The 71,564-nt window shown below is 45.8% G+C and overlaps 2 protein-coding genes across 2 annotated transcripts in view; both read left to right on the top strand.

The window, feature by feature from the left end:
• The window catches only part of LOC309589430 (uncharacterized protein), a 5,374-nt gene extending 1,852 nt beyond the window's left edge, over positions 1–3,522 (top strand). Inside the window, exon 3 of the mRNA XM_082309595.1 lies at positions 3,318–3,522. Within this exon, the coding sequence (XP_082165721.1) occupies positions 3,318–3,322 (5 nt within the window). The 3' untranslated portion in view covers positions 3,323–3,522. The remainder of the gene's footprint in view (positions 1–3,317) is intronic.
• Positions 3,523–22,359: 18,837 nt separating this feature from the next.
• Positions 22,360–68,839, top strand: ARHGEF5 (Rho guanine nucleotide exchange factor 5; the record flags this gene model as incomplete). The annotated part of the gene is made up of 17 exons (XM_082310177.1): positions 22,360–22,436; positions 22,822–22,968; positions 26,855–26,909; positions 53,845–57,448; positions 59,261–59,342; positions 59,716–59,780; positions 60,099–60,361; positions 61,279–61,439; positions 62,345–62,497; positions 63,899–64,028; positions 64,939–65,013; positions 66,086–66,175; positions 66,489–66,643; positions 67,322–67,483; positions 67,893–67,963; positions 68,299–68,403; positions 68,685–68,839. The coding sequence occupies 17 exons, from the start codon at positions 22,360–22,362 to the stop codon at positions 68,837–68,839; spliced, it is 5,550 nt and encodes a 1,849-aa protein (XP_082166303.1).
• Between the last annotated feature and the right edge of the window lie 2,725 nt (positions 68,840–71,564).

The following is a 71,564-nucleotide window of genomic DNA, read 5'->3' as shown; positions in this document are numbered from 1 at the left end:
ATCCCAAGGCCCTGTCATCCTCTTTCCCCGGTACTAGAATCAGATGCCATCTGCCACATGGCCAGGGTGCAGATATTTTCTCCCACCTCCCCGTAAGAGGTGTCTGCCTGGGAGCCTGAGCAGAGAATGCGCAACGTTCATGTTCACGTGATGAGAAGCTGCTTCGTCACGCAACAAATGCACGTGTGGTCGTGTCAAGGGAAATAAGATGGGAGATGGGGTCCTTAAGGGGCTTTGTTCCACTTGCAGCTGAAATGTTGTGACCTGGGTAATATTGCACAGGTCTATGGAAGCTCACCAGGCTCGTGGTCTAAGCCAGCTCTGTGTCTCATACAGGACTCAGAAAGGTCAAAGCTAAGTAAGTCCTGCTGAGGAGCTGGAGACTGTGTTATGCGTATACGGCGTATGGGCCAACTTGAAGCACAGGCAAAGACCCCTTGAGTCTGCTTGTGAAAGGAACATGTGGGCATACCCTGAACCAGAGAAGCAAGGCATGCCTGCAAAGGTTTTCTGCAAGTACTGCTTGGATGGTGGCAACGAGGGAGCTGCGGGATAGGGACATGGCCTGTTCTGGAATCTCAGAACTTGTGGGTAACTGATGTAGAAAACTATCATACCTGTAGACTTAAAAAAAAAAAAAAAATCAGAATTACACTCGCTGCTGCTCTGACTGTGGTACGCAACTTGACAGGTATATGGAGGTCGCCTGTAAGTTTGTACTGGTAGCCTCCTCTTTCTGCAGAATTTGGTTTCACAGATACGGTTCAAGTGGGCTGGTGTAAGCTGTGTTGCAAGATGGGACAGAACAACAGTGTACTAGGACCAACCTGATTCCATAGCAGTATTTCTCAAGTCCCATTTTGACCAGTGTGTGTGTGCGTGTGTGTAAATAACACCTGTATCTATGTATTCAGGTATGTATGAACTGGCTTTTATACTAAGTGTTATCTTCACGCTCATGTGAGCGATCATGCGTGCACAAACCATGACAGTGGTCAAAATGGCCTGCTGTGTGATACTATACCGTATCAGTACTTCTCAAAATGCTAAACATACTGTATATATTAGCATTTCTCAGTAAGAAGCTGGGAGAAATAGGTTTTGTACCAAAACATCTGAATTTTCACATCAGGACATTCAGTTTTACACTGATTACTTTGTGTGTGTGTGTATAAGATCTGGAATTGAGTTGGTTTATTTATATATCTATATAAAAATGTGTGGCCACTATGGTTGCGAGGAATGACTTCTAAATGCTACTCAGCGTAGTGCTGTCCCCCTCGTTTTACACAGGTACGTATCAGTGGCAGTTGTAGGATGTACCCCCCTCATGGTTTTAACTACAAGGAATTGCAGTGCAACACTTTAGATTGTTTATATTTTTGACTGTTTTGCTGCTGATCATTTTAGTGACAATACCTGACTGGCGTGCTTATCCAGCACTGCTGGAGCTTAGAAAAGATTTCTGGTTTTGCAATGTACCTTACTAATCCTGCAGCTGGCTCCATGGCTTCAGTAGGTCTCTGGAAAAATGAATGCAGACTGAAGCCGGTGATGGAGCTGTGATGGAGAAGAGATAAAGGAAATAAAGATGCTAAGATGATCCATGGATTTGAGCAGCTGCTGGCCAGGGATGCTTGTGAGTGGTTTGCTCTACAGAAGGGATTGCTGCTCCACAAGGGATTGCAGGGATCCTTTCTGCAAGCGCCAGCCACTTCTTGACACTCAACTGCTGATAAAATGTTACGGTCGTATAGTTTAATAAAAAGGAGCTGTAGGGGGAGCATGAAATTGTTTGCAGCTCCTAGAGGAACAAGGCACCTTTATGTGCAGCTGCTCAGGGAAGTAGAAGGAGCTTTCAGAAATGGGGTGGGCTTTGTTTACACAGGAACCAAAGCCTTCGTTTGCAAATGCACGTTTTTGCTTTAGCTTTGTGTTTGTTTGGTTGTTTTTGGGTTTTTTTTGAACAGCTTCAAACCAATGACTTCTTGATTTCTATTCCACTTCTGGAAAGTGGTTAGGAAATGTGACTAATGGTCATCTAGTTAGTTCCAGAAGTGTCAAGATTTTCATTTGCTAGCAGACTTTCAGATGGGATACTACAGCTCTCAGTTGGTAGGCTCATTTTTAACTGAATTCAAAGGTTATGCTGCAGTCCGGCTGTAGAACTGATCAATTTGTGTGGGTCTGACCCATTCCAGTTTAAATTTCCTAAAGGAAATCTACAGCACTAAAACTACTAACACTGTCTGTTTGGCTGAGAAGTCCTGCTTGTGAGGGAAAGGCATCTTGTGAATGCAACTTTTCTTTTGGCAATCTGAACGGAGTCGCTGTAGCAGATCAGTGAAATCGAACACAGGTCTGCAGATAGCTGAGCTCAACTCAAAGGGAAACCCTCTCACATGGAGATTCTGGTTTGAGAAGCCAGCTGCCGCTGAATATGCCTTTGCAGCAGTCCTCAGAGCATTTCTTTTCCTTTCTACATGCTTCGTGAAGTACTGTGTATGCTTAACAGTGTTCTATAAATTAAAAGGGTTGACGTGCATTTATTTCTAAAAGATCTTAATGAACTTATTTTAAAACCGTATGCCAAATCAAAGTGGCCTTAGGGTTCACAGCACGTTGCCAGTGCAGTAGTCTTAGCGGCTAGGATTGGATTGCTCACCAGTGTAAGCACATTTCTGGAGTTCCTTTCCACAGCCACTGTTCATTTTCCCTGTTCAGTGTCACTTGGCTGAAATAATTCACTTCCCCTAGCCTGTCTGCCCTTTACTGTTTGTGATCGTCTAGCTGGAGAGGAGAATCTAGGCACCACCCTTCCTTTGCTGTTGCAGAAGTTACAGGGTATGTTCCTCTTCTTCCAGGGATTTAATCGCTTTGCGGGCAGCACAAACTTACAAGTCAAATTCAGAAGACAGAGGTATGGGCATGTGCAAAAAGTCAAGAACCAGAAGGTTTACTTTCAACAGCAGCTAGCTCACTGGCTTCTCTACCAGCCATCTCCTCCCTCAGGGTTATAGTGGGAGACCACTGGAAAAAGCAAAAGGTAATTAGCTACTGTCATTCCAGCAGACCATCCCTAGCACACCATCCCAGACCTGTGGCACCAGCTGGTGCCCAGATCCTTCTGCCAGCTGAGGGAGCTCTGTAGAATACTGTAAATTCCTGTTGTGCTAATGGTGCTTAGATACTCCAGTGAGACTATGGCACTTTAGAAATACCTAAGATAGACAAATGGATGAATGACGTCTCTGAAATAAAATTTTTCACCCTAGTGTTCTTTGTTATCCCATCTTTTTTTCTTTCTTTCTCCCCAGAGTGACCTCCTGAGCATCAGTTTCTTGGCCCCTGGCAGGACCAGGCTTGGAAATACAGGTGTCATCCTTCACAGAGGGATGACTGTTACTTAGCACAGCTGCTGTGCAATGCAAATAAGAATCCGGAGGTGAGGGATATTCTTAGAGTTGGTCTTCATTTTCATCTAACATTTCTGCATGAATCTGAAAAGCCGGAGGGTGGCACACAGTGCTCACTGTTCTTTTACGAGAGAAAGTGGCAGAATCTTATTCTGCAGTGACACACCATCCTGCTGGTAGATGAACCTGGTTCTAGCAGACCTGCAGCTGCGGAGATTATCTCCCCAGTTCCGTCACCTGGGTTGTATGGGTACAGTTTTCCAGTCCCCTGCTGACAAAGTGTATGTGATAGTGATGTCTGAAATACAATTTCTTTTACATTCCTCTTTGCTTCGTTGTTTATGACTGGGAAAACAAATTTATTTTGATCTTGGTCAAGAGGTGTGTTTTATGTGTTTAATAATTTAAAAGCATTTAATGCGTAATCTCCAAAGCAATTTTTGAGATATATCAAACAAACAAAAATGCCCTTGCATGCACAGAAAGCTGTGTTCTTTCTGGGCCTGTTTCCCCTTTAGCCCAGCAACGCTGGTCTGAATAGCCAGAGACACGACAGCAGGAGCCTCCATCTCTGAAAACAAAAGGAAAATACGGGATATAGAAGGCCAATGGCGTCCTGGCTTGTATCAGGAATAGTGTGGCCAGCAGGACCAGGGAGGTGATTGTGCCCCTGTACTCGGCACTGGTGAGGCCGCACCTCGAGTACTGTGTTCACTTTTGGGCCCCTCACTACAAGAAGGACATCGAGGGGCTGGAGCGTGTCCAGAGAAGGGCAACGAAGTTGGTGAAGGGTCTGGAGCACAAGTCCTATGAGGAGCGGCTGAGGGAGCTGGGGTTGTTTAGCCTGGAGAAGAGGAGGCTGAGGGGAGACCTTATTGCTCTCTACAACTCCCTGAAAGGAGGCTGTAGCGAGGTGGGGGTCGGTCTCTTCACCCTAGTAACAAGTGATAGGACAAGAGGAAACGGCCTCAAGCTGCGCCAGGGGAAGTTTAGGTTGGATATTAGGAAAACTTTCTTCACCGAAAGGGTAGTCAGGCCCTGGAACAGGCTGCCCAGGGAAGTGGTTGAGTCCCCATCCCTGGAGGTATTTAAAAGATGGGTAGACGTGGTGCTTAGGGACATGGTTTAGTGGTAGGCTTGGCAGTGCTGGGTTAACAGTTGGACTCAATGATCTTAAGGGTCTTTTCCAACCTTAACGATTCTATGATTCTATGATATTTGATGAGATGGAGCAAACAGAGGCCAAAAGAGGCATCTGCTTTGCTGCTCATGCACTCGTGTCCCAAGCTCTCAAGGGCCTTCAGCTTTTCTATGCCTAACCTGATATATCTCACAAGTAGGCTGATCCACCTCTCAACTGTCCCCTCCCTTTTCTCATTCAAGTGCTTGCTGGCTTAATAGAAAATGCATGAATCCACCTGATAACTCTGCTTTTGCAGTCCTGATGGACTTTGACAACTGGCTGGCTTTCTTCTCACAGTCCTAGCCTGTTCGGGACGCTCATTCATGTGAACAGATACAAGAGCATTGGAACCAGAGAGCGTAAGAGCCAGACTTTTTAGGGGAAGCAAAATTTTCCTCTTTCTTCCTGAGGCTTGCTGTGGCGGTATCTGTAGCTGCAGATAGCTGACTCTGTGCCTGGGGGACACGTTGGGATGGGTGGGACAGCATGGTCACAGCACAGTAACCCTTCAAGAGTAAGTGAAAGCAGGCCATACCAGGTCCAAACATCCTCACGGATGCAGAGTGCAAAGATATGCAAACTCCTTTGTTCCCTTCCCTTTGGCACTCTCTGTGCAAAGCACAGCTCCATTGGATGTAAAGGTCAGCGTTGCTTAGAAGAGACTTGTCTGAATAGCCATACAGACAGGCAGTTCAAAATAACTCTGCCACACCACAGCAAACCTCGACTGCACAGCCTCGAGGAATTGACTGAAGTAACCTTCATCCGAAAAAGCAAAGCTACTCGCAGAACTCTCAACAAGCCTCGGGAGGCCAGACCAAGTAAGGTTCTTCTGCTTGGAAATGCAGCTGGTCTGACCCCTGGCACAGCTTCCTCAGAAAGGTTTCTCTGGCAATACTGCAAGCACAACTGGCCTGCACAAGCCTATCTCCCTGCCCTGGCCATGGGTAAGGGTAAGGGTAATGGCATGGCATTATCAAGAAGGGCAACACAACCAAAGTAAAGGTGTCACAAGGCGTTTTGCCATCGCAAAGGTGAAGGGTTGAACCAGGCCACCATGTGAGGGAAAGGGTGAGCAGAAGAGATTGAAATGGGATGAACAGCTAGGAAGAAAGACTGGGGAGTTGGATTTCCTGAAGCTGCTGGGAAGATGAGGTGATTTGGAGGTGGTAACAGCTGCGTGGGAGAAGGGTCACCATTCTCCAGATCCCCCAAGTAATTGCTCACTCATATCTGGACTTCTTTTTTTTTGCTTTTCAGAGCTCTTGCAATTCTCCCGCTGCTGGTCATATGTTGCTTTGGGCTATTGCCTGCTACGTCTCTACCTCAAGCTGACCATCACCAACATACTGCTGAACTCTACCTAGCTGTGGTTCAGGTGTTTGCGCTTTCCCATCTCTAAGCACAGAAACACAGAGGAGGCTTCTCTGTGTCAGTCCCTATTCTGTCAATGTTTTCCCTCACAAAAGGGCAGTCTCTCCTTGCATACCCCAAATCACCCCAAAGCACATACAACGTGCATCTGTCTTTACAGAAGGCAGAGCTTTTGACAGGCCTATGTCATTTGATCTGCCTTTTCCCAGACTTAGCAGAAGATCTTCTTTTCTAGGATGGTGACTGAGAAGTTGCTTCCCACAGCTCTGCACCTGGCTGTTGTGCTTAAGAAGATGCCTCTTTGCTGGTCACCTGTTTTCTTTTCTTGCCTCATTTCTTTAACAGCTGACCTTTGATTTCTCTCTATGCCTTCAGGCAGGTGCAAATACCAAGCAAAACAGGAAAAACAGAGTTTGCATATACTATGCACTAGAGAGATTGCAAACATCTTCCCAATTCATTGGACATATGATCAAAACTTTATGTGAACTTAGGGTCAAACAGGAACCACAAGCTGCTTTATTGGGAAAAAAAAAAAAAAGATATATTTTAACGATTGTCACAAGAAGGGAAGCAGCAATGGGAATGCAGGGGGTGGAACGGAACATTTTTCCTTGTGTCTAGAGAGAGAAGAATTGAAATCACTAAACATGAGTCCTCACATTCTTAGAAAGTTGAAAGAAGATGGCAAAATATGATGGTACTTCTTCTGGACCCTTGAAATCTAAGGAGTTACCTGGCATGGTTGACAGTGATGTTATGTCTCAGGTCTGTTCTGAGCACAGAGGTTGGTGTGAGCGCATTCAGCCACGTCCTGCCTTAAGCCTCAGGCACTTGCTTTCATTTGGCTAATATGTGATGTAGCTGCTAATGTTAATGTAACTGTGGGTTTCAACTGCGCCTTCCACCACCTCGGTGAGCCACTAATGCATGTGAAGAAAGAGTGAATTCCTTTCTCAAGAAATGTAACCTGAGAAGATCCTGAAATTCCCCAGGCTCTGAAGCTCTGAAACTCTCGATGCTTGGCCTTCATTGCCATCGGTGCTCAAACCAGCCAGTTCCCAGCAGGGGCATTCCTGGGGAGGGAAGCAGTGAAGTGCCAAGTCACAAGCAAGTGGGGGAGAAAAAGGAAATGGCTGGTATTTAAAAATACTCAACCGAGGAGGCATGAACCATGAACTGGAGAAGCCAGAAGAAACCCAAATATGGCTTAGAATAGAAGAGAGAATGAATAATTACAGATGCTCCCCTCCAAACCTACGAGTAGGTGAAAATCACGTCGCTGCTGCTGTGATCGTGTAGGTTAATGCTGGTGCATCACAGCGGTGGTATTGTTTTTTCTAGAGCTGAGAAGAGGTGTTCTTCTGGAATATATCTGCAAATTGGTACCTCTGTCTATAACACGAAGCTATTAGACTCATGCCTGTGAAGAATACTCTTCCATTCTCTTGCTTGGTGCTAGCACAGCCCCCGTATCTGCAGTACCCTTCCAGCACTTAAAAATTAAAAATCATGGTAACTTTCTCCCTGATCCACATAAACAACATACATCAGCTGAATAGCGGACACTGCCATTAGCTTTTGTTGCAAAACCGACATGTGAAGGACTGCTAAAGTAAAGCTTGTGTGAAGAGGTTTTGTGCTGGCATCTGTGCACAGTGAGGTTTGCTCTCTCGTCCCTTATGGACATGGGCAAAGGATTCCTGCATCCTCATTCACAAGGCTCCTTCATCTGGCTGAAAATGTCATTATTTCTTGTAGCAAACAGGTATGTCCGAGGCTGGGCTTTCATGACTTCTGCCAATTGCGAACAGCTCTTGCTGACTTGTGACAGCAGATTACATTGGATGGCTGAGGCTCTTGCCATCCCCAGCCACCCGCTGGGTTATTTTTAACTTGGATTGCTTCCCTGATCCAGCGCTCAGCTCCACAAACAGCAGACTTGGCACAAGGGAGGGAAAATTGCAGTCTGGGGCGGGTAGTAACAAACATCCAAAGAGCTCAGCGGTTCCTTAAATTGGTATTGCCACCATGCAATCCACGTCATGAAACAACAGCCCTGGGGGAACAACGACGAGTTAAAAGAAAGCAGAACAAAGGCATCAAACAGAACTGTACCTTTTTTTTTTTTCACACAATAAATATTTCCGGAGGAGGGCCAGCTTATGAATCTTTTATTTTCAAAATGTACATTACACAGCTGGAATTGGTGCTCATCTCTTGCTAAGTACCTTTGAGGAGTGGAGCTGCCCGGTGTGCGCTACCCTGCTCAGCCCACTCAAGCTGTGGTTCCACCTGCATTTCTTTCAAAAGCAAAATGAGTGTCCCTCATCTCCTCCTCTGTGTGTCCTCATGGTCGTCTACTCCCATGCTCTGCTCGCTGTGCCAGTGCAGCTCTGTGTGCAACTGCATCATGACTCAGACTGGAAAGTTTCAGTGGCTGAAGAGTAATAGTTCCCCACTCTACCCTCAGTTATTTTTAGCCGGATCAGTTCCTGATCCAATCCACTATACAGACACAAAAACAGCTGTGTCAGTATGACAGGCAGAAAATGTTTGAGGGAAGGGGAGGAGAGGCTTAGATGAGTTTAATCACCACTGGTACCAAACGGGAAACCGCAATCATGAATGATTGCTTTAAATGCCCAGCAGCAATTATTTAAACTTCTCTACGGCCACCTGTCTTACTCCGTATGCAAGAAACAAGGCCTAGGGAACTTCACAAGTCTGTGCCACAGAAACCAAATGGCATTGTGCCTGGTTTAGCTGCACCTTTCTCAGTGAATCAAGGGAAGCTGAATGCAGGGAGCCTAAACAAGTCTGCTGGTATGTGTAGCAGAGAGGGTTCCTCATATCTTGCTTACCTGCTTGTGGTTTTGCCAGCCTGTGCGCTTAAATGTCAAGTCCTGCAGAGATCAAAGTTTGCCATCTTAGTAGTTTGTCTGGACACCAGCCACGAGCAGTTACTGAGAAATGTGCAAAATGTGTTTAGAAAATGCTCTAGAAATGATCTGCTGGCATTTTAAAGCTTGCTTTGAAACGCTCTAAGTACTGTGGCACAGAAAGCAAGTGGCACCTTCTCTGCTCTGCAAAACAGTGGTGTTTTCATGTTTGTACCCTTGGGCTCAGGGTAACCCTGACTGCTTCGACCTCTTTTCTTGCTGCCTTCCTCCATCTTGCAGATTGGGTAAATAAAGTCAAGTCTTTACTGAGTTGTGGCAGCTTGGCTTTGTCTCATGTGCTGTTGTCCTGTCCTGAAAGTTTGTTTTCTTGGCAGAAGTGGTTTGATGTAACATGGATAGATTTTCTTTTTTGTTGTCTTCTTCCCCAAGCCTTTTGCTGCTGGGATGGTCTCTCCTACTTCCTTTTGTCCTTCCCCGGTGGCATGCTCTGACAGACAGCTCAAGGGAGAGACGGGGAGTCAGGGATGATTTCCTCCCTGTTTATGGGGACTGTTACCCTGGTGTTATCTTGCCTTCTGTGGGAAAAGCATCTTCTCTTTGTGTTCAGAGTAGTGGGTTAAAACCAGAGAGCTGGTACATCCTCCAGCTCCTAGAAGCAGGGACTGACTTAATTAAGGAAAGGAAGGTCCCGTGTCTGGATGTCTGTCCCCTGCAGCCTCCTGTCCCAGCCACAGAGCAGGCGGCAGACAGAGACGGCAGAATCCGGGTCTCCCCAGCAAGGAAGACCATCTGAAGCAGGAGGAGCAAGTTCCTCCTCTTGCACAGGCTTGGCTACGGAGACAGCGGGGGAGAGCAGCCAGAGCTGCAGCAGGATGAGGGATCCCAGGGGCATGGAAAAGAGAAAGAGAAAGAGAGAGATGGGAGGGATTGCTGTGCTGGTAATTTTCCAGGGAAAAACACAGTTTAGGATACATTTCTTACAAATACAAGAAGCTTAATTTAATACTGTTTTTTCAATAACATGATCTATCTACAAGTTTAATTAAAAATCAAGCATAATAAGAGCCAAAATAAAGTAAGACCTCAGCCCAAAGCAGAAACTGAAATGACTTTCCTTCTTCCTTTAGCAATACTTTGCCTGGTTTCTAAACATGAACATTAGCTTCTGTTTGAGACAGGTTGCCGGATTAAAGCATCCGTCTCTCGGTTTGGAGTACAGTATTGCAGCGCACGCACCTCGGGTGAATGAGTGATTCAAGTGAAAACACGTCAGACAGAGCATATGCGACGGACCGTGTGTTTTGATTCATGGCTCTCCTAGAAAGCTCGTAAAGATGACAAAGACCTCTGTGGTCTTAGAGGCAGAGACTGAAAGAAAAAAAGAAGGAGGGAAAATGTTCCACTGCAAAATGTTGAGGGAAAAGTAAAGAGCTGCCCGAACCTAAGCATGTGTCCAGAGCTGGACTCTGTGGATAAAGATGCTAATTCTGTACTATTTAATGATACTACATCAAAAAGCACAAAAAAAAAAGCTTAAATTCCAGTTAGCCAGTGCCTGCTGACACATTATATAGTGGTCAAATAACATACCTGAGACACATGCTAAATACTGACCATGACCAGAAGACAGTTAGTAATTCTGAAGCATAATTTAAAGATGAAAAGTATAATTAACAATCTAGAGATTTATTCAGAAACAAAAAATCTGCTTAGTCAATTAAAACCACTTACTGGGGTATATGACCTACTCCTCCTATAGGGTGCCTGAGCAGTTGCTGCTGTGGGCAAGGAATGGTGGGGATATTGTTAGATGAAGACTTTGCTCCACCCAAAGGCACAAATACAGAAAGGATTTATAGAATCATGGAATGGTTTGAGTTGGAAGGGACCTTTAAAGGCCATCTAGTCCATCCCCCCTGCAATGAGCAGGGGCATCTTCAACTCGATCAGGTTGCTCAGAGCCCCATCCAACCTGACCTTGAATGTATCCAGGGATGGGGCATCTACCACCTCTCTGGGCAACCTGTTCCAGTGTTTCCCCTCCATTTCATGCAACAGTAGTGACTTCTGCCTAGATTCCACTCAAAATAATATGTAGAATTGTCAGCCAAAGAATGCCACAGCAATGATGGTTCAGCAAAACACCTGACCTCCTACAGCATTTACTTGAAGACTGCACAAAACAGGATATGTGAAAATCCATGATTTCATCTGCTGTCAAGACAGAAGTTTCTCAGGAAGGTAATGAGAAAATTATAAGGGATACTGGCATGTTATCTCTTCAGAAATGCAGTCTGTTTCTTCTGAGAGTGGTCTTGCAGCAGGCGCAGGAGTAGCTGAGAGTGCAGGAATGCTAGTGTTTGCCTGGGGATGGGCTGCTGCAAGGCTTGGTAGGGCAGAACCAGGGGGGGAAATGTCATGCTCAAAGATCAGTCACAGATAGATGGGGGAAACCAGAGCAAAGACAAAGCATAAAACTGGCGTGGCAATTGTTTCGGGGCTGGATTGATTGCAGACACTGATGTGAAAGGCATCCAAGGTGATTGCCTGTTGTTTAGGTGATTTACTATGGCTTTAGCAGGCATAAAACGGGATTAAAAGGGAAAACACGAGGCATCTTTTTGTTTCATATGTTGGTGTTTCCGAAGGTGGAACACTGTGGTGTAATCGCTCTGGCAGCAAGCTTTCTGTCCTTACCTGACCCCAACCAATCCTTCCTACCTCCGAGCAACAGCACATTTGCATCCCTTCTTCCCCCCAGTTGTTCAACAGGGAACTATTTACAACAGGGCAGTTACACCGGCCATTGAGTGCCTGTAATGAAGAGGGTGTTCAGCTGTGGTACCTGGCAGGGGGGATGTGAATAAAGGGATGAAACTGGAAAAGGGAACCTCTTAAACCCCAGAAGAATTTGTAACATGGAGCCACAGCCCCTGTCACACATGCTGAAAAGAAACGGGGGGAAAAATGGTCCCCAGGAAAACCAGACTGACTGACTGACAAAGGTAAACCAGCCCAGAATTACTTTCAGGCCAGAGGAAAGAAATTGAGTACATTCATTGACCTCCATGGAGGGCCAGAAATGTTCAGGTGATGTTAAAGCCACAGAGGAGGATCCATCGGTTCAAATTTACCTGCAGGAGAAAGCAGGCCGGCTGAATCCTGCATGTTTTTCCAGGTAATGCACTGAGTCTAATAAAACCACATTTTGTTTTAGCTCTTGATTTATCCTATCAATTTAAAATAAAATTTTAAAATTTGAAAAATTTTAAGACGAAGTCGATTTAAACAGAATCATGAGTAGGAGTCACTCCTAAAACATACCTTACTAGCCTAAGGCTGTATCTGTTCTTCCAACAAAAAAACATAATTGGCTAGTGCAAGAAATACATGGCAGCTAGCCTTCTTCCTTGCTGTGCTGGTGTGTGCGCAGCGTTCTGCTTGCCGTCTTTTCCAACAGCCTGTCATCTTCTAGCAGAGACCCTCCCGTAAGCTGCAGCACCTATTTTCTTAGTCTAAGAGAAACTGCAGAGACCCATGACTTTTCTTGGAGATCGCCAAGGTCGAACAAGTGATTTCACACATTCATGTGAGGTTGTTTAGAAATTACTTGTAGATGAAGAGTTTTCCCTTTCTTGGGTAGGATGTTTTGACTCACAAAGGTATTTTGCGGCTTCTAATGGCTACGTGAGGTCATTCTCTAGCTTTTCGTGAGTGTTCTGGAACTATTACAGGGGACCTAATTAAGCCCTCATATAAAAAAATTAAAGTCTAATGGGCTAGCTAGAGTTGCATATGGACTTTTGCCTAGACTTTTTCAGACCCAGTGTCAGCCATCAGTACCGCACAGCTTTCTGATGAAGCTTTCTCAACCACCTTGCTGCAATATCCCTCGTGTGGCCTTTTCCAGTATTGCACAGGTCAAAAACTGGAACATCATCTGGCGCCTGGCAAAGGAAATTTAACATTCTGCCAGGTTTAGATTACCACTCCAATTTCAAAAGGTAATGGAACAAGCCGAACTGGAGCGGGGAGCATTTGATATTTTAAAAACAAGGGGAAAAAAGCCCCCCAAAACTCCCAAAACACCCCCAGTCAGTCATAGAATCATAGAATCATTTAGAATCATAGAATCGTTTAGGTTGGAAAAGACCTTTAAGATCATCAAGTCCAACTGTTAACCCAGCACTGCCAAGTCCACCACTAAACCATGTCCCTAAGCACCACATCCACACATCTTTTAAATACCTCCAGGGATGGGGACTCAACCACTTCCCTGGGCAGCCTGTTCCAGTGCCTGACTACCCTTTCCGTGAAGAAGTTTTTCATAATATCCAACCTAAACCTCCTTTGGCACAACCTGAGGCCGTTTCCTCTCCTCCTGTTGCTTGCTGCCTGGGAGAAGAGACCGACGCCCACCTCACTACAGCCTCCTTTCAGGGAGTTGTAGGGAGCAATAAGGTCTCCCCTCAGCCTGCTTCCCTCCAGGCTAAACAACCCCAGCTCCCTCAGCCGCTCCTCATAGGCCTTGTTCTCCAGACCCTTCACCAGCTTCATTGCCCTTCTCTGGACACACTCCAGCACCTCGATGTCCTTCTTGTAGCGAGGGGCCCAAAACTGAACACAGCACTCGAGGTGCAGCCTCACCAGTGCCGAGTACAGGGGCACTATCACCTCCCTGGTCCTGCTGGCCACACTATTCCTGATACAAGCCAGGATGCCATTGTCCTTCTTGGCCACCTGGGCACACTGCTGGCTCATATTCAAGTTGGAAAAGACCTTTAAGATCATCGCATCCAACCATAAACCATCTTAGTTTGCATGGTGCATTTAGGTCTGTTTTCCTTCCTGTATTATGATCATGACTGCAGCAGCGAAGTCCAATCTCTGAAACCGTGGACAAAGCCACCACTTATATATTTAGAGCTTGTCCCAGGAAATCAAAAAGCTATGCAAATACTGGCTGTTTTGATCTCAGAATTGCAACCAGGGTTGACAAGCAGCAAGGGGTAAAAAACCCAAAACAACCCAAAAAATTAAATAGAAAGGGAAGAAAACTGGCTAGGAAGCTCTATAGGATAATAAGTAATTTAATTTAAAAGGCACCCAGTGTGAACTCTTTATAATGCTATATTCTGAGCTGAAGAACTGAGTCTAAATTCCTCTGCCAATAGTTTCTCTAATAGGATTATTGAGTAGTTAACATTCACTAATAAATCATGTACAAGATTTAGATAAAGCAATGCTACCTAAACCAAATAATAAAGACATAAAACAGGAAAAATATGCCCTTGCACATAAACGTCCATTTCAGTTGTAAATCTCACATTTTCCTTTGCAAGCAGCCTGTAGACTATTTCTGAAAGTGAGAAACCCTTAAGAACAAATATTTTAAAAACATTGTAATTATAAAGTTGATAGTAGAAGGAGTGAAAGCTCAGCTTTGTATGTTACATATTATTATCATTGTGGGTAACACCTGATCAAAAAAGATTTTTATCAAACCTAGAGGTCAGAGTTTAAATACTGATGATCCATTTCATGCTGCAAAAGTCTCATCCCACCGTAATACAGGCATTTCATGACTTGACTGCATTAGGTACCATCAAACTGAGAAAAATACAAGAGAAACCACTGTGAATTATCCATATCATTAAGACAGAAAATTAAAAATAGAAGTGTTCCTTCCCCTGCCCTGCAGTATAAACCAAAAATATTGCACATAATACTACCGTAAAATCAGCACCACAAAACTCGGTTCAGAATACTCCTTCCTCTTACAGAGATAAAACATTTGAGAATGGACTATTACATTGTTTTCTAATTACACAGTTATACATTTATATTTATAGTAATATGTTTTATAATCAAATATGTATATTTACATTGAGACATTTATTTATAAGTAAATAATTTTATGTCAGAAATTTTAAAAGCCTTTACATTTTTCAAATTATTACACATACAGGTTTTCTACATAAGCCAGAAGAAAGAAAAGAAAAGGTGTAACCACAAGGACATGTTTTGCCTAGAAGGGCTACATAGCCCTGGATGATACATGTCATCACAGCAACCTATCTATCTCCTGCACAGTCATTTGAAGTTTCACAACTCTAGTTCAGATTAAATACCAATGAACTGATTCATTCTTACAATGAATTTCACTGTAAATAATTGTAAAAAGTACATTTAATACCATGACTCAGTATGCAAAACATCTTCTGCCCCCCCTGGCCAAAGCTTGCTATGCCTCACACCTACCTCCAGCAAAGGCTAAAAGTGTCAGCACAGCCAATAAATGGCCCCACGGCTTCATAACCAGGCTTCTGACACTCACTTTTCCCAAAGATTCATGTTTGAACTAGTAAAGGGACCAGGATGATTTGCCATCAGTAACTGCAACAAGGAAAGCACCCCTAATTACATCATGTTTTAAAATAGCATCCCATACCCCCAAAAATAGAAGGCATCACAAATACACCACAAATTTTCAACTTACAAGCCTTTGACTTTTGGTGGGGTGAAAACTAGTACTGAGGAATCTATGAAAGGTCACAAAGAAAAGCAAAGATCTATTAATAGGCTTGCATGTACTATACAGCAGTCTACCAATACACTGGAAATGTTCAGGGGGTCTGAAACTGAAAAAAGCCTTACAACCACTCTTACAGCACTGAGATCAAAAGTGAGGAAAAGATGAGAGACCACGCTGTTACCAAATCTTTCATTCCTGAGAGTCCCAGTGGTCAGCATTACATAAAACATTTATTAAAAATGAATGCCATTCCATAAATAACTTGCATGTATTATGTAAAATATTTATTAAAGATGAATGCCATTCCATGAATAGCTTGCGTGCTGCTTAGTTTGAGTAACAACTATGCATTTATCCATTGTAAATGAAGTTCTGTCTTCTGCCCAACGAAATGTCTTTTATACCTCAGTCTGTAACCCTTTTCATAAGTAAAGTTTACAAACACATTTTATACGACATGTACTTTAAAATACAGCTTTCATACAAACACATGTAAAAAAGAACAATGAATGCAGCTCATTAGTAGCTCTTGACAAGGGCTCAACAGGAGGGAAAGCAAATACAATAGAGAGAATAAAATGTCTGGGATGAAGAACCTCTAAACCTGGCCTATGGCTAGGAGACAACCATGTTTACACAGGAACATGAATTAGAGCTCAGGTTTATGTCCTGCCGAGTTAAACCACTTCCCACATTGCTCCTTGCATGATCCTACGCTGACTGAATAAGCAAGAAGCAAGAAAAAGTAAGAAGACAGAGAAAGCAACACCAAACTCTTGACACCTTCAGAAGGGCAGGAGCAAGAGCACAGCATCCCTACATACTTATTTCAAAGTACAGCAGCTGCCGATCTCCTGTTGCACATGCTGCCCTGGTGCAGAAGGGGTCTAGAGGGAAAATTTAGACAACTGAAAAAAATCATCCTTAGCTTTTACAGACAGATATCTCTACATTAGGTCACCATTTCTGAAGCTAGGTCCCATCTTCAAGCATTTCTTAGCTATACTGAAAGTTTAGAAATGCAACTTTAAAAACCGCAGACCTAGCTGGATCATTGGACGTGATAAAGAAATTATTTATTCCATTACTTTCCACTTCCCATACACAGACCCTTCTCTGTCACGATCCTCTGCCACCTTATGCACATAGATTTGGAGTCTACAACAGTACACACATGTATACGCACATGCACACACACACACATATAAAATCTATAATAGTATATCCCTATATCATATAATATCCAATATAATAATATGATATTGGATAGTCTATCCAATAAATTAATCTGCCTTTTCGTATATACACAGTGATTCCTACTGTTAATTGAACTGCAGCTATGCATAGACAAATTCCCTTCCCCTCTAACTGAACAAACAAGCTTTTTACAGAAACCACATCATCTGTGTTTCCTGACTATGTTGTTTCAGATTCTGACTTACTCATCTTTTTGCCTTCTGGGCTTCTTTCTTCTTTGGTCTTAATACTTCATCGTTTCTATTCCACACATCCCTTCCAGAAGACAAACTACAAAATCACAGGAGTGAAACTGCTGATTTTTTGAAACCCCGTCTTTCAGAGAGAGATGTCTTATCAGCACATCCTCATCTTGAGCAAAGATTAACTCTGTATTAAAAATGAAAAGAATTAAAAAATATTACTTAAAATCCAGAAATCTTGCATATAACAAACTGAGAGTAAGTCATCGAACAAAACAAGAAAACCCCCTTATTCAAATATTCAAAAAGCATTTCTAGAGCATGATTCACCTACTCCTAAGGTAGACATCTAAAATAGGTCAGATGAATCACCGCCTAACAGTGTTCGTTTCTCTCCAGTGACTGTGAAGGGAGCCCAGACCGTAACTCAGATGGAGACACCCATATTGCAGCTATTGAGATGCGGGCAGGCAAACACCAGCCCCAGTTTTCACCCAGATTGCCTGCCTCAGATGCACCCCAGTTTCTGCAGGAACTACCCTGCAGAAGCAGGCCCTTGACAAGGGGAGCAAAAGCTCTGCCTGGTGCCTTCGATTGCTTGCCTGCCCTTTTCCAGCTTTCTCGAGAAAAGCATTCAATGAGAGCTGCTGCAGCAAGCGGGCAGAGCTCTTCTGTCCCACCCCTCCCCTCAAGAACCAAGAGGTTTGGGATGAAGGGGGAAAAGGGAGTTAAAAAGTGTTTTCCTACCCCCTCTTCCCTGTGAATACAGGGTCAGTCTGCTCATCCTACATTTTCTTTCCACTTAGATATATTCAGAATGAGACAGAAGTTTCAAAATCAGAAGAGAGTTCAACAACTCTATTTGATCTTTATTAAAATACGTATTTTCAGATTTGGGGATCGATTTCATGATATACTTTTGACAGGCTCATGGAGATTTTTTCTGTAGTTTCTTGCAGACATAAGGCTTTTTTATCCCACTGTCAGTCCCACTGTCATTAGTCACTTCGGAACCAACTGGCTCATTCCAATCAAATTTAACATGCACGCAGAGGAATCAAAGATGAGCATGCTCCAGAAATCAGCGGCTGGGTACAGCAGAGAGCTCTTACTGGCACCCCCATGGAAGGATCAGCAGGGAGAGACTAGCTCTTATCCATGTTGTTTGGCAGTTTATGTAATATCTTGTCCAGGCAGCAGGTCAAAATATTTGGTTTAGGGACACTGAATCTGTTGGGAATGTGAGAGGGACATAAAGATGATTTGGGGGTAATGGGCTGCTTGGAAGAGGGAGCCCTAATAAGCTTCCTTTCTTCAGGCTGAAATAAACAACAGCAGAATGTGCCACTTGTTGCAATAAAGTATTAATGGGAATATTTGTTAGTAATAATGAGCTAACTATATACTGTTTGGGGTCTTTAGACTGTAAGGATTTGGTTCTGTAACACTGCACATGACCAGGATTTCCACCACTGTCCACTGAAGTAGCTGACAGAAGGACTGTCAAGGGCCAAATGTGGGGCTAGATAACTCCACCTGAGCCTGGAAGCTGGTGCTCCTAAAATGATGGAGAGGACTTACACCTGGTTTTTGCTAGCCCTTCCTCTCTAGGAGTTCCTGAAATGCTCACATCCTGTAGAACATGGGGACCTCTGCCTCCTACGAGAATTTCCAAAGCAGACTACCAGAAATTAATCAGAAATTCATTAACTTCTCCTATGAAGAAAGGCTGAGAGTGTCGGGGTTCTTCAGCCTGGAGAAGAGAAGGCTCTGGGGAGACTTTATTGTGGCCTTTCAATATGTAGAGGGGGCTTATATGAAAGATGGAGAGAGACTTTTTGCCAGGGCCTGTAGTGACAGGACAAGGGGCAACAGTTTTAAACTGAAAGAGGGTAAGTTTGGATTGGATATAAGGAATAAATTTTTTATGATGACGGTGGTGAGACACTGGAACAGGCTGCCCAGAGAGGTGGTAGATGCCCCATCACTGGAAGTGTTCAAGGTGAGGTTGGATGGGGCTTTGAGCAACCTGGTCTAATGAGGGATATCCCTGCCCATGGTGGGGGGGTGGACTAGAAGATCTTTGAAAGTCCCGTCCAACCCAAACCGTTCTGTGATCCTATGATCTGAGAGCACCTGAGGAGAGAGTTGGTGATTTTCCTGGACCTGGGAATTCAGGACAAACCCCGGAAAGCAAGGATGCCGGTTTCCTAGCAGGGCTGGGAGGTAAGAGGAGTGAACTGCACATGCCAGTTCCTGCGCTCGGCAGGGCCCGGGGGCCTGGCACCCGTGCTCCCAGCACGGCACACCCGGCAGGGCCCCCCGCGCCCACGCAGCACCCTCGCTCAGCCCCGGCAAGCGTCCCAGTCAACCCCCACCACGGGCGAGCCGCCGGGGCTGGGGAAGGGGGTGCCCGGGCTGGGGGCTGCAGGGCAGCAGCACGCAGCTGGAGAGAAGCGAGAAGCCACCACTGAAACTACGCGGGGGAACAGCAAGCAGCCTGGCTGGTCCAGGCAGGGAGCATGGGCACAGGAGCACATCTGCAGCGATAACAGGTTTGGAAAACAGCCTCTGGGGAGAAGCGGGGGAACTGCGTTTGTTGAGTCTAGAGGAGAAGGCTGGAAGTAGGGCACGACATGATAACGCAGTTGCAGTGCATGAGAGGTTGTTATTAAGAGAGGCAGTGATTACATTGCTGGAAGGACAAAGATAAGATCTAATCGGCTTAATTTTCAGGAAAGAAAAGAAGAGAGGAAAAAAGAAAAAGGCTAGATGTTGCAAAAACTTTCTCTGAGTAAGGCAGCACTGGAATAGATTACCTAAGGAAGTTGTGAAATCCACTTCACTGGAAGTTGTAAGAAGTTAACCAAACATCACCGCGCTCTCTCAGTAGAGGATGGACGGCCATGCTATTTCTCAGCCTTTGTAAAGCAGAAGTCCATTTAACCTTTAAAAAAAAAAAAATCCATACATATGGGTCATTAAATGTATGGGCAGTAAATAAAAAGTTTAGCATTTGGATAAAAAAAGTACTATAGTTTTACAAATCCTAATTTTACCACTACAAATGCAAGCATTTAAATTCAAAATGTCATTTGGATAGCAAACATCGATCTTTCCTCTCAAAGAAATTGCCTTGCAGTTCTTGAGCAGGTAAATGCTGGCAAGATCTTTTAGCACTATTTCTGTCATACAAGTTACCTCATCACACCTCCTTCCTGCTACCAACCTTTCTCCTCTGTTATCTCCTGCTCCCACGTAGCAACCTGCAGGGTTGTGTCCTGCAGAGAAGCGCTGGCCACTTCTGTGTTCTTTGGGGCACTTTTGTTCCTATTTAAATGCTTGCGGACTGGGCCAATCTCACAGCAAGATTACACAGTCATCTCTCCACTATCTGAGGTTATGGGGCCATAGGATACCTTAGACACTGGAAGAAAACAGATCGTATGGTTCTTTTGGGACCCACCGTAGAGCAGAATACTCTCAACATATAGAGTATACTGAGACATGCAGACCTTCCCAGTCCATCAAGGGGTATTAAGTCCATCAGGACATCTTAACTCCATTACCTAAAGGACACAGAGTTAGGGAGGTTTTCTTGAGATGCTGCATGGATGTCTAATGTTAATCATCTAATCAGATGCTGAGTTCAGTCCGGCCTTTCACCACCAAATGGTCCCACTACCAATAACTCCGATAACCTTGGCCAGCCAACCAGCTAATGCTAACGGCACAGCTGGTTAGGGCTATGTGCTGACTGGGCAGGTTGCTGGCAGTCCCTGGACAATACTAGGAGGTGTTCCTCAGTCCATCCCACGCAGAGAAATGTAAACTACCCTGACACTGCCAAACCATTTCCTCTGCTAGGAAATATGCTGCAGTGACACTGGAATGACTAAACAGGCTTGGTAGAGCTTAGTGACTCTGGCTCATAGTGATTTGCGTGATTTGGTGAGACACTTGTCTCACCGGTGCTTTGATATCCACATAACTTGTGAGCTCAGGCACAGTGCTACATGAAAACACAGGTATCCCACATCTGATGGGTACGCAGGATAAAAGGTCCTCTGGGAGATGGAAATTTTGGGTAGTGTGGTGCAGGTTGTACTGCAAGGCTCCACCCTCAAGACCAGCACAGGGTCAGCAGTGACGATGCTGAGCCACAGGTTATAAGTCTTGCTGGGTCTGATCGGACTCTGTGGGGAGCCACTCAGGTGCCTCTGCAGTTGCTCCCCAAAACTTCTGGCTCCATCAGGGCACATTAGCTTGGGCTCTTCACCATGTGCTTCCAGACCCAAGCTGACTCTGAAACAATCTAGGCATATTCCTACTCATAAACCCTATGAGGATAAGATGGGCCTTCTCAGAGTCAGCTCTGGTACCTCTGAACTTCAGGGATAGCATATCCACAAACTGGATAAGCTACCTAGACACATTAGACATAGCTCATTTCATTAGCACTGAAAGAGAATTTTGAGTGTTCGAAGTCATGTACAGATATTATTTACTGAGGACATCATGCCTTTGCAAAATAGACTGGGGAGTAAGATTTATCATTGTTTTATGATGAATGTACCAGCCTAGAAAGAGGCAAGCACACTTGTCAAGGACTCTGGAGGTACGTGTCCAGTTCTTATGTCTGCTTCTGGCCTGATGGGCTGCTTTGTGCAAGTCTCTTCACCTACCGCCGTCTTCCCATCTTTGTTCTCTCCACTTGTATAACTGTGGCATGCAGTTGTCACATGTTGGTGAGAGGCACTATATAAAACAGAGATATAATGATGAAGGGTATAAGAGAACTGGTGGCAGATGGAAGATGAGAACCCATGAATTCCAGGCTGCAAGTACTCGACCCAAGGACACTTCATCTGAAGAATCAGTTCATGGATTTCGCTCTCATAAATGCTGTTCTTCATATGGTGTTTGGAGGAATAATCATATCTGATGAGTTTTTTTCCCCCTCTATTCCAGCTGAGGATGACGTTGCCCCAGCTGAAAATAAGGAGACCCGTCATCTAAAAATTCATATGAAAATGAACACACTTTGACCCTTACATTCACCAACAGAGAGCCCAGATGGGAGAGAAACCCCTTAGGTGCTGTGACCATGGAAAGGGTTTTGATGGGTATTCTGACCTGACTCAGCATCAGCTGGTTCACACTGGAGAGAAGCCTAATCTGCATGCTCCTTGTGGGAAGAGCTGGAGCAAGGATTCATCCCTTACTCAGCATCAATGAACGCACCTCAGAAAGAAATCAACACCTGAATGGAGTGTGGTCACTGTGAGTCCTGCAGGGCAGGCATTCACTCCTGCACCAGAGATGGGATAAAGGTGAAGATATCCAAGCCACTGTTGGGAGTCTTGCAGGGAATATGAGGCACAACCCCAAACACTACAGAGATCAATCTGACAATGCTCCAGTGCAGTGGGGTAACAGTGGCTGGATGCAAGTACCCTACTGACACGATGGGCCTTGGGAGGTCATGTTGGTTTTGTGAGAATCACTAATGAGGGAAGATGAGGTCCAGGGAAGGGGGAACCTTGAAGTTGTGAGAGAAAGAGAAGAGGTAGAAAAAGGAGCAGGGTGAGTGGAGTCAGCAGGACAGCAAACAGCATCTTTGGGGTGTTAAAAGAGCTATCTGGGTGCTGGGGTGGTAGTTAACTTGGGCATCTGGAGTTCCTGCCCAAAAGAGAAAGAAGGTAACTTTATCCTTGTTCCTTTCTGAGAAAGCATAGTACAAGGTATTCTAGAGTTATTATGAATCATTGTTTGCACTTCATTAGTCACTGTTAGCTGTAGCTTGTAAGTACTTCAGATCCTAGACTACACAATACCTTGCAGGGTTTGTTTCCCTCACCTTCTGTCCCTTGTCAGAAGTCAGACATCTAGGTCTCATATCCACCAACTTATAGCTGTGACAAGCTAACTTTTAAACAACTTTTTGGTCTTTGTTTCTTTATTCTCTCAGATGCTTTGGGGACTGCAACTCACTTGTCCCAGGAGATGTGAAAATTTCAGAAGAGACAGAAGAAACTCTCACTGTGACAAATGCACTGCAAGCACAGGACAAGGATGTGGTTCCTATCTCAGCCAGTTTACAATCTAAGCCTCCGAGGTAATGTAGCGAGGTTTCTTTCTAAGGTAGAAAACACACTCTTTTTATAGGGTCATTCTGCTTCTGTGATTTACTTGCAGTATTATTCTTGTGCCATTCTTAATTAAATGCAAAGAAAACTAAAAATATCACACAGTGTGAATCACAAAAAAAGGCTCTTTTTGTGTGTTAAGGACAAAAGCTTACTTCATGAAAAATGTGCCTTTGCTCATACGAAAACAATCCTGCTTCAGTCTGCCCTTCCAACAACAGCATCATAGCTCCAGACAAACAATACTTCCCCACCCCTGTGTGGATGGTCGTATTTCTCTGCAAGCTCACATCCATCTTTACAATCCATCATATGGGAAAGGGTTCATTTTCCAGGACTGAGGGGAGTGAGGGGCATGGGGAAGCCTCTCCTGGTACAAAATGGGCCAACATTGCGGAGGTGATTTCAAGAACATGTGCTCACTTTTCTGTTATTAAATTTGTGGGCCATTATAGAATTCATGTTAAGTTTAGGGCCTTCAGGAAAGCCACCATGGGTGGCCTAGCTGGGTTTTGGTCTTGTGCTACCACGGGCCAGAAGAGAACATTCATTTTCAAGGCCTAATGAGGTCTCTGATATTAAGGATCAGAAACTAGGTGAGAGTTGGGTTACAACAAGACTTTGGTCCCACAGGTGTCTGTGACCAGGGCTGTGCTGTCCAGGTAGACCCTGCCAAGTCATGTTATCCTGGGCCAACACAGTGCAGGTGTTTTGGAGAACCATAGCATTAATCCCATTGCAATTTTTGGAGTAGGGTGAGAGTTCATTGATGTATGGTTAGGATTGGATGTTGAGGATGGCAGGATGGGACGGGAGATAAAAGGCCAACCTTGGCCCAACCTTGGCAGGGTAGGGGAGGAAGAGGGATCAGGCAGAGCCCAGAGGAGAGGGGTTTCTCCTGTTGCTGTCAGGAATGGGAGAAATAACTGTTGCGCTACAGGAGAGGGTATCCCAGGCAGTAGGATTTGCTTCCTGTGCCTGACAACCGGGAAAAGACTAGGGACTGTTTCTTTGGTCTAAAACTGATTTCCACCATCCACAGACCCAGAGCAAGCAGCCAGTCTGCAACCCTACACATCTCCCTGCTGATGTGAGCCAGCTTGGCTTGTGTGCCTTGAGCTGAACGAGGGGCTCTCATTTCCTTCTGTGGCTAAAATCACAGAGATTTTATTTTTAAAAAGCTGAAACTATAATAAAACAGTAGATCTTTCTTGAATGCTCTCACAGAAAGCCTTAATAGTGATCCAGTGCAACTGCTTGCTCGAGCCTAACAAAAAGTATCTGAGGGAGGAAAAGGTCAGTTGATTTTTAAACCTGCTGGTGTGATGCTGTACAGACGTCAACGATGTACAGGAGCATGTATAAGAGTATGATATTTGTGTTAATGTTATCTCACCTGCACACAGCCAGGAGACAGCGTTAGGACCAGCTTCCCCACAGGGGGCACTACGTTATCACATATAGAGGCTTGCAGATCTCCACCTCAAGGACTCCTCTCATGCAGACACTGAACGTGGAGGAAGGCACCTTTCAGCTTTGTTTGTCCTCCTCTGCAAAAACTAAGCTGATGAAAAATTACTATGTTTATCTCATTAAAAGCTACACTATTATGTGTAATTATATCCACCAAAAAAGCCAAAACAAAACCCCCAAAATCTACATCAAGGTTGCAGGGAGAATTCTGAATTTCTGAACTTCTAAGTGCTTGATTTCACAGCCATTCCAGAGTCTCTTAATACAAGCCAGGGACTCTTCTGTGCAATTTGTTAATTAACAGGGAATCATCTTTACTGGTGCATGGGACATTAATTTGTTTGTGGGCTGGATTTTGTGTCTAGCCAACAAGAGGAATGAAAGTGAAGGGCTGGTCTGAGTCATTACTGCTGACCTATACCACAAGCAACAACACTTAGATGGACATTATCATATGAGGATCTCAGCTACGAAGAAGTAGCTTCCTAGCACAGTGGTTTCTGAGCGAGCAGGGATGGGCAGGATGGGGTTGGGGCAGAGGCAGCACTGCTGTTTCGAGCACAGGGGAAGGCTTCTGAATGTCATCCTCCCACCTGTGCTGCACACGCTAAGGTGCTGCAGCTGCCTGCACAGCTAAAAACCTGCACACCTGCATGTGCAGTGCTTTCTGTATCCAGCTCCTACACAGCAAGATCCTCCCTTTCAGGTTGAACCAGAGGGCTATTTGGCAAGCCCCTCGAAGGCGGCATGCTTCTCCTTTCATTTTTGCTCTCCATGCTCAATTTTGCTGAGGTCCTAACTATAGTTCACTGTTTGTGCAGCTCTGGACTAGAATTAAATTGCCTGCAGTGGTGTGACTTTGTCTGTATTCCACCTTTCCTTTACAGTAATTTATTTCTAGAGTTCACAGTTGAGCAGAAAGTCTGAAGAAATGGCCACAGGATAACTGGCCTACCTGAATGTGAAAAGAGCAGAAAGGAGGAATGACATTTCCTAGTTGTTCTGGTAGTGAATTGATTTATTTGTTGTCAGCATCCTTTCTACAGAGGGCTTTGAGTGTCATACACACCCCCCTAACTTAAGTCATTGCTATGAATGCCTATATATATGAGAAAAGTACAGAGGAAGACTTTGCGTAAGTCGTTGCCTTGGCAAATGGAGTGGAAGTATTTTAAAAGTCCCAGTAGCCTTCTCCTGGGCTTCTCAAAGGATGCAGGGGGAAGAGAAAAGGAGAAAATAGCCATTGCCACTGATCCTCTCTGTTTAGGCCTTTTCTCCCTCCTCAGGAAGGAAGGGAAACATCAGTGTGGTCCAGGTAAAGGGCAAGGCTGTTAGAGACTCCAATCCAGCAATTATCTGCGTGTGTGTGTAAAAGAGATGTGTGTATGGGGTGGGCTGGGAAACAATTTACTGCACGAAGACATAGCATTAGGACTCTGATTCAGGTTTGCACAAGGATTTAGGTGTGTCTAATTCAAGCAGTTATCTTCTGCCCAGCTGCCCTCCCTGCCCTTCTGCTGCCACTGTGCAGGAAGGACGGCTGGACATGACACTGGCAAATTCTTGTTTGCCCGTTTGCTGATGTTGATCTCCACTGACTTCCTCCATCCCAAGAGGCCAAGTTCACAGGCCATCCACCCTGCCAGTCTGCAGGGAGAATTTAATTCTTAAATGTCCGTAGGATCAAGAGTACTGCAGGAGTAAAGAGAGGAAACGATACCTTTAAAGTATCGAGGCTATGAATTGCAGCCGTGTAGCCAGAGCTCTGGATGGAGCCCCAGAAGAGAAGGAGCACATAAGAGCAAAGCTGTTAGCAACTTATTCTCCTATTCAGGGGAGGCAATAGGAGACAGGGCTCTTAAGAACTGGATCCCAGTCAGACAGCTGCAGAGGCATCGTGGCAGCCTCACTGCCTGGACCAGATTTTGCAATATCCTCAGGAAGCTGCTGCTCCCCGGCACTGCAGCCCAGAAAGCTTTCAGCTGTTCTCGCAGATCTTTGAAGGCCACATATATCTGAGATCGCCAAAGGATTTGGGGGAAAAAACAGCTTTGTGCATTCCTCTTGCAGCGTTCAGCATCACAAACACAGAAATTGAGTGCGCTGCAGGAAACCGAGCTGCCTCCTAAAGCCTCCTTGGGAGCTGCAATGGAGGATTTCAGTCTATGAGAGGCACCTGCCAGGAAGAAGCAATAACTGGAGTATCGTTTGCATGTAGCATCTCAGTGGGGAGAAAGCGTAAGCCCAAAGATTTCATTAAAATTGTAACTGAGCTAGAAATTGCCTATGTCAATTGGTGTAAAAGAACAGCTGTTTGGGAATGTTTGCATAACCAGCTTTCACTAAGATTTTTCAAAATTTGTTTGTGCTATCTCTGGATAGGAAAACCAATGTTGTGTATTCTGGATTACCAGGAATTAACACTTTTGATGACAGAGTAGAGGCAAAGCCCATTAAAAGCTTTCCTATCTTTCTCCTTGTCTGACTGCTCATTCCCCAATACAAATGTTTTTTCTCCATGATGTTTTTATCCTTTTGGAGGCATCTTAATAATATGTAGCGCCATTTTTTAACCTGTTTTTGATTTTAAGATCCTTGTTTAGAGATATTGCCTTGTATTTCTTAGTTACCTTTTGTGGATCCTCTTCAGGTAGCCCACGGACCTCCTGATGTGTGTGGACAACAGGCCAGAAATTACTGCGGTACCTTTACTCAGTGAAAGACACCTATACTGACATTCAGTTTAAAGTACCAAGGAATGCCCTCATTGCTGTTCTTGGCCATAAACCATCTTTTCCCTGCACTAGTTCAGGCTTTACATTTTGGAAAAAAAGTATATCTCAAGCTCATGTTATTTAGCTGCAGGGACACTTCCATATAGATCTCCATATATTAATCAGGTGGGAATAGGGCTTGAAAAGCCATCTATTCAACAGGAAGGAGTGTGATGTCATATTGCATTAGGTATATCAAATGTAATTTTTGCAATTTTGGCTGAGGAAAACCTTCCTAAAAATGTAAAAGCTTACTACTGTTTCACTGAAAATACAGTCACAGAGTTGCCAAATACTGTTGGTGAGCAGGAAACAGGTCGCTTTGACCACAGTATGTACCATTAAAGGTTGGATAACTGCTTCAGAGAATATACCCCATTTAGTTATAGCTCCTTTTTTTCCCCTAATATTTATTCAAAGGAGCTTCTTGCTTGTGCAAGAAGTCCGTATTTTATTAATCTTGAATAAAAGGATGTTTAATTGAATTGGACTAAGCTTTGAGCTATTCCCTTCTGTCTTTTACAACAGTATATAAGGAAATAGATGTGAAGTTTTGGGTTGTGTTTTGCTGTAGCTAATCATATGAAATCCTGTGTATGAGACATGTTGTGGGGATTTTTTTTCTTCTTCTTTCTTTGGTCTGTACTTAATGCTATGGGCTGTTCACAGTAGTTTGTCTTACCTGCTGCTCAGTTGACAATATTTGCACCATCAGCAAAAAAAATAACATCTGAGGCTATTTTGACTGCTTTTGCTATTGGAGACTGGCCATTCCCAGCTCCAATTCAACCAAAATCAGGAAAGGTCAAGGAAACCAGCATTTGCACGTGGGAAACCCACACCTTTCTGAAACCCTGCCATGAGCAGTCATTTTCCTTGACACCAGTCTGAATTGCAGTGAAAGAGCTGCAGCTGTGATTCTAACGGTGAAAGCCCATCAGCCTCCGCCAGCCCCACATCCACAAAGTAAGAACCACCTTCTTGCCTTTTAACACAGGCCGTAGCTTATAATCAAGTGAATTGTTGGGCAATGTCAGGCTAAACGGATGTATGCAAATAAAAATATGCTTTTGCCACCTTATGCGGCTGACAGGCAGGGACTTTCCAGATAAGCCCTTACCCTCATGCCTCTAACAGCAGCCTTCATTTCTGACTGTCAGTCTAAAGTCTTGTCCATTTGTTGAAATTTTCCTGGCAGTACCTGTAAGAAAGTGGGGTTTAGCAAGCAACCCACTCAGGACAATGGCCCAATTCGCACATCAGGTAAGACCACTGCTATTATTTTGGAAGAAATTTGTACAACACACTAAATGGGCCATTCATTCTTAACCCAATTCCTGCCAATGTACACCTTCATAGTAACTGGTACACAGTTCATCATAAAATAAAACTATCACTCCATGGCACATATGTAGGCATCCATTTGGACAAAGAGTCCTTACTGCTTTGTGTATGAAAAAAAAAAAAAAAGGATGAGGCTGAATAAGGATTATAAAAGTGGATTGTTTTGCTCCTGGTTTTATTCTTTAAGAGCAAACACAGTATTGTGTCTAGGCCACTTGTTGGCTGCAGGCTAGTTGGGATTCCCAGGAGGGAAAGCACACGAGAACGCAACGGGGGAAGCCCATTTGAGTTTGTGACTGGTCTTCTCAGGATGTTCATGCTCTTTGACAATACAGGTTATTGTCTCAGGGCTTTTGTTATAACTCAGATCATGGGCCGGGACCAACGGCATGAGATTCAACAAGGCTCAGTGCCGGGTCCTGCACTTGGGTCACAACAACCCCATGCAACGCTACAGGCTGGGGGAAGAGTGGCTGGAGAGCTGCCTGGCAGAAAAGGACCTGGGGGTGTTGGTCGACAGCTGGCTGAACATGAGCCAGCAGTGTGCTCAGGTGGCCAAGAGGGCCAATAGCATCCTGGCTTGTATCAGGAATAGCGTGGCCAGCAGGACCAGGGAGGTGATAGTGCCCCTGTACTCGGCACTGGTGAGGCTGCACCTCGAGTGCTGTGTTCAGTTTTGGGCCCCTCACTACAAGAAGGACATCGAGGTGCTGGAGCGTGTCCAGAGAAGGGCAACGAGGCTGGTGAAGGGTCTAGAGCACAAGTCTTATGAGGAGCGGCTGAGGGAACTGGGGGTGTTTAGCCCGGAGAAGAGGAGGCTGAGGGGAGACCTTATTGCTCTCTGCAACTCCCTGAAAGGAGGCTGTAGCCAGGTGGGGGTCGGTCTCTTCTCCCTAGTAACAAGCGATAGGACGAGAGGAAACGGCCTCAAGCTGCGCCAGGGGAAGTTTAGGTTGGATATTAGGAAAAACTTCTTCACGGAAAGGGTAGTCAGGCCCTGGAACAGGCTGCCCAGGGAAGTGGCTGAGTCTCCATCCCTGGAGGTATTTAAAAGAAGGGTAGACGTGGTGCTTGAGGACATGGTTTAGTGGTGGACTTGGCAGTGACAGGTTAACAGTTGGACTCAATGATCTTAAGGGTCTTTTCCAGCCTTAATGATTCTATGATTCCATGTCAGCAATGCAGTTTTATAACTAGTTTCGCATAGGAAAGCATCACTAGACATATCACCTGAAGGACTTTCTTTATTTTCCTAATCCTTTCTGGCATGGCCACCTATTCCTGGACATACGCTGGAGCAAATTTCAGGAAAGATCCCAGAAATCAGTACTTGTCTGTGTGAAGTCCATAGTCTCTTGAACTCCTTGAACTCCTGGGATAAGTGACAGCTCTGCTAGACAACAGTAGGAGTTCACCATTATAACTGCATCCACGACTGTCACTGAAGCAGATTCTCAGATGAAGACAGGCCCAAACCCATGTCAATAATAAGGCTGTATTAAAGAGAAAAACAAAGAATGTGAGTGAACTGTGCAAATCTGACATTTTTTCCTCTTTTACTCCAGCATCTGCTGTAGCTCAACAAGGCGCTGGCACCTACAAATCCACAAGAGCACAGGACTTGTGGTACCATAGGTGAGCTGAGGTCTGGGAGAGTCTGCACTTCTCTCAGTGTGCTGGAGAGGGGCCTGTGGAAATGCAGCGCTGGATCATAAAATCATAGAATGGCTTGGGTTGGAAGGGACCTTTAGAGGCCATCTAGTCCATCCCCCCTGCAATAGGAAGGGACATCCTCAACTCGATCAGGCTGCTCAGAGCCCCGTCCAACCTGACCTTGAATGTTTCCAGGGATGGGGCATCTACCACCTCTCTGGGCAACCTGTTCCAGTGTCTCACCACCCGCATCGTAAAAAATTTCTTCCTTATATCTAATCTGAATTTACCCCCTTTTAGTTTAAAACCATTACCCATGTCCAGTTTTTCATCCGCAATGATGCTGGGACTCTGCTAGCTGCTGATCGCAAGCTATAAATAAGGGGCAGGAAAAGAGATGACTGAATTTCAGAAGGACTGTTACCGCTGGATGTTCACAGCAAGCCTTGGAGGAAATGAAGGAAACAGCCGGGACCTGACTCACTGGGGACGGGTGCTTCACTTGCTGCTGGTATAAACTTACTTTGGTTCAGTTTCCAAGCTCAGTGTTCTGTTTCTTTCCATTCTTACGAGAGTTTTTCTTGCCATATACACAGGTTTGCATCTGCTTGGAGGAAGAAACAGCTGCCAAACACACCCTGGGAAGTTATCTGGTTTTCCAAGGCCTGAGGGCTCACCAGATGATTTTGGTTAAATTTAAGAAGACCCTTAGACCCCCCATGGTACTTCTGACATGTCAGCAGCTTAAAGTTACGAAAACTGCCACGTTCTGTCCTACTGTCTACCTGACTTTTTACGTTTACAACTGTGTGCTTTGCATATATTAGAAGTTAAACACAGAATAATGTCTGCTATGGAGTGGACAACAGAGGACTCTAGCTGGACGGGATGTTCACGAGGAGGATGCCTACACAGGACAAGAAAGTGCAAGTGGGAGGCTAGTGTCCGAACTGCCTCTCCACCTGCCGAGGTCGCAGTGTGCTCAGGTTGTACAGGGCGCTGCAGGAAGCAGGAGCACATCAGGGTACAGGAGGACCCTGCTCTTGGTGCTGCTGGGCCTCTTTTGAGTGTGAGTGTTTCCTTGGAGGGGGAAAGGGACATGCCAGGGACTCAGTTGGTGCAGCCCAGTGTTTTGGTGGGCTGAGATAGGAGACAATGCAGCCCAGTTCACCTGGGATACCTCTGTGCTTCTCCCTGTCCTGCTTCCCACTGATGCTGGCTCTTGACTTTCATCCTGCTGGGAGAGGACTCCCACGCTGTGGGATCTACTGGCCAAAAAGCATTGACTCACTGTAGCTCACCTTCCTAAAGGAGAAGGGGAAGCACTCCTGGCATGGGACGGGACCTCTCCTGCTCACACTGTGCAGCGCTCCAGATAAGCAGTTGTTCTAAACATAAGAAAATAATTTCTTTTACCATGAGAGTGGTTAAACTGGCCCAGATAGCCCAGAGAGATTGTGGAGTCTCTGTCCGTGGAGATATTAAAAACCTGACTGGACACAGTCCTAGGCAGCCTGCTCCAGCTGACCCCCACTCTGAGCCAGGGGGTGGGCTAGATGATCTCTGCAAGTGCCGGCCAGCCTCAGCAATTCTGTAGCCCACCTATTCTTCATTGACCTTCCCTCTTCCATGCCACTGGCAGAAGAAGTACCTTAATGGCACTGCAGTAACTTTGCACAGGTCCACACAGAAGTTAGGAGTCCAGTTCCCAGTGAGTTAGGGAAGGAGAGCTTGGCCCGCAGAAGGATATAGAGATTGCGGTACTGAGAGCTGCACGTTATGACTTCTTCACCCTATGTAGTGCATAAAGAAAAGTTAGGCACTCAAACTCCCTGTGCAATGGGCAGGGAAAGCAAGGTACCTCAGGATATGATTCACAAAACCAAACAGAAAACTGCCTCTGCAGCTGCTGGAAGTGCCAAGGAGAGGGGTGAAGGTTAAGCCCTCCTTAGACAATAAGTCGTCCTTTTCTGGATTAGAGAGGTGCCGTTTTCCAGTCAGGATGTCCAACTCCAGCCTGCTGCCAGCTGCTAGGAACTTACAAAATGCAGTAGGAAGAGGCATCGCCTATTTATGTAATGTCCCAGCGGTTTGAGCACCAACTCGAGAGAGACATGGTCCAGGGCTGATTTCCGCAATCTCTTGGCTTGTGGGAATTTGAAGCATCCCTTTTCTCTCCGTTGACTGTAAACGCAGTGATGTGGAATAGGAATCTCAACTGGAGAAGCAGATCCGCTATGGTGAAATAATTCATTCACACAAATGAATTAAAGTATTAATGGAATCAGAAAGCAGTAGCAAGCATGAGTACGATTTTGTCACTGGCTGGGCAGAGCTTTCAGTGTGCTGCTTCTGGGGGTAGTTTTCCTGCCTGGGAGACCCTGCATGGGTCATGCAGGGAAGGGAGGGCTGAGGATTGCCTGGGTGTGGGGCACAGGATTTCTCCGGTGGTTGGGACAAGCTCCCACTTCTCTTTTGTTTTATTCTTTGGAGCACATCCTGGAGTATGCACACCTGCAAACCTCATGAAATTATTAGGAAAAAAAAGACTCAGCAAAGAGATGGCACTGGATATCAATTTGAGGAGACAGAAAATATAATATAGGTAATTCCTTCCTCAGTCACCTGTCTAGCATAATTCTTTGCTCACCTTTCATTCTTTGTGAGCAAAGATCTATACTGCAATAAAGTGCATTCTCACATAAATCCTGTACTCCTTTAAGCAAATCCAGGCATCTATGCTGCAAATAATAAAACTAGGGCAGTGGAGAACCAAGCAACCTACTCTGTTTATCTTGCCATGGAATGAAAACTCCCAAACTTCTGAATTTGCCCCCTTTTTTTATGATCACAATAATCAGCTGTGTCAGGGTTTCCCATTTTCCTGCTACTCCCAAACTCATGTTGTCTTGTATCTACTTGTCCTCCCCTTTTCTTCTTTCCCTTTATTTATGCCTTTTCTCTACCAGGCTCTGTTCCACCCTCCCAAATGGGGGAAGTCTCCCTACAGACTGTGTGCCCCTATTGCTACAGTCGAGCTGGCAGACAGGGACAGCATTTCCTTTATTGGGAACTGATATACTGTCCCCTTTCACTCCACAGCTGAGCACAGCAACCAGAGAAAGCTCTGATGAAGGTAGGGCTCCTCAGGACATTCACCTGTGTACCTAGGAGGTACAGGATGCCTGAGAATGGCAGCTGTGCATTCAGATTTTTAACACACCCTACAGAGTTTTGCTACCCACATCCCGCTCAATTTCTTCTGAATCCAGGTGTTTAATTCATTTACATTTATTTGACGATCTCGGACGCAATCTGGAGATCTCCGAGGTCTGCTGCTGCAGAGGCAAAGCCCCGCCACGTGTGGCCGGGGCGATTCTCCCGACACCCGGCGCTTTTCCGTAAATCCCCCGCTGCCTGTTGGGAGGAAAAACAAAGCAGGAGGGTTCACGCATGCAAAGTTAAGGAGTGACCTTAAGGAGCGGGAAAACAAGAGACTCGGGTAATGAAGAAAAATAAAATAAAGTAAAAAAAATAAAAAGCCCCTCTGTTTCTTGAGGCAGTCCGGGTACCGGGTATCAGCGGGTCAGGTGTACCCGCTCTGCTTTTGCCCTGGAGGCAAAGCAAGCAAACGCTAAGCGCCTTTTCACCCCAAGCCCGGGGGAGACGCAGTTATTGCCCCCGTTGCAACGAAAAAAAAAAAAAATAAAAAAAAAAAGCAAAATGCCTTACGGTCGGACGGACGGACGGACGGTGGGCGCGGAGCGCTGCGCCCGGGCGGGGGCCGGGGCCGGGGCCAGGAGCCGCCGGCGCCGCGCTCGGCGCTGGCCCCTCGGCGGCGGCTGCGCCCTGCCCCGCGCCCCCGGAGCGCGGCCCGCTGCCGGCCGGGCTCGCCCCGCACGCCAATCAGGGCGTCCCGCCTGCCTTCCTGTAGGTGTGCCCGGCTCACCTGGGAGCCGCCGCACTCATGACATACCTGCGGCCCCGCGGGGAGACGGCGCCCGGCTGCCGAGGGCGGGGGGCCGCGGCGGCGGCGGCGGCGGGGGGCGCGGCGCTGGCCCCGGCCCGGCGATGTGAGGCCGGCGCAGGTAAGGGCGGCCGGCGGGGGCGGCGCGGCCCGGCCCGGCCCGGCGGGAGCGGCGCTGCCGTGTTCCCGGGTGAGGCGCGGGCCTGGCGCCGGATCCCCGCGGAGCCCGGGCCGGGCCGGAGGGGCGGCTGCTCCCCCGGGGCCCGGCGGCGGGCAGGCTCGGGAGCGGGGGGAGAAGAAGAAGGAGAAGGGGAGGGAGGGCTCCACCATTTTAGGACCCGAGGGGGACGGGGAGGAGGGATCTCCGGGGACGGGAGCGCTCGCCCCTCCCGAGGCGGGACGGCGGGCCTGCTGCGCTCCTCCGCGGGGCCGGGCCCGCGGCGCACAGGTGTGGGTGCGCGGCGGGGGCTGCCGTCGGGGCCCGGAGCCCCCGGGAGCCGCTCCCGCCGGGGGGGCGCTGGGTGAGCCCCGGCGGGCCGGTGCCTCCAGAGGGGGCGGCGAAGGGGGCGCCTCCCCGCCGGCCCCGGGGCAGGCCCCGGGGGGCCGCAGCCTTCGCGGCGGCCTGTGAGGGACGGTGCGGCTCCGCGCCCCGCCAGCAGCGCCCGTCCCGTCCCGTCCCCCCCCCCCCGCTCCTCCTCCCGCTGCCGGCAGCAGGTAGGGCCCGGAGCACAGGCCCGGTCCCAGGCTCAGCTGCCAGCAGCCGGAGCCTCTTCCCGCAGAAATGGTGCCTCCCACGCAGGAGCGAGATCCCACGGTGTTCGCCGGGTTTTCAGCTCCAGCCGGGCCACCCGTGGCCGGGGCCCGGGAGTCTCAGGGCTGTGCTTGAACTCTGGACACCGTGTTGTTTTCCTCCTTGCTCTGCTGGCTGGCGCCTCGTGACTTTTATGGCCTGTCACGGAGGGAAGGCAGAGGAACGAAAGGCGAGAGACCTGCCTGCTGCTCGCTTCCCCTCTCCTTCCCGCAGCCGCTTCAGAGCCCCAGCCATTGCAGCAGCTCTGATGGCAACCTCAGCGCCCCAAACAACCTGCCCGGGGGGCTTTTGAGTTCCCACAGCTCTGGCCTCACCCGTCCTCCCCCCAGCACCCATGTTAGCCTTGCGCTTGATGCTTCATTTATTCCCAGAGGTTGGATAAGACCTGCACCAAACCTGGTAGGGAGTACAGGGTCAGGGGAGGAGATCTGAGCTCTGCTCGTCTGTGTTGACTTGTTGCAGACTTTGCCAAGGAGCTGCTGAATGTGGATGCCGTTGGCTTCTTGAGCTGCGTGCCTGTTCCTCTCTGACCAAGCCACATCCGTAACGTGGCGTTGAAGTTTTATGACCTGATTCTCTGGTGTTTTGGAGTTTCTTGTAACCTAAATGGCTTGGATAAGGGCTGAGTCCTTTTATAGGGTTGCATGGGAGGGAGGTGGCTTGGTGTGGAGGAATAATGTATGGGTGACCCAGATTTCAGAACTGTGACTGAATTGGGTGAGGAGGAGGAGGCACCTGTAAATCAGACTTGAAGTTGTACCACATCTGAATTCTTCTTAATTCTCAGTTAGTGTTAATATTTGGAACAGCTCAGCTGGCTTCGTGTAGAACCTCATTTTGCTAGCTCGTGATTGGGGTAGCATTTGTACTGCACCGTCCGTGCAGTCGTCTAGCGAGCTTGATAAATCTGTGAGTGGGGTTATACGATCTAATTGCTACTGACAACAGGTGACTAGGCTTGAGGTGGGTGCTCTTGCTGAAGCCCCCTGTTCCCGCTGTCTGAAATAGCAGGACACGAGTACTTCCTCTGGGAACCTCTTATGCATCCCGATAGACTTTGCTGGTAAGAGGCTTCCTGGGGACTTTTTTTTAATTTCATCCTGTTAACTTTGGATAGATGTTCTTGCTCTTGTTGTGTTGAGTCTTACCCCTTCTTACAGTTCACTTGTTTCAAGTGCTTTCTAGAGGTACAGCGCCAAATTTTGCTATAGGTTTTTTTTTTGTTGTTGTTTGCTTTTTTTAACATCCTCTACTTTGGAGTCTGGTTTAAAGTGGGCTGTTTTATTTAATTAATTTGTATTCATGTAAATTATGCTCACTCTCCATGGTTATTCCAGGCAAAATTTAAGAAACAGCCTGCAAGGGATTTCAAATTCGTAATTGGAACCACATTTTTTTCCAAGAATATTTGATTCTAAGAGTTACTATGCTTTCTGTCATCTAGTATCTTTCCAGTTTGATGTTGGCTGCTTAGTAACTGTTTGGCTAAATTATACATAGCTATCTTATTTCAGTAGTCATGCCTGCTAAGTTTTGTAATTCCTTTCAGCTTTGCAGCTTCTCAGTGAACTCCTCTCGTATCTTTTAATGAAGTGCTCAGAAGTGACTGCAGTGCAAGTGTAGTTGTGCTCTATTGTTTCGGCACTTGGGCTGTACAGAGAGAAATTGTTGCCCTTTTCTGTGAGGTGATCACACAGTTGATGTTCATAGTATCAGCCATTTGGGGACAGATGCCTTATTCTGACCCCCAGCAGGTATTTACATTCCCAGCTGGTTATCACTGCATCAAATCCAAAATTCTATTAGAAAAGTACCCAGTCTTGATTTCAAGATATCAAGTGATAGACTGCACTGGTTCCCCAGGTAAATTATTCCAATGGCTGATTACCCTCGCTAATTTCTTATCTCAATCTGTCCAGCCTGGTTCCTAGCCACAAAGTCTTGCTACAAATTTTCATGCCAGATTACAGAGCCTGTTGCTGCCAGGATGACACATTCCAGCAAAAAGATGGCCTATTGTACCACAAGCTTACAGCTGTTGTCCGTGCTAACCTCTTGCTTCTGGGAAGAGGCAATCGTGGAGCCGTAGTCACAAGGTGACTGGTATGATTTAGAGCAGTGGCTAAGTGCGCCTGGCTGTGGTGTCTGTGCGCAGACAGGGCTTTCGGAGAAATGTAATTGAATAACTTGTGTTGCTTGGAGTTCGGCTTCACGTGATGGTTAATCCAGCGTAACTACAGGCTGCTGCTGAAGGAACAGTGCAGTTCTCATCCAGTCCTGACTGCAAGCTCCTGCTCCTTCCCTTGGATCAGATCTAGCGATCCAGTGGCTTCAAATCAGTTCAATCACTGCTCCAGCTGAAAATTAACCTCCTTCTCTAAAGAAAAAATATGACTTTTGGCTCTGGAATTTGGATCAGCCTGCTCTGTGGCCAGATGGTGCTAGGTCTGATGCAGAAGAGTAGTGTGCCACTGGGCACGGGAAATGTGGAGAGGGACTGCCTCTTTCAATAGCAGCCCCATGCCTGTGCTGGATTAGATAGAAGAGGGAATCGTACATTTAGTTCCTACATTTCTGTGCTCAGATAAACAGGCTGTGGTTGCACAGATCCTCTCAGCTGGCACTGCCATTGAAAGAAGCCGTTGTGCCTACCGGTTGTCATCCACGTTGGTTCTGGTTTGTTGTGAGACCGCACGCATGCCTATACCGCCCGAAGAGAAAGGGTGGTGTGGGGGTGGGAATAAGGAGGGCAGAGGATGGGACTCCTTTTGGCAAGCTGAAGAGCTTATGAAACTAAGGCTTGAGATACAGGAATTGTCACAAGCACACCTTACCTTAAATCTTAATGGAAGCTAATATATTTTTTCACCTTCCCTTTGCAGCAGACGTGTGAGAATAGCTGCCTTGATTTGCTCAGTAGCCCAGGTTAACTCCGTTGCATGACTTGGGAGACCTGGCTTTAGCCAAGACTGGGTTTAGGTCAGCTGCATTTATGTCTTTGGTCAAGAAGTGTGTGTTAGAGTTAGACTTTGTGTGGGGAAAGAGTATTTAATGCACAAAGAAGGTCTGTGCCTTGGCTGTGGCATACTAATACCTATGAAAGGTTCATCAGTGCAGAAAAGTTGCAAGCTAATGTATTTGTGTGTTCTTGATATGAGGTTCTCGGTGGTTTTCAGTGCCTGAGCCAGCTGGGTACCCTTCTGGGAGAGCTTCGTTAATCTTGTCTTCTCCATTAGCTAGTGATTCCAGCTTTCTTGCTCTTCTAGTGGAATTAGTTTGCTGGCACAAAACCCATTCCCCATTTATTGTTTTAAATGCCATTCCTTCAACTGCAATGATGAACGCTGCAGGAGACGTGGAACTGAGCCTGTGGTGGCGACTAGTTTTGAGCTCACGGTGTGGGGGCTGGATTACAGCTAGATGAAGTCAAAGAAGAAATTCCCATTACTTTAGTACAAGTTCAGTGCAAGGTCAGGAGGATGCCTATTGGTTTTGATAGTGGGAAGAATTTAGAAGAGGGATGGTGATTACCATGACGTGTACAAATGTACGTATGTAAATAGGCACACATATGTAAATGTATACAGAATAGAGGGTGTTCTGATGCTAGAAGAGGTTGAGGAGGAGTGGCTACAGAAGCTGTAATTGGATAGTATACGAGAAGTGAACTGAAGTGGGAGGAAGCTCGTGAACCTGCTGCTCAGAGAATACTGCATTAAAGCAGAGCTGCCCATAAATTAGTTTCCTGTGAATGTATCCTATTTGCAGTAAGTCACGTAGAAGTGTGTGACATTCAGACATCAAACTACCTCTTTGTAGTCTCAAATTGAACACCTAGCTGCACGCAGGTGCTCAGTGCACGAGGTCCGCTGCCCTTGGCCTTGCTGACTCTCCGAGTGCATTTGGCACTGGAGTTCCTGCTGCTGATCATACACAAAACTTTGCAAATCCTTACCTGGATCAGGCTGAGGTGGTGCCCAGTGGGATCCACAAGCTTGGCGGTCCCCTGCATGTGCCACCCGTGGGCAGAGCGGAGCCACACGCTGGTGAGCAGACCCAGCCTTGCACAGGGTGTGACAGGAGGAGGAGAAGTGAGGAACGGCTGCTGCTTCATCGACGACTCCAACAGTAGAGTTTGAGGATCCAAAATACGCCTCTCTAGAGGGGAGGGCATTAGGATCCTGGTCATGTCAGGGCACGATCCGTTCAGATCGCAGAAGCCCTGAGATAATCAGGGGACATGTGGTGCAAGGCCCAAGTCTGGGTTACGAGCAGACCTGTAACCTGTTGGACGTGGTCGTTGTTCACAGCTGCCACAAGGTGGCTGCCATGGCTACACTTGCATATTCACTTAATAATAATAATAATAAATAGATGCCCACATCAGTGTTAAACTAACATGTGCACCACTAGTGGGAGGAGGGGTGGCAAGAAGATGCTTCACCCACAGTGTTGCTGGGCAGCTGTGAAAAATAAGCATGTGTAAACTTTATGTTATGTAGGCTTTATACTCACAAAAATTTACAGGTGTAATGATCAAAAGTGCCTGCAAATATTCTTTGAATAGGGTAAATCGTAACTGGGCCCTTACATCTTTATTAGATTCCTGTCCTGCGAGGGGGTGCTGGTGGAAACTTCGTAAGAGTACACCAGCGAGAGTATAGCTTTGCTGGTATACTTCATTTCATAGGAGAAGGAAGGATGCCATAGCCATACTGGTGCCTGGAAAAGCTCTGATGCTGTAGGTGTCTCTTCAGTGGGTCTGGTCTCTAGGCAAAATCCTTTTGGCGTGGATTAAGCCTGATCTTCTGTTTTAGACACAGAAATTTTACTGTAGGTATTCCATAGTGCAGGCGTCTGAGGGTAACTCTAGACCAATGAAATGTAACCTAGCTGCAACATTTGAGTCGATCTCCTTTCTGAAGTACTCCGAGATCACTATCTGGTTTTAAAGGTGAGGACTGTCAGGTTGCATAGCGATGTCGAGAAGGTGCAGTGTGTATCTCTTTCCCCTCTGTTGCTGGATTGAGAGGAGAAGAGATGTTGCGAGTGTACTGCCAGCCCTGCAGGACAGGGACGGTGTCTCACTGTGCAATATTTAGAACGGTGAGGATTTGTTCCTGAGTGTTGGTATTGCAGATGGCTCAAATAACTCTTCCCGTTGTTTGCTGCTTCTCTGCATCTCTCTTTTCCTGTAACTCACTTTGTGCAGAGAGATATTTCAGGCTTGAGTCTGAGTACAGTACGGCTGATGAATCTTATGGGTGTTCTCAGAATGATGCACTTCTCTCTCCCTTCTCTACCCCTCCTCAGGAAAGGTGTTTTCTCCTGGAAAGGCATGTTTCAGGCATAGGCAAGAAGAGGCTCAGGATGGGCAGTGGGGATAGCACTGAGACGGCTGCAATACAGGACACAACCCTGTCAAGACTCTACGCTGTGAGAAACCTCCAGGCAGAGAGAGGATGCTGTGGGAAGACAGGCAAAGAGAAGCGGAAGCATCCCTGTTTTTATAGCAAATATGGGTCATGGCATGTTTTCCTAAATGTGCAAGTGATTGAGAGAGATGGGTTTACTCCTCAAGTTGCCCAGTAATTTCTTAACAACATCTGGTGCTGTGTTGAAGGATGGGGAGTACATTACTGCACTGTTGCTCTCTTCCTCGTCCCTGGGCACCACTGGGAAGTGGGGATGTTCTCTTCATGCACATGGGGGGACTGAAAGGGAAGCTATAAGGTGTTACTGTAGGCACAGGGTCAACGCTGCTCATTTCAGTCCAAGTCCTGTGCCATCTGGGAAGGCAGTCTGCCTCTGACATTGCTCATGCGGTCTACCTTATCTTCCTGCCCCACAATGAGTAAACTGAGCTGTTTCATTTCAGAGTGGTGCAGAGAAAGGAAGATGAGCAATTTGGACGTATGCTGGAGCAATGAAATGTGCCTTATGCTGGAAGAGCAAGGCCAGGCATGCCAGTTATGTCATTGTAGTGTGTGCTCTGACCAGTCACAAGGGAGGGTCAGAGCCGTAAAAAGCAGCCTAAAATTGTGGCTGCGTGTATAGAAAAATCATGACAGCTGAGTTGCCCAGTGGGTGTTATCAGGCATACCGCAGCCATTTTTCCTTCATTCTGTAGGTAGCATCATTTTTACCTATTCAGCTGCTGGGTGTGTAATAGTAGTGATATCAAAGGCATGAAAATAGGCATCTGAGTGTAAAAGAGGAAAAATGGATTAATTCTGATAGTCATAACAAAATTACTTTAAAAAAGAACAGAACAAGAAAAGATGAGATCTGCTGGATTGCATGTGCAATGAAAACTGGCATGAACAGAAGTCTCAAATTCAGCAAGGCAATATGAAAGCAAATCTGCCCTGAAATGTATTATGTTTTACTGGCATGTTTCCTTCGATAAGTTAATTTAAAGACGGCATTGTACAAAGTTTGGTTGTGACAATGGAAAAGAGTGAACAAAGTGCATTTAAAGAAAAAAAAAAATCATGTACTAACAGATGCAGGAGCCAAATACGGAAGTGTTGAGGTAAGCATGTGCAAAACCACTAACTCGGTTTTAAAGAACGGTTTGGTAGAGAGATAGTTTTGTGCTTAGATATAGCAAGAAATAGCTGATGCTGTATGTCCTAAGATCATAACATTGGTGGAATTGCAGAAGGGGTCTCACCTGAGTGTGGACACAGTGAGAACCAGACGACTGTGAATTTCTGACATGTGCGAGGTTATGGGGCAGGGGCTTTCATTGACTGGGCAGTGAGATCCCTACAGTACAAGTACGATACCAGAGTAACACTGATCCAGAATGAGCTGAAGCAACTAATTATGGACACTACTTTGTGTGAAAAATGTGTACTAAGCATCTCTGCAGCACAAAAGGAAAATATCTTGGTAACGTTACGTATCTCGAAGAGCTTGGAGGCAAAAGACACTGAAGGAGCAGAATGGACAGTCAGTATATTTTTGTTGGTGGAGGGATTGCTTAAATAAGACTTTGCTTACAGTTGCAATCAGATACAGAGTTTATAACAGGGCTTTGCATATTCAGTGCACTGAGCAGCCACTCCCTGACTAATCCTCAGAGCATGCCTGTTGAGGTAGGAGGGGTTGGTATTACCTCGGTTGCACAGATGACCCTCAGACAGGCAGAAGCTGCTGGAAACTGCTGGAATTAGGAACTGGTGATTCTGCTGGATGAGGTCTGGGGATGAAGGCACAGTTCTTGGTTGCATTGAAAAAAAACTAGTTATAATCTAAGCCTTCTGTAGATCCTTCTTTTAATGATTGACTGCAGTGGGGAACTGAAGGAAGGAGAGCTCCTAGTATCCTAACATGCATGTTCCCATTTCAGCCTGTGTTATATTATTGATGATAATGTTTATCCTTTGTGGACCCATTAGCTTGAAATTTCTAGGTGACCGCAACTGTGTTTTACTGTTCATAAGCTGTAGCTGTTAGTAGATGCAAGACTTGAAACAGCAGGCCTGTGGGTGCATCTTTATCACCTTCTGTTAGGGTAAATGCTAGTGGAGCAGGAATAGCCAAAAGTTCGGAGTGCAGGGTGTTTCCCATGTGTGCGACAAAAGCAGTAACGCTGGTATCTCCTGCTGTGGGTTTAGCTGTAATTGCACCTTCTTTAATGCGATTGCTTCTTGGGAGCCGTTCTACCGTGATCTGTGTCATTCCTCCTGTGTAAAGCACTGCCAAGGGTGACAGAGTAGATTTGTCACATCAAGACGTGTGTCACTGGCCTTCACTTCAACAGCCTCGTGGCAGTGAGTCGTAGCCAGATACAGCTGTCAGCGCTGCAGGATCTGCCACCGAGCAAAGGCAGAGCCATTGCTCATAAAACAGTGGCTGGACATGGTTGTTAAACCCTCCTGCTGTGCTGCCCCTCCTAGGCAAGGACCGCTGCCTCGGCCTCTCGCTCAGGCTGCTGCGAGTGTGGGACCTCGCTTGTCTTCTCACCTTGTCCTCAGCTTTCTGCCTCACTTGCAGTTCTTCTGGCCTGTTGAGCTGGGGACTTACAAAAGGCGCTAACTTTGTGCCCCTGCCTGTCTACTAATGTGCTGACACATGTGGCAGAGGCAAGGTGCTGGGTCAAGTAATAGTCAGCTAACATTTGTGCTGAAAGCTGGGTTCCCCAAGTGCATCAGTCTGGTAGAGGAGAGACTGAAGACCCATTTTCCCTACAGGAGGGTGTTTGGGAAGAAGACTTCAAGAAGGAGAGCTCTGACTCTTCCCTCCCTCTTGGGCACGGTCCACTGACACCACTGCCCCTGTTCCTGGTACCCTCCCAGTCCTTCCCCCTTCAGACACCTCTGTTGCTCTTCGCTTTCCCGAGCTACAGCAATCGTACCAGATTGTACTCTTTGCTGTTGCCTGTAGTGATTTTGTTGTAAGCGCAGTGAAGCAGTTTGCCATGTGCCAAGTCTGATAAACTTGTTTAGGTGAGTTTGATGGGCAGTGCCACAAGTTACGACTGAGAGCCGCCTATGAGGCTGACCTGGAGGAACTCTGCTGTATCTCATGAACTTGGGAGAGATGGGTTGTTTATGTGTTTATTTATGCCCCACTGATCAAAGCGTGTTGCAGGTAATGGGAAAGACAGTGAGCCGAGTCTTAGATTTCATTTAACTGGTGCCTATAGCTTCCCAGGGGAAGTTTCTCATTCATGCTAAAGTATGCACAGCTTCAATTAGGATATAGCATGCATGCTTGCGTAGGCTGGTGGATGCGAGTGTACCGAGGAGTTTGCATTCCTAGGCTGGAGATGGCATTATTTTGTGATCGTGCCATAAAAGAGGTGAGGGAAATAGTACGGGTCTGTATTACGCTATTAGTCACGGTGACTGTTAGGAATTAAATTGCCTCATGCTCTAACTTCTCACTAGCACAGTGAAGTCATGAGTTTGAGGTGAATTTAAGGCACACGGACTTGATTGTACTCCTCTGCATCTCCATCTGGTAGGGTGGGACCTGGGAGGGGAAAGAGAGAGGTAGTTTTACATGCCACAGGGTTGAGGAAAAGGAAGCGATAGGCCAGTCAAGAGTCAGAGTCGATGTCTTCAAAGACTGCCAAAGGGCAATCTCAGGATTTTAATTACTCAGCTAATATCTGAAGAGCCATGGAGCCATCAAGGAGTACTATTTTAGGAAATCTTGAAGAGTGGTGGTGGGAAGCAGACTCCGCCCTCTCATTCATATGCAGAAAAATTAAAATGGCGGGAGGAAGGATTAAAATATCTGTAATTGTTCCTTATTCATTGAAACTCATTTAATTATCAAAATGGGGGAAAAATATTGTAATTAGTACATCATAGAAATGCTAGTGATATTTCTAAGCTGGTATAAAATCTGTGCTTTAAATTAATACAGACTTGGAGCTGTACTGCACGTGAAAGTATGTGGGTGTAATTTTTGCCCATTGACAAATAAGGGGAAATATTGCTGAAATAGAGAATATCAGTATTGTTGATCTGGCTGTGCTATTTCCTAATTTTTTTTAAGCTTGTACCTGTAGGGCTCTACTTTTTTTTTTTTTTCTTTTTTTTAATTTTTATAATATGCTGTGTTAATTACAGTATTAGGAACTAATGCTAAATCTTAACTACAACATCTATGAGCTATAATTACTACTATAAACTTTGAAATAAGGTAATGGTAATTGGTGAAGCTAGTTATAAAAAGCATTTCATAAGATTGATGTATATCAGTTACACCATTTAAAACCCTAATTTATACAGCTTTTTACCGCTTGTTCTGAAAGACAAGGTCACAAAAACGCCTTCCCCTCCCCTTCCGTTTGGAGTATTTCCATGCTAGACTTCGCAGAGGGTTTGAGGAGGTTTCCAGGGCTTTACCTAGCATCTCCTTCATGTCGTTACTTGTTTTCAGAGTTGCTCACAGGGGGCTGGCTCCTTTGAGTTGAGCTGACTGCCATGCAATGTCCTTTTATACCCAGTCCTTTGCTGAGGAGAGAAAGCTGCGTTTGGGTTCACGGGAACGGTGAGTCAGTGGCAACAATGAGACGAGGAAACGTTAAACGCTAAAATAATGGCTCCTTTGGAAATGGTTGTGAATCCGATTAGAATATCCTGCTTCCCATAGTGCCTGCCTCTAACCTGGAAGGGCAGCAAAAAAAAAAAGTGCAACCAGCAGAGGGTCAGTACTGAAAAAGTAAAATTTCCCTGCTCTGCTGCTTCTGCTCTGTGTGGGCTGGCGAGGGTGCACCTGTTTCTGTGTTGGAAGCGCTTGGCAGTCACAGGCGGCAAGACACCTACGCTGGAGCGCCAGGGACTTGCTTGTAGGTCCTGGGTGTGGTTCCACCATAACTTAGGTCTAAGTCCAGGTTTCTGCTTTCCCGCTCGCCGGCCTGTCACCCAGCCTCTTGTTCCCGTCCACTCCTTGCGGTTGCTGCTACAGCTTGTGCATGTACAGCTATTGCAGGGAGCTGTCATACTTACCTTTATTTATTGTTTGTTTTTTTTTTTTTCCTCCTGTGTCACGCCTTTATGGCTGCTCACATCACTCTGCTTCTAGGTTGTTTTTTTGGCTAGATAACTGCCTGAGCTGGCTCGCATACGGTCACATGCCCGCTAGCACGTGGGAGAAGATGGCAGCAACCTGGATGCATGTTGCTTTAATCTCTTCTGGATTTCAGGGTGCTGCGTCAAGTCTTAATAAAAGTTTATTAGGACCTGATTCCAGGTGGTGCTGAGTGGTTTGTATAGTCAGTAGCAGCAGAAGGAGCTCTACATCTTTTTAGGACTGCACCATAAACAGATGAACTTTGCAGAATATCTGCAAATACCTAAATTGGGCCTGATGAATTTGATTATTCATCTTTGTTAACCCAGTTATACCACAGCATATTTCTCTGCCAGTCTTTTAGTAGCTTGTGTAGCTCACTGGATCAGGTTTAAATACTCTGCAAACAAGTTCAGTGTCATCAGTCCCAACTGTTGAAAAACAGTAATCAGGTAGAGGGGGAAGGGGGAGTTGCCCTTGCTCTCTTTAGTCGCAAGTTAAAGCTTAACATTTTGGCTTAAAAAGTTAAAATAAACACAGACAGCAAGATCTAATTTTTGAGCCATACTTGGTTTTTCAGGCCTTTTCCACACCCATTAAAGGCCAGACATGCATGGTTCTTAATTGTAAACCAAAATTCTCACATAACCACATGATTCTAGGAAGTGGGACTATATGAAAAACAGAAAATATTGTGATGCGCACAATAAACCTATGCCAGTTGGCCATGCAGGCGTTACACCGTGAGTAACAGCAAGTTTTCCATGTGTTTGCATTAGTACCTTCCTATTCAGCACCCACACAATTCCTGTGGCTTTGGGTGTGTGAAGCTATTTTTCCACGGGGAGAGGGAAGGGGTCCTTGCTGGTGCTTTCCCACATTTACATTTCTTATAACATTTTATTTATATCTAATACTTTTTGCTCCCAATAGCAAACGTGTCTCATTGTGCTTGTTAGCTTCTTCAATCTAAGTACACCAATTATACTTCTAAGAAAGAATGGTTTGTTCCCTGAAAAGCTGGCTTAGGGGAGGGTTGTACCAAAATCTGTTTTCCCCATACACATCCCTACATCCCTTTTGGATGGATTTTTTTTTTTTTTTTTTTCTCCTTTAGCTGCAGTTTTCAGTAGAAAGCTGCATCACTGTTACAGTATTGCCAAGTATTTTGGTTATGATACAAGTCTCAACTTTTTTTCACATTTTTTTATAAATCTCTTTACTGGAGTCATAAGGTAATTAAAGGTGCTATGGGGAGCTAAGGCTGAAAACATGCATTCTAAAAGCACAAAATGAGGACAAACACGTTCAAGATTTTTATTTTTTTGTTGTCGTTGCTATTTCATGGTATGAGATACCAACATTTTTTTATTGTACAATACTGAAGCCAGATAAGTGGTACAGGTTTCTGCTGTAGGTATAGCTGTTGTGGCTGATGAAGTTGTGCTGGTAGAAGTCATTAGTGTGGTATGACATACAAGTGCACTTTTGTTGGTATTTTAGGAATTGCTTTGGTTGCATAGGATATGCTTTACCTATTGATACAAAAGCAGCATTTTGCCAGTATATTTATGTCTGGGTATATTTTGCTGTATAGCTTATCAGTCGTCCCATACTGCTAAAATGTTCCAACTTTGTATCTTCTGTCCCGTAGGGCTCTGACAGCTATCGGTAATGGCAGCAAGAAATATTACAGTTTTCAAGGTGGAACTTGATCCGGCTGCAAAAGAGGTTATATTACGTGTTTGCCAAGAACATAAGACAGGATAACTTCACAGGCCCTTTCTGCAGGGGAGGACGGTGTGTCCCAGTTCAGTTTGCTGAATGTTGTTCATCCTTATCTGTCTGTAACTTAACTGTGCTCAGGACTGGTACAGGTAACGTGACAACAACTATGCTCAGCAATGGTTCCACTGTGCAGTCTGGCAAGGCCAAGCTTTCAAGTGTGTTTCCAAGCCCTTTGATGTTTTAATGGCATTTGCATCTGTCAAAATGGTTTGGTGCAAACATTAGCATTCTTTAATCTGAGACTCAAAAACAGCAGCGTGGGATTCTGGCTCATGCTTCTGTGGCATAGTAAGAGACTATGAAATTTCTGCTGCTAACTGGAGAATCTCTCCCATCTAGGTCCTGAATCACTTTAAATAAAGAGAAACTGAGAACTCCTCTGGTTTAGAGCAAACCTGCTGCCTAGGAATGTATATAGCATGCTGCTAGCAGCCAAGACTGCACATCATAGCTTATGTCTCGGAAGTCTTTGCCTCCTTTGGTGCCCCAGATATCTCTGTCAGTCATCTCTCCATCCCCAAAATTTGTAGAGAGACTCACATAGAGCAACTTGTAGTGACTCTGTACATCGCTTTCACTGGGGGAATTCTTCCTATGTCCGCCCAGTAATGTCAATAGTCTTTCTACTAAGCTACAGCAGTGAGAACTACACACCATTCTTGTTTGTTCTCATACCAGAAGACTGCAGAATATCAAGACTTATCCAGTGCTTTTATGAATATAAAACTTAAGCTCTGCTTAAAGTGAACCAGGTTTTTTGATATACAGGTGGCCCCATTTTATCTTAAGACTGAATTATTTTTATTGCATCTCTGGGAAGTGCAGTGTGCAATCCAAGCCATGATCTACACTTGCTGTTTGGCAAGTGTTCAGTAGCAACTTCCAAGGTTAAATTTTGTTCTACCCAAAATGTTTCTTTGGCTTTTTTTTTTTTTTTTTAAAGTTAGCATTAAGTATTATAATCTACTTAAATGGAAACAAATGTAGGAGAGGTATCGTGTTTTTTTTTTTCCTCCATTAGTGAATCATTAGATAATTAATAGGTTTGATATATCTTGAGTGTGCCTACCACACTCAAGCTAGTGAGATGCTACTGGGAGTGTTAAAACCCAGGCAAACTGTCTGCACCAGTGTGACTGGGAGGTCTCACTTTTCCCAAGCTTCAGTAGCAGCTGCAATTTCCAGGAGATCAGGTACTATCGACAGATTTGTTTGTTTTTCTTTTTTTTTTCTCCCCTTGCCTAAAAGACTTGAGGTGACTCCTAGTTCCCAGAATACTAACAGCACCTAGTCCGTTGAGCACAGCAGTAGACTCTGCATTATTTTGGCACATACCTTTTTAGATTGCTTTTCTTACTCTATATGTTCTTTCCTTCAGCAAGCTCCGTCTGCTCTCCGTACCCTCAAAGCTCTCTCCACGTAACGTTATTTCCCTCCTTCATTCTTATCTCTAGTGCCCTGTGTAATCTCTTCCTGAGCTCAAGAGTTTTGACCCCAGTCCTTCACCTCTGTCGATGGGCTGTACAGTGATAGAGCAGCCCAGGGGTGGTGGATGAAGGTCGGTAACCATCTCTTTGCAGAGGAACGCATGCAGTGGGCATCTCTTACGTGGCGGGGGGAACCAGCTGAGAAAGCAGGCCTAGCAGCTGTATCAAAATAAAAATTGAGACTCGCGGTAGGGCAGGCTTTGTGTTAGAGCGGTTGCACCCACCCCTTTCCCGAGCGTCTCACCGAACTGAAAGAAAGCGTGGCCTCCCGGGGGAGGTGGTAACCCTGGCGGCAATTCTCCTGCATGGTGAGCTCTGGATTTTGTATGGAGAAAGGCAGGCTCTGAGCTAGCCCCCACTGACGCACCTCCTTTTAAAGTGTATCGGAACTGTGTGATGGAGATGATTAAGCTGAGCTGAAATAGCAGGAAGGGGCTCGGGGCAGCCGTGTTGCCCCCCGGGTGGATATTACAGCCTACATGGAGCTCTTTCCTGTGCTGCAGCACTTAAAGCAGGCTTTGGCATTTCTACACCAAGGATACGCCTGAGCGATGGATTGCTTGGGAAAGTCTTTGTTTTAATAAGAAAATCAATGTCCTTGTCCATGCTGCTCAAAGGTTGTGAATGGCTTTCTCCTCTCACGGCCAGAAGCTCTCGCTGCTGTCGGAGAAAAGGAGGAGAGCCAGGGAGAGGAGCCCCTGGTGCACCGACCAGCAGCCCGGCAGGCGGTGGGGCGTCTCTGGCTGCCGCTGGGCCCAGCCCATCGTTGCAGGGCAGGGCTTTCTCTGCCGCGAGTGTGTTGGCGGCAGCCTGGGCACATGGGCTGCCCCGGCACCCACGGTGGGGGGAGCGGGACGGGGAGCACGGCCGCCCCGCCACGGGGGCCAGGGCCAGCGCTGCATGGGGAGCGTGAAGGGGGCACACCGAAAAGCTAGGTTTCTCCTGAGTTGAGGAGGAGGAGGATCTCGGGGCTCCTCTTAATTCTGTGTTGCCTTGTTTCCTGGCTAGCTGAAGGGCTTGTCTGTGCTTGATAGCACTTGTTATTTCTCCTTTCTTGTGTGTTGGAGGAGGGGGGAAGGGAAGGTGAGGTACTTTCTATTTAAAACCAGAAGTGTTTGTCATCTCCGTCCAGGTGAATTAACCCACACTGGAAGGAAGTATGACATTCACATTGCCTTTTGTAATCTGGGAAAGCTGTGGATGGATGCATGCATCATCACAGGAATTGCTTTGTCCACCAGTACTTTCACTGCTCTCCTGTTTTGCTTACCTGGCCACCTTCTGCACCCTTCCTCTCTCAAATTTTGTGCTCCCTACTGCAGTACGACGAAGCATTGCCCCTTTGTTTTCATGCTGACATGCAGCCAGCTGCACCCTCTCACAGTTCCAGCTTGTGCATCCAGAATCACGGATGAGTTAGGCACTAGGCACTGCTGCGTGTATGTGAGCTGAACTCCTGGATTTCCAGGCCCTCTTGGGAGAAGAGTATGGCTAGCTTTATCTAAAGAGGGGCCATCAGACCACCTCACTTGAGAAGTGCTGTTAGAGCAGAGGGAGAGATGGCATGCTCAACATCTGACCCAGAGAGATGTGAAAGACCAGTAAGTCCCAACAGTAGTTACGGTGAAGTTCCTGGGAGAGTTTGTGTAGCCTGCTAGAAGTTGGCAGTTGCCACATAGGCTCCTGTATGTTTGTCTGTCATGGTCGCCCAGCTCCTGGGGGGTCTCCTGGGCCCTCCTCTGGTGGAGGTCCAAGCTGACCTGTAGCAGGAGCATAACACAGCAGTGCTCCACAAGCAAATCTCTCCCACTAACTGCTAGGCTTTTGTATGTAGCTCCTCTGTATGTGAAGGGTACAGGTGTAGTCAGTCTTGTTTTATTGTTTTCTCTCCCATCTGCATTAAAACCTTATTGCAGAGATGTCTGCATCTTTCACTACAGTGAACCAGCCTTCAAGCAGGAGCTTAACTGTTTCCCTGACTAGATGGCGTAAGTTCTCCCCCACTGTCTCTGCAGAAAGTTTGCCTGTCCCTTCTCCTGCCTCACTTCCCAAAGCTTCTCTCTTGCTCTCCCTGAGGTGTGCAAAACACCTGGCAGTAATACAATGAGACAAATCTCACTTGGCAGCTTCCCGTGTTGATCTGCTGCACCTCCCTCTACCCTGTCTCCCAGCATCATCGTGGAACTGCTCCAAGTGCAGCTTTAAACTTGTCCTTTCACCTGTCCAAATCCCTTGCAACAGAGCCAGGGAAGTGGAAACTGGGTCTTTGAGCTTAGTAAGAGGAAATTCAGTGTTGTGTACATCTGTAACAGCACAGTGAGGCAGAGTTCTTCTTCCCCTCACAGAGTGCGGCCTTGAGCTTGAGGATCTTGCTATTCAGAGCTTTATAGGCCATCCTGTCTGTATTAGTAGTAAGCCTTCCTTAGCCATCAGCTTGTGTCCAAGACCACCCGTCTCCCTAAGCAGTCTCTCTGCTCCTGGGGAGCCTGTTTTTGAAAACTCTCTGTATTAGGTGTGATAAGCAGTACTTTTCTAGTCATGTAGCAGGGGAGACTCAAGTTAGGTAGCAGGAAGAGCTAAGAGCGGTGTAGCGCAAGAGCGACCTGATGTGATCATGGAACCTTTGTTAAAGGAGGGGCAGATGTACCTATCGGGGACAGCACTGGTAAAGTTGATCCTGTCTTGGACAAGGTGGCTGCTTACAAGTTTATGACCCTGCTACTTTCTGTGCTCTGCCAAGCTCTCTTTTTTTCTGTGCTGGAGCTTCTTCCTGACAGTCCTGTACCTTCCCATGAGCAACAGTTTCTAAAGATGGTTTAGCAGCACCGAAGTAGTTTACTATTATCCGACAGCAGTAAGACGTGGCAGAAGCCCCGTGGGAACTTTCTGAATGGATATATCTTTTTGAAGCATACTGTTTGTTGAAATTATAACTACTTACAACTACTCACTACTTGGGGGCGGGGGGAATCCAAATTGCTGAATAATTCCAGTTTTGGCCTGGTTTTGTAAGAAAGATTATCTTTTCGATATAAACAAAAATTAAAGATTACATGAGAAAAAATACGCAGGGACAAAGTTAACTGATGAGTTAATTAGTTAACTCAATTTTTTCCCCATTTTTTAAAAAGCTGTAAGATGATGACAATCCCCATGATTAAGGTATATATAAACGCTTCGGTTCTAACTCCAGAGCATGGGCTCGTTGCTTTCAGAGCAGGTGTTCTGTTTCACTTGACGTAAGGAAAAATATAAGCTAAACCAGCTTTCAGGTCAGGCATGCCCTGGCCATGGAGTTAACCGGGACAATTAGTCCAGATGTAATCATGCCCTTATTGCTTTTACTTTCTGTGTGGGATCAGAAAAAGTTCCTTGTGACTATAGAGCCACACCAGCACAAGGAAATCACCATTGATCTCAAAGATTTCTCTTTCCATGCAGAGACTTTCTTTTCTCTGTTTGTGTCTCCCAAGTTGAAATTGTCACACACACCCCTCAACAGCAGTTGAAACTCTGGCAGAAACACTATTCTTAAAATTGTAGGGAAATTAGGAATGCCAGAGAAAGAAAAAACATGTAGATTTGGTCATCTGTTTTGAGCAAGAAAAGGAATTTTTCTTGCATGAGCTTTCAGAACGGTCCGGAGCCAGGCCTTGGGGCTTTTTTGCCACTGAACAGCTAGCGGGCTGAAGAGATGTGGAATGCTTTCTCTGACCAAAAGATGCAGGACTACACATTCATGTCTGGAAACTTCCACATCTGTAAGACAGGATGAAGGAGGAGAAAGCTGAAACTTTATTCAGGAGGAAGTCTGACTGTGGCTGCACGTTGCAGCAGATCCTTCAGGGCTAAATTACAAGCTCCGGTATGACTGCAAGGGTACCCAGTGTATGTGAAGCAGCCCGAAGCAGCAATTTATAAGGCATTTCTAATAAGCAGGGGATAGGGAACAGAGAAGACGGGCTGGAACACTATAGATAAAGTGTCCCAAAAGCAGAAGAAAAGGGAGGGGAGACATTAAGGTTTGTCTCTTTCTCATGTCTTTTAAGGTAGGTATTGTGGGTCATGGGATAGGTAGAAGCCAGTAAGATAAAAGCGATGAATCAGATTCGACCATCCTTTTCACAGACGTTTCCCAAATGTACATTCCCTAGTGCTTTGTCATGTCTGAACTTCAAATGCAATAATGGATGGGAAATTCCACTATATCCTTTGGGAAACTGTCCAACAATCCTGAGATGACTTCCCCCCCCCCCCCCCAAAAGAGTAGACTAAATGATGATATAGTTTCTCTTTGTAGTCTGAGGTATGTCCACGCACACCAGAGGTATCCCTCTCAACCCACGTGCTTTACAGCCTTCAAATGTCTTGTGTCATGTCCTAGTTATCTGTTAATCAAATTCTTACATTCCTATGTCTTGTTAATCAATTCCTCTGATCAGCTGCAGTAGGGCCCTGTGTTGCACATACATACACAGAGATCTGTAAGAGAACCATCAGCTCCAAAGTACAGGCCTTTCCTTGTTGAAATGAAAGAGGTCTTTAAGACTCAGCTAGCCATTAGAAGAGGTCATGAGTATTTGTCCACCATGCCCCGCAAAAATTAATGGAGATTTTGATGTTTTTCTTGTTCTCTGAATACCTTCTGGTATCCTCTTTTGGATTTGAGATAGATAGCCATGGCCAACACTTTTCATAAGTTGCACTGCAGGCGTTACAGCCGTATCAGCATCTCTGCTCTTTGACCAAAGTTCCTTTCTGGATTTGCATCTAAAACTAAAAAGACACTAGTAGTTTTATTTTTGCATTACTCTCATACTGCAAGCTTACATTGGGTGTTTGCCTACTCTCAGTCTTGATATTTGTTTCCCAACTCTTATCACCCACTGAATATGTATTTTTGGCTTTTTTTCTCAGCTGCATTAGTATGTGTTTGTAAAAGTCTCTTAAGCTAATTAGATCTACTGTATCATCCTGTAGTAGTAACAGAAAAATGCATTTTTCTTTAGCAGAATGTGTCACTGATGGAGTCTGAAGAAACCAGTGAGGGAGGTACCACTCCACCAGAAGCCAGCAGCACCACTGTGGAAGCTTGGGATTCTACAGCAGTCAAAAGAGAGCATCATGCCCCTCACGCATCAGCCGAAATGAGCACCAGCCTGTCTGACTCCGCAAAGGGAGCAGAGCTCAGCGTTCCCGAGGACTGCCTTTCTGCTCCAGGGAAAGCAGCAGACATGCTGGGCAGACCCTCTAACCCTGTGCCAGCAGGACTGGAACAAGAGCAAGGCAATGCGGAGCCTCAAAAGGGACTCTTAGAATTGGAAGGAGAAATGCTTTTAGAGGAGGGTGGACTGGATTGTTCTCTGAAACTTAAGCAAGTAGAGCTGGTTGACCTGGAAAGCAACCAGGACTCTTCCTCTCTCAGCACAGTCCAGGATGGGCCAGCCCCTGGCAACGCCATCCTGCAGACTGTGGGCCTCAGCACTGAATTTCCTCAGTGCCACGCAGAACTGGCTTTTTGTGGCTCAGATCCTCAGGCCCAGCATCCGAAATCTTGTTTGGCTGATGCCATTTCCTCTCAGAGAGAGACACCTAAATGCTTCTTGGTATGTAAAACCATTTCAGAGGGACATTATAAGGCTGAGCCATTTCTGGATAAGATCTCCATGGATTCTTTGCAGGAGGTTGATACTGGTGCAGAGCAGAAGCAAAGCAGTAGAAAAGTGGCACCAGCAACTGATGAGCAACCTACCTCAGAGGAAGCAGTAGAGGACATGGCTAAATCTTACACTTCTGAAGATGCTAAGGGAAGCATAAGAGCACTCCAGGGTTTGGAAGAGAATACAGAGTCTTCCTCTTCCCATCTATTGTCTTCCACCTTAACAGATGACAGGCAAATAAGTTCACTACAAGCGGAAGGAAACATCTCAGCTGGTAAAACAAGGAATAGCAGCATGGTCAAAGACCAGGGAACAGTAATGGTTCCTAAAGAAAACTCATCCACTTCCAAATGCCTTTGTCTTGAAGATGATCACAGAAAAACAGAGGGCAAACCTGCCTCTCCAGCAGACAATGCCTTCCAAGTAAAGGATACTGCTAAAAAAAATGAAGAAGTGAATACTTCACAGCATAAGGAACCAGTACAGGAGGAGGCAGTGTCTGAACTTCAGCAGGAGGAGGAAAAGAAAGAGTGCAAAGAGCAGAATCTGCCAGAAGAAGGAAAATCTCTGGAGCCCAAAGATCAGAAAAACAAGGAACGAAATGAGCAGGAACAACAACTGCAGAGGGAAGAGCTCAAACTGGAGGAAGAACTTGAACTGGAGGCTCTATCATCAGCTTTTGGGTCAGAGATATCTTCTGTTCCCAGGCATAATGTGGACTTGTGTGGCTCGGAGAATGATTTTTTGGCTGAGCAAACAGGATCAGCATTTCTTCCTGGGGAACCTGTCTCTGTGGATCAGCATCCTGGTGAGGATGTACTGCTGAAAGCTCATGTCACAGAAGCAGGTTCTGGATGTCAGCCACCCGCTGTCAGCCCTCTGTCCTCAAATAACGTGAACCCAGTGGGTGAAACTCCAGTGGTGCCTCCACACACATGCCACATCTCTGACCAGGCAGAAGACCTAGAAGACTCTGGCCGCTTTTCCATCGGTGGTCAGGATATTGGAGAAGCTGACTGGGATGACAGGACAAGACTGGGCAGGGATGATGGGCACAGTGATGGGCATGGAAATGCTGTCCAGAGGTTTGATAAGAGAGATGCATCACTCCACGGAGGAGTGGCAGCACCTTCTAGCGCAGAGAACCCAGAGGCTTCTGTTCCAGCACACCCTTCCTCTGGCACCAAGAACTTGGAGCCACCTGATCCCATAGATCCTCATCCCATTACAGAAAATGTGGGAAAAGCTGAGCTTCAGGACTTCATTCCAGTTTTTCTCTCGGAGCTCACCTCTGTGGCTTCAATGTCTGGCCCACAGCAAGAGGGTGCTAATGGAACAGCCTCTGTGACCCCTGAGGACTGTCCTGGCACCAACCTGAACAAACTGCTGGACTCTGTAGGGAAGCCAGCCAACCAAGCTGCTTCTGTACAAGTGCGGGACCCAACATCAGGGGAAAGTGCTATTCTAAGTACTGATCCAGGGGAGGCCAACACTTCCCATGAACTCCTTACTTCTGAGGAAGGCTTTCATGAAGACCTCAGTGGCCCGTCTTCTTTCTCTGTAACGTGCACGAGCTGTCTTCCTCTAGAGGGGCGCCTTCCTGAGGATAGGAGGACTGTGGCTATCATTGCAGGGCCTCTGGAACCACCCCAAACACCAGGCAGGACTTCCACTCCCCTGAACCACCCAGAGACAATTCAGCAAACCCCCTCAGAAAAAAGTGCCATTATCCAAGGAAAAGAAATGGGAGCAAATGCAGATCATGAAGCACAACAAATGCCTTTACTTGATCAGTCTGACTGCAGTTTAAACCAAAAAGAGCCTGGATCCAGAATCTCCAGTGTCCTGAGCACCCTAACTTGGCCCTCTGAAGAAGACATGGTCCTTGCTATGAACCACCCAGAACAACCTCTGTCCCCTGTGTCGCACTCAAGCCTACCTCTGGTGTCTGAGCCTGATGCCAAACAGCTTCCTCATCCTCCTTCCCATGTCCAAAGCCCCAAGCAAGCTCAGGCCCCTGCACTTAATGCAAATCACCTTGCTCAACCTCCAGCCCTTGGAAGTTACCCATCGCTGGCTCCTGTACCCTGCTCCAGGCCACATCTCAACTGTGGTGTGTACGATAAAAAGTTACTAGCCATTCACCCTACTATAAGCCATCCTCTCCGGACTGCCGCCTCTGTGCCTGATTCTAACACTGTGGCCTCTGCTTCTGATGGAGAAGATGTAGCAGAGAAAGGTGACCTTGTTCCAGTAACTAGAGAGTGGGATCTTGGTGACTCAGGTACCCATGATACAGAGACTTCTGATGACTCAGGGGTCAGTTTGTTGGCCAAAAGCTTTTCTGCTGTTGGAAGTGAGGTGTTAGCTGGCTGCTCTGACACCAGCCCTGAAACAGCGGACCAGCACATGGATATACAGTGTGGAAAATCCTCACCTGACCACCCTTCTTGGCCCTCGCTGGAAGGCCTGATAACATCCACAGACTCCAAGAGCAGAGACTCGGCACAGCCACTTCCAATGCTAGCATTCACCAATCCAATCCACTTCCTCCAGCTCAGCCCTCCATCACCACCAACCACCAGAACGACCTGCCAAGAGGAGGAGGTCTCAGGGGAGCTGCGGTGGGAGCAACAGGCAGGCATCTTTGGTGTGGACACAACGAACATCCAAGCTCCACTGGAAATCACGGAGAAAACAGAAGGTGAGAGGAGGGTCAAGCAAAGGCTGGAAGGAGAAGGAGGAGAACACCACTTGTTAGCTGAGCCAAAGGAGGAAATGCCCAGACATTCACCCTTGGAAAAATCATCAAGTTGGCCAGACAAAAAAACGATCAGGGTAGTTGCACAGGAGCCAGCAGCCAATCAAGAAAACCCAATTAAACGCCGAGTAAAAAGCAAGGACTGGCACCGTCAGGGCCTGAAGAGGGCGTCAGTACCACCAGACATCTTGCAGGGTGAGTCCTTTCCTCCATGTCCCTCCCCCCCTCCCCAACTTATTGCAGATACCAAAAATGTAGAATTAAATTAAATAGGCAATGTGATAGAGAGGCATGAAAGCTGAGAGCTCGGCATTGCTCTTGTGCCTTTCTGGTAATACTTCTCACTCCAGCCCTGTAGCCCCCGTGATGTCCTGCCCCAAGGTCCCCCCTCCCAGCTCTCCCCTAGCTCCTCTCTGCTGCCCTCTAACCAGTGCATCGTGCTTGTTCTCTTGAGTAGGGCTGCATGCTGGGGCGCAGTCCCCTCATTTCACACTAACACCTGCAGCAGAGAGCTTCTCTCTCCATGGATCCCTCACCCCTTGACTTCGCATCCAGTTTCTCTTCTTGTCCCTTCTCCATGTTCAATGATCTGTCACCCTTACTCAGTAACACTGGCTATTTTGGCCTACCTTCAGGGATAAGTTTCTTGGTGGGGCTCAGTTCAGAGCTTCTGCTCATCATCTCTGCTGCCATCACATGGCCGTTGCATTTTGCTGCACTTGCAGCAGCCCGTTTCCAAGCAGTACGGAAAATGCATGCACACACCCTCAGTAGCCAGTCTCTGTTACCACATGTTTTAGTTCCTTGTTTATTTGCTACCTCCCTTTATTTTGCAACTGACATCTTTAGGTTCCAATTTGACCTTCTGAAAGAGATGACCTTCCTGAGAACGTAGGATTTGAGATTACAGACAAGAATGCAAATTTGTCAAATCCAAGGTCCCAACTTGCATAGAAGCCAAATCGCTGATGTCACGAATGGAAAACATGCATCTTCTGTAATACAGCTCATTCAGACAGTACTTACTGTCAAGGTGCATGTCTGTTCTTTATTATATCTTACATGATCTTTAAACATACTTGTTCCTTCTCAGCTCTTAGTTTATTTTCCAAGCTCCACAACATGCTGGATTTTTGGCACAGAGGAAAAGGAGGGGAGCGTGGAGGGGTGTAAAAGGTTTGGCAGCACTTGAATCAAGATTTGTTCATGTGTTCGACCTGTAAATTCCTGGTTCCAAATTTTAAAACATTCAAGGCAACAGAACTGTCTTTCCCCTGACCCATACTTGCAGCTCAGTCTTTGGGCTTTCTTCCTCCTCCTGCTTCCAATGAATTTTATGTAGAATTTCTTCACAACTTAATTAAATCCCTCACAAAACAAAAGAAAAATCTACACTTCCCCCATTTTGCATAAACAGAAGATGACTCGAGCAGCAGTCTGTGAATGCTCACGTAGTATGTAAATGTGAGAATTGGGTTACAGCATTGATTCTCAGGCCACGTCCCTTCTAAGACTCTTCACAGGCTTGACTTTGTTAGATGTCCAGCATTTCTGCCCCAGAAGTTGCTGAGAGTTTTTTGGGGCTCAACGTCCACAAAAGGGAGTCTACTACATACAGACATGACTAGTGACTTTGGGTCCATTGATCTTCCGATGCCTGGCCCAAGCTGCTGAAAGGGGAAAGGCAGTATCAAATAGGGCCCACAGGCAGTGTCTTTGGGCAACTGGAGAGGGAAGCTCTTAGAATTACTGTCGTCACTGAAAGTGTCAGCCTTTTTTCTTTGTATGGAAAGCAAATGTGGCTAAGTAACAGATGTAAAGTCTAAGTAATGTCAAGGATTATTAAAACTAGAATGTTTCTGACCCAGAAATAAAGGTCAGGAGAGCACCTGTACTCGAACCCAAGACTACCACTTAGGTGCGGTATAGGTAAGTGGTATCTGTATCATTTGGATTGTAGCTTAGCTCTAAAAACGGACTCATACTTTCTAATTGTCTTATATGCAGAAATTCCTTCTGTTCCTTCAGAAGAAGAAGCTCACAAGGCACACAGGGAACCACCAGTCAGTTCAGAAACAGTTATATTGCGGTAAGTCTCTCAAAGGTCCCTTCGAATTTGCCCCCATCCCTGTGTAGCACAGCCACTTGATGCTCTCCATTGTTCCTGAAGGACCAAAGATGGTGATAAGGAGTAGTAAACTATAATAAAATGACTTAGGCCTGTGTTTCAGTCTGTGCCCTCTGGGAGAGGACCCCATTGCAACAGAAGTATTTCTGTCCCTTTAGGACAGTGTTTCCATTAAGCCAAACTTTGTTCTTTGTTAAGTAAGGCATGTGGAGCTTGAGCTTTTTGGAAAGAGAGGTCCTTGCTGTGACAGATCTGTTACAAGATTTGGATAAGCCATCTCTGGTGCTGTGCTCTTCATTCACTCTTTGTTTCCAAATCCTTATTCCCTGACAAGAGAGAAGAAACCTGCAGACGCAATGGAGAACTTCAAACGCCGGCACTCCAAACTGATCAACTCCTGTAAGTACCTTCTGCCTGAAGTGCTGTGGCAGACCCCTCTCCTCCATCATCTCTCACCCTTGCAGTGAGCACAAAGGAGAGGGGCTCCTGCCACATGGTAGCAAGGAGGGAGCGCTAGAGAGTGGTGTTCGGTGGAGGCAGTGAAACCAGAGTCCTGCAGTATACTCGGGCATCTGGTGAGCTTTGCTTATAGCAGGCACATGTGGGCTAATGTATTCTGTTATCCTAATCTGAGACAGTAACAGAGTTCTCTCCAGGTTGAAGCAGAGGGTGAATAGTTGCTATAGAAAGTATAAATGTATATGTCTCTCTTCACAGCAAGACTGCTGTATCAGGAGTACAGTGATGTGGTTCTGAACAAGGCTATTCAAAGCCAGAAGAGAGTGGATTCTTTCACAGAGGATATAGAGCCGAGTTTCCCAAGCTCCCCAAGGCTACGGAGGAAAGTGCTGTCTCCCCAGGACTCATATTTGCAACGTCTGTCAGTCTCATCTAATGCGTCCCTCTGGCAGGACATCCCCATGATACGGGGCAGCAGAATGCTACTCAATATGTCCCGTGATGAGCAGAAGCTGCAAGAGGTAATGGACAGATGTAACAAGGTGGATGGGTGGTCTGTAGTCAAGAAAGAGTCCCCAGAAGGGTGGTTAAAGTGGAGAGCAGAAATTCTGATGCGGCAATGCAGGTGGTTGAATGCAGAGGTCACTTCTAGCCATGTAAGCAGTATGGGGATGTGGGACCAGTGCTTATGAAGTAGTACAGTGCTGAAGTTCAAAATTGCAGAGAAAAGGAGCACTGAAGGACGGACTCTGGACCATATCAGTAACTTCATGAAAACAGACATGGGGAAATTGGAACGAGAGAAAACAAGGAATTTTGAGCATGTTCAGTGCAAAAGAGAAGTAGATGACTTCCAGCATTCTCCCACACATAAGCTTATGAGAGATGCTAATAAAACCACAGTGAATTGTAGTTCCTGTGGTAGAGTGTGAGTTTACCAAATTGACCTGTGTGAGCTGCAGGGCTGAGAGGAAACAGGACTACGTATGGGTTCAGCAAAATGGTACACAGAGAAACTGGGTAAGGAAAATGAGAGGAACTGAGAAGTGGATGGGAGGACCCGGAGAAAGAGGCGAAAACAACAGCATGGGAAACATGATGAAGGAGAAAAACATGGGTGATGGGGATGCTGGAAAATTTATGGGAGCATGTAAAACAGGGAACCTAGTGAAAGTGGAGTTGGGGGGGAATAAAAAGTAAAATGAAAGCAGGTAGCTATTTTTCTTTTAAGTCATACCACAAGTCTGTCTTCTCAAGAAAGAAAGACTATATATAATGACATGCTTGCCCTTCATTCCTAAAGCCTCTCTTCTATAATTATGCACTACTTATATTATGTACTGGGAGGTTTTCTTGCTTTGCTCGTCTCCTCTCTGTAAGATTCCTCACAGATTTGCATAGTCTACTGATGCTGCGCTCCTTTATTTCATCTCTCAAGGCCAAGTTTGAGTTGATAATGTCTGAGGCTTCATACCTGCGCAGTTTAAATGTGGCAGTGGATCACTTCCAGCGATCAGCAGAGCTCCAGGCAATGCTCACCAATCAAGAGCGTCAGTGGCTTTTCTCCCGCCTTAATGATGTACGCGATGTCAGCGCCAGGTGAGATATGACCGTTGCTTCCAGAACTAACACCCTCCGTGACGCACAGACACAGCCCATCATTTCCATCAATTACATCTCTCACTCCTGTTCTGCGCCTTCACTGACTTTCGAGGTAGATACACACAGGTAGCACTTTGTGATTGTATACCAACACTGCCCTGAAAGGAACATTGGCCTTTTTAGGTGATGGGGCAATGTAAATCTTGGTGTTAAGTCCCAGATATTATGGTGCAAGTGTGCATAGAGCTCATTGCAGGAGATCAAAATGTTCAAAATGCTACTGTAGCCATGCCCTATTGGCTTCAACTACAACTAAACAACTAACTAGACCTCAGCCCAAACTAAATGCAGCTCCTGCCAAATACAAGACAAAAGAAGCAGCTGCATGAGCCTCACCCCCCCAAAAAAAAAAAGAAAAAAAGAAAAAAAGGGGAAAAAAAAAAAGTAAGTTACAGCCATCACTTCACAGAACCTAATGTGAATCAATTGAGCATAAGTCATAAAATGTAGACATGACCCCGCATGCAAGGAATCCTGTATGCTGTAGGATTCTGTTCTGCTTTTCTCCTGGAAGGCTTGGCTACATATATCGCTAAGCTAGTAAGGTTTGCAGCTACCTTTTCCCTGTCTACTAGTGGGATTATTCTGGTGATGCCTTAATTTTCAGTTGTTTCCTGACCATGCCCTCTCAAGAACAGAGGTCTTTTGCCTCCGCTTCTTCCTTGCTGACATCTAGCCCCAAATTGTCATTGTACAGGCAGTACGCTCCCTCTAGAAGTAAAGAGCTGTCTTGTGCTTATATGTGGGCTGTCAGGATTTTAAAGGACTGAGGACGTTCCTGCTTTACTAAATGACACTGGTATTTCCCTCTCCTTTTATGGCACCGCAACCATGTGCTGCAGTTTCCTCTTTGACTTGGAGGAGAAATTTGAGGAGGACATGTTCACCTTCCATGTGTGCGATGTGGCTCTGAAACATGCCCCCGAGTTCCGCAGGGTGTATCTACCATATGTAACAAACCAGACGTATCAGGAGCAAACCTTCCAGCGGTTACTGTAAGTTTTTTCATTTGTTGCACCCTTCTCACCCCTTACTTGCTTGCTGCACCTTGAATATTCACTCTTTCAAACAACGGGGAATGCAGCAGGTACAGGCTTTTGGCCAACACTCACACTACACCCCCAGAAGAACCTTCTTCGATTCAATGGCATTTGTGACAGGACAGACCTACTCCAGGCTCCCCTCCCATAACATTGGAAAGGGAAAGAATAATTAATAACTGATTCTATTGCAGGCTATTCTCTCTGTCTACTCTCTACTGAAGAGAGCAAAAATGACTGTCCTGGATAGTGGTTTTCAGTCTGTGGTTTTCAAACTACTAAAAACCGGAAAGTAATAATTTCAAGTGAAACTTCCAACCTTAACCATTCTGTGATGCTGTAATTAAGAAAAAAATGGCTGCTGTCAGTAAGCTTAAACTGTCTATCCAGGAGTCTTTAAAATGGATTGAAAATACTGGGGCCAGAGAACGCTGTCGGTCTCTCTTGCTCTGGGTGGTGGAGTGGAACATCTCTTGCTCTCCTTTTTGGTTCCCAGTGGCACAAGCAAGCATTGCTTAGGCACAGGCCCAGTCCTGAGGAAGGTTTCCTTGCTGCTTCTGCGCTGCTTCCCTTCGTAACAACCCAGTTCTAGTGAAGCTACAGCGATGCCAGGAGAAGACACTGTTTCCAACAGGCTATTCAGGCACCGTCTCTGGGTGCTGCTGACTGGCAGAGATCTAGTCTTGCAATTGATTCCCTTCAGGGGGAAGGGTATCAATCCTTCCTTAGTTCCACACAGAAAGGACCTCCAGGATATTGTCTAGGGCAACATCTGCTGGGCCTACAACCTTCTTCCCCATCTCTTCAAGGATATGGGACTGGCTATTCTGGTGGCCAGTGCTACTCTCATACCATTAGCCTTCTATCTGCTACTGCCCAATGTGGGAAAACCGGATGGAAGTGGCTGTGTCTAAGAGGGTAAGAGAGACATTAGGGGGGAAGGCAGCTCCTCTCAGGAGTAGCAAGAGAGGGGAGGCAGCTTTTTCCAGACCCTGGCCACAGGTCCTGGAGCTCGACCATGCAGTGGAAGGAAAGAATACAAACCACCGCTGTCTCTGTGAAAGGTGCCCTACTGATAGGGGGGAATCGAAATGTAGATATTACTTCTCACTTTTATTCCAGAGGGCTGTGGCAGAAAGAGGAAAGATGTAATGACAGCTGTACTGTTGTCCTTCTGTAGCTGTTAGAAACCCATACTTGCTCTTCCTCAGCAGTGGTGCAGTTTCTTGATATCTCTTGCCCCAGGGACAAAATCTGACTGTTGAGCGTACTCCAACACTCCCTGAAATCTGATATTAGGAAGACTATTTATTTGCTCTGATGCCAGGATGTCTTCTTTCTTTACCACTCCCACAGAAACGGAAATGCAGGGTTCCAGCAAGTCCTGGAGAGACTGGAAAGTGATCCAGTATGCCAGCGCCTCTCACTTAAATCCTTCCTCATCCTCCCTTTCCAGCGCATCACTCGACTCAAACTCCTCCTACAGGTAACTGTGTTGATTCTCTGCCTTCTTACAGTTTCTCGCAAGCAGACCCTTCTTTGAGTCTGAAAGTCATATAAATATGAGCTAGCTCCAAGCACTGGGTGGAAGGACTGCATGCACCCCTTTGTGTTGCATCTGTGACAAGTTTGGCAAGATGCTCTAAAGCCACTCTGTTGCATATATTGTGAATATGCCTTTGTAAAAAAAAAAAAAACAACCCCGTTTGTCATTGTGCAAATGCCTGCTGTGCATTAGACCAGCACCATGAATTGGATATCATAGCCTCTGTGAGGCAGTGCAGTTTGTATACTGGTTAGGACTTTGTTGCAACACTACTTCAGTTGTACTCCAATAAATAATTTATGGAGTCTTATCAGAACGTGTTGATTTACATTTTATTGAACTTTTCTGGCTTCCTGCTAAGAAAATAAAGTAAGGGTTCCTTGGCTGCCCTCTGGAAGGCAGCCTGTCTCTACTCTTTGCCTGCAACGTTGACCGATAGAAACCTTCCAGACAGGGAACCAGCAAGTCCCTAATGAATTAATTTTGAGCTCTTTCTATGAAATTCTTGTTTTTGATTATTTGAGCCTTTTTTGAACAGGAGAAAAAGAGTATCAGGCAAAGAACAATTCTGTACATAAGGCTGTTTGTGTTTGGATTAGTGGTTGCTTCCTATGTCACGTAACTTGTACATGATAGTTAATGTGTCAGGGATGCCCTGTTCAATGTAGCTCATCAGTGCCATTCTGCATCTCAAATTTCTGGTCTTGTTATCTCCACATCTCATCACCTACTACTGCTTTAGTCTCCCTTCAGGCTGGCATCTTGGTGTCTTCTTGTTTCCCTACCCCTCCCAGATACATATGTCCAGTTTTCCTTGTCTGCATTATGAAAAACATCTTCTCTCACACAGAATATCCTGAAGAGAACTCGTCCGGGGTCTGAGGAGGAAGTGCAAGCAACACAGGCCTATGATGCACTTGAAACGGTAAGGCCGTCAACCCATTCTGCAGCCCTGCAGAAAGGGATCTGGGGGTTTGGGTTGGTGGTAAGCTCAATGTGAGTCAACCATGTGCCCTGGCAGCCAAAAGGGATGACTGTATCCTGGGGTGCAATAAGCGCAGCATAGCTAACCGGTTGAAAGAACCAATTGTCCCACTATACTCAGCATTGGCGTGGCCTCACCTCAGGTACTGTGTGCAGTTTTGGGCTCCACAGTATAAGAAGGATGTAAAAATATGAGAATGTGTCCAAAGGATGGCAATGAATATGGTGAAAGGACTAGAGGGTGTGATTTATGAGGAGCAGCTAAGGATACTAGGTTTGCTCATCTTACAGGAGAGGAAATGGAGAGGTGACCTCACTGCTGTCTACAACTTCCTCATGAGGGGAAGCGGAGAGGGTGGTGCTTGTCAGTCTGGTGGCCGGTGATAGGATGCAAGGGAATGGTTTAAAGCTGCTCAGGGGAAGTTCAGATTGGATATTAGGAAAAAGTTCTTCACTGAGACAGTGGTCAAGCACTGGAACAAGCTCCCCAGAAAAGCGGTCATGGCCCCAAGCCTGACGGTGTTCAAGAAGTGTTCGGACAACACTCTTAGATATATGGTTTAACTTTTAGGTTGCCCTGTGTGGAGTCAGGAGTTGGACTCAATGATCCTCGTGGGTCCCTTCCAACTCAGGATATTCTGTGATTCTGTGCAGCCATGCTGCATCATATATCTGCAGGGCACCTAAGTGGCCCTGTCCTTTTTATTGATGTTCACCTTTGTCGAGGGCCCTTGTCATTGATCCTCACCAGTAACAAATTATTCCGAGTATCCCAAAGTTAAAACAATACTTAGCACAGAGACTTCATCTAAAGAATACCTTTCTTAAGAAAGAAGGATGATCACTGTAGGTATGGAGAAGTTTAGTTTGCTTACCTGGAAAAATACTTTTTTTGCAGGAGGATGCCCAAGGGATTGTCACTTACAGTGACTCTTGAGGGGCTCCTGGGAGTAGTACTGATCCCACCAGGCAGTTCTGCTCCCACCTCACTGATCGTCTGTTTTCCTCTGCAGCTCATCAAGGATTGTAATGAAAATGTCCAGCGCATGAAGAGCACTGAAGAGCTGATCTACCTCAGCCAGAAGATTGAATTTGAGTGCAAGGTGAGCTTGTCTATTCCCTGCGCCTTGCTTTAGCAAGTATTTTCTCTTTCCTCACAAAGTCACTTGTGCTTACTTTTTGTTTTCCTCTCCAATGTGTACAGAACTGTTGAACCAGAATATCGTAACAGGTCAGCTCTTCATCAGCGCTTCCCTTGCCTAATTGTTCGTGTCAGCCTTCAGCTGACTTACTTCTGTCCAGTTGGAGAGATGAAAGCACACTTCCTCTAGAAAAAGGCAAAAATGCAAATCCAAAACTCATGGATACTGATTTCCTTGTACATACTTGACATAAATGTTCATTTCTGTCTTGCAGATATTCCCACTCGTCTCACAGTCGAGGCGACTTGTGAAGTGTGGTGAGTTGACAGCACTGGACTTCAACACCCTGAGTCCAAAATGGAAAGTCACCACCCGTCCCATCTACCTACATCTTTTCAATGACTGCCTGCTCCTGTCTCGGCCGAAGGAGTGAGTGCTTCAACACAATTCTTGCTGCCCCTTCTAAAATACCTGTCTCTTTCTGGGTCTGTGCTTTGGTGAAAGAGTCCTTTCCCTCTGCCTGCCAGCAAGTGGCAGCATTTGTCAAGTCACTCTCCTAACCCTACATTATGTGAGTATCATGCAAGTACGTGGAATCTGATAGTCCCAACTCTTAATTACAACATATGATAATGTAACAAGATATCTTCTGGTCCCTAGTGCAACACTTCTATTCTGCCTCTCCATCCCTATAATGTGAAACACTTTAATAGTAGCCATTTATTCTAGTTTTACTTGGTAAATAATTTCTTCCTAAAGGACACTATGAAGATGAGTGAATGTGCAAATCACTGGTTTGTCAAGAAACTAAGAGAATTGTTGGCTGGTTGTGTTGGGGTTTTGGGAGGAGGGGTGTATTTTTGTTTTTAAGCTGTAAGCTATCAAATAAAATTTTGACAGGACAGAGCTTAGTGTTTCTACTCTTTTCATTATGTCCCCTTTCTCTTCTCTGGCCTTCTGAGACTTCTAGCAAGAACAAAGCCTAAGGTGCCTGAAGCAGATAAAGACTCGTTAAAAGCTTTTTGCTTTCCTGACATCAGAAAACGACATGGACTCACTTTGTAACCCTCATTCACAACTTGTTTTGTTCCTCCTCTTCACCTGCAGGGGTGGACGTTTTGTTGTGTTTGATCATGCCGCTTTCTCGGATGTGCGTGGGGAGAAGTGCGAGATGAAACTGCATGGAACAAACAAAAATGTTTTCCGTCTCTTTCTACTTCAGAATTACCAGGGAAAGAGAGTGGAGTTTTTGTTTCGTACAGAGACACAGTAAGAGCTCAAGGTTACCCTCACTATATCCCGTTACCATAGCGAGACACCTCCTAGGAGCCTGATGGTTGTCCCTCAGCTACCCAAATCCTGACATATCAAATGCAGCTGCTGAACAGAGGACTTGAAAAACATCCTCTTCCCATAACAAGCCCCTAATGAATCACCTTGCTCCTCTCTCATCATAGCTGCTCCTACAATACAACCACGTTATGTCATACCATCAGCCTCCAGAAATCGTTTTGCCTTTTCCCATCCCCTTTCTCCACTTCCCCTTTCTCTGCTTCCCCTAATCACCTGCTTCCTGACCCCTCCTGCGAGCAAACCTGTACACACACACCCCCATTCCCATCATCAGACTGCTATCCCTCACATTGAATCCTGATGCCTATCTGGTGATCTTTTCCAGCAGTGAGAAGCTGAGGTGGATCTCTGCTTTGGCTCCTCCACGAGGAGAACTGGACCTCCTGGAGTGCCCTGGTGAGACTGCTCTGCTACTACAGCAATGGGGATGGTCTGGCTCAGAGGAGTTGGAGTCACTGTGAGGTGGAACATCCCAGAAATGACTCCAAGGCAGAATACTTGCCTTTTTGTAAACAAAGAAGATATTCATGGGCTTTCCCTCAGTGGCAGGTTCTGCCAGTTATTTTACCTATTTTTACTCCTCATATTAGGTAGAAGACCTGTAGTCTCCCTTCCAGTTCTCTGCTCTTTAGTGTTTGGGCAGTCCTTTATCCCCTGCTTCCTCTGGGGATGATGCACACAGATTTACTGTTGCTTTCTAGCATACCATTATGATCTTTTCTCCCCTTTAGATGCACCACAGGTTCAATGCATAAAGACTTACAAGGCTCGGGAAAATGATGAGCTGGCATTGGAAAAAGCAGATATCATCATGGTTATGCAGTACAGCAATGATGGTGAGCAGAGTGAACAATGGCTGTCTTAAATAATGGGTAGGAGGTTACTCTAGTAGTGCAAAGCTTTAACAACACAATCAGGCTTCGGACGAAGCTTCTCATTCCTGATCGTTGGATTGAGAGGATGAAGAGACTCTTCATCTTCATTAAGACACTTTATGTGGAAGCTGAAAGGGGATCTTCTTCTTTGATCTTAGGGCCTTGTTGGAGGGGGCTTTTTGGGAAGAATGAAAAAATTCTTTACTATTTTGCCTCATGTTGTGCTTTTCCCCACACCGCAGGATGGATGGAAGGGGTAAAACTTTCAGACCGGGAAAGAGGCTGGTTCCCCTCAGAACACGTGGAACACATCTCCAGCAAGCATGCGCGGCAGAAGAACCTGAAGGAGGAACAACGTGTGAAGAATGCCAAGCAGCAGGTCTTCTGCAAGAAATAAGACTCTACTTTGGTTGGACCTGTACAGTCTCCCTGCCATGGGGAATCCATCTTTTTTCTATTGTGCCTCAGAAGAAACACCTCTGTGAAGAGCATAATACAGCACTTTGACTGAACCAGGTGCTTTTTGCCAAAGAAAGCGGGAATTCAATCAGGAAAAATCATTCACTTCCTCTGTGTCACGAGGACTACGGCAGCAGTAGGAGGAAAAAAAGCTGCATGTATTGCTTGCTTTGTGGTAGTAGGGAGGGACTTTAATCGGACAGAGGTCTGGGATCTGGACTTCTGAAAATATATTCCTGGTTTTGCCACTGACAAGTTGCAGGACCTTGGGTGAGTCACTTCAGAATTCTGCCTCAGTTTTCCCATCTGTGAAATGGGGGTAAACTTACCTACCTCACTGGATGTTGTGAGGCTAAATTCACTAGTATTAGCATACTAAGAGTTTTGAGTTCCTGAGAAGGAAGGTGCTAAGTGCAAAGCACAATTTAATTGAGGAGAGTTTTCCATTTAAATATCCTCTTGATATCTTGATGGTATTGATCTCCATAGTGTAATTTCCACTTAGAACAATTTATCTATTTGATCGTGCAAGTCTACTGTTTTTTAGATAGGCAAATATTTCATTGTACCTAAATTTAACTCTGTCTCAGCATACTGTTAAGAGTCCTTGACAGCATTAGAATATCCACTTGAGTTAAGCAAAGTTTTCAGAAGCCACTGTGATGACTTCCCCCACCTTAAGAGGTATCAAGCTGAAGAATCTGCTTCACAAAGGTCACCTCTCTTCTGAACAAGTGTCCCAGTAAGCCATCTGAAATGACCCTTTTTTACTCTGCCTCCCACTCAAAGTAGAACAGTGACTTTTGACAAAGATTTTTATCATGTGTTGGTACATACCCTGTACAAAGCAACCATGACTAGGCATATGCAATGAAGTGGCACTTTCCTGCTGCTCTTAATCTGATAGCTGACGTGGTATTGCATGCACCATTTTGCACACTTACAGAAAACACTGAGGTATTTAGCCACTGTAGATAAAGTCAAAATATGTACCAGGGACTTTGTTCTTTTTTAGAACTCTCTGGTTTTAAGTCCAGTTTACATGCAGTCCTGCTTTTGTGCAGAACCTGTCTATTTGAGGACATGCCTTCAACTGTAAAATACTGTTTCTGTGTTAAAGTGTTTGCGTTCAGTCAATGCAAGATCAAGTATAAGAATCAATACACCAAAGAATGCAACGTGTAGCCTTCTTGCATTTAATATATTTGAAGAATTAGTTATCTTCATATCTCCAGCTTTCTGTCTCTGTAACATTCTGCCTTTAGTTCCCATTTATGTTGTATTTAGTATAGCTTATTACAGCCTATTTATATCAATAATTTTAGCTGGATTAAAAAAAAGAAAAGTTGCTTTTAGTCCTAATAAACTCATGCACTTCTCCAGTTAAAATAAACAACTTTCTGCTTTCCTTGTTACTTAGGTTGTCATCTCAAATATAAGTCATTCAATATTTACTGAATATATATGGAAAAATAATAATAACTCTCCTTTCTAAATTAATATTAAGTACGAATAGCTATACTTAGCAGAGGCAGTGCAGAAAGCTTGCTTTACCAGCTATACCTTAAGATTCTTCAGAGCGTTATCACCAGCCCTGAAGCGGCTGCTGCTGCAGGTTCCCTAGTGATGTCAGTCATCAGTATATCAAGATAAACTAAAGGGATGACCTACAGAAGATGGGAGTCCAGTCCGCTATACCAGTAAGACAGTATGCAATTATTCGATTGTCTTTTAATCTATGGTCCAGACTGTAATCTGCCTACACTTTTTTTTCCCTAGAAGAACTGAAGCTGGTCCCTAGCTAAGAACAAAAGCAAAGCTCTACCTCAAACTAAAATAAGTGGCATAAGAAGAGTATTAATCCTCAACAAGACCCATGAATGTTCAGAGATCCAAAATACCTGGGACAGCTGTCCCAGGCTGTCATGAATTTATGCAATACCTAAGCCATCAGGATCACCAATGTCTCAACCAGGATACAGAACACTGCCACGGGATCAATTCAGTACATGCCCACATAAAGTCGTCTTACGCAGGCGGTCTGAGGCATCCCGTATCTGCGTCACCTTCGCTACTTGTATCATGAGGAGGCAGGCTATAGATATTGCCATTCTAAATCAGAAATCATCTTGTTAAACATTTTAAAAGTCAAGAATTCTTTACTCTTCCAACTTCTGCTCTCAAAACCAAGCAGGCGTATTGTTCATTAGAGTCTCCCAAGGTGGTTTCTATGTTAAATTCCGTATGTTCCTGTTAAAATTGTTGTTGAGATAGGAAACGTCAAGGCCACTGTTGTTGTGACTGACAGGACTTCTATACTGTTTAACTAGTTGGATCAAAGGTTAACTTCTCCCTGTCACAGGTACAAAAACCTGACAACAGGAAATAAAGGCTGTATGTTTAGGAACGTTTAAAGGTCAGCTTATGCTTCTGAGAATAAGTGTTTATACCCTGGTTTACTTTGATTTCTTACATTTCAGATAGGCCTCAACTTCTCACTATTTAGTTAAATTTTTAGCCCCAGCACCATCCTGCCACCAAAATCCATAAACAAACCTGCACTGAATTGCTTCATGCTTTCTGAAACTGATTAACATCTCTCTGGTTTGTACAAACTTAATCAAAGTAGTACAATATCACTTACAGCTGCACATTCAGGAGGC

Source organism: Platalea leucorodia (assembly GCF_965183815.1).
Source record: "Platalea leucorodia genome assembly, chromosome: 4".
In the NCBI taxonomy this organism is placed as follows: domain Eukaryota; kingdom Metazoa; phylum Chordata; class Aves; order Pelecaniformes; family Threskiornithidae; genus Platalea; species Platalea leucorodia.
Note: the sequence above shows the minus strand (reverse complement) of the source record. Positions and strands in the feature narration are given on the sequence as shown.